The sequence below is a fragment of the Apodemus sylvaticus genome, chromosome 20, assembly GCF_947179515.1.
Source record: "Apodemus sylvaticus chromosome 20, mApoSyl1.1, whole genome shotgun sequence".
NCBI classification, from domain to species: Eukaryota; Metazoa; Chordata; class Mammalia; order Rodentia; family Muridae; genus Apodemus; species Apodemus sylvaticus.
Genome location: NC_067491.1, coordinates 38,749,237 through 38,821,325, shown reverse-complemented (window position 1 = coordinate 38,821,325; position 72,089 = coordinate 38,749,237). Strand labels below are relative to the sequence as shown.

Here is a 72,089-nt window from a genome sequence, read left to right as displayed (position 1 = left end):
CTGATGAGCTTGTGGGAAATCAGACTGACCCTGTGGCTTTTGTCTCGTAGTTATCACACTGATTCTGCTCAAAGACACTGCCAAAAGTTTAGTATGTCTTAAGCTAGGCATAGTAACACACATGTTACACCCCACACCCTGGAATCAGAGGCAGACAGATCTTTGTGTTTTGAAGGCCAGACTGGTTTATATAGTGAGTTCCAAGACAGCCAAAGCTACATACTGAAACCTTGTTTCAAAAAGGAAAAAAAATTATTATGTCTTATCAGTCATAAAATATGCTCATTTTAATAAAGTCAGATCTTTTTAAATGTTTACGTAGCTGAAGCCATGTCTAAGAGATACTATTTTATAGCAGACTTCCTGGCATTTTGACTTTTCGGATGCACATTAGTAAATATGCTAATATGGTAGAGAGGAAATTTCATGAGGTCCCACCCCTAGAAGAAGCTATAGGTAACTAATACCTGCAGGGAGAGGGAGAATTAGCCTTCCTAGGAATGAGTACCCTTATTGGTTTTCCAATACAAAGTGGCCATCCCTAAAACCATATACGCACAAGCAAAAATTAACTCAGCAGATTGTATCCCTATATATTGTGAATAAATATACACATATATTATTAAATAGCAACAACAACAACAACAACAACAGCAATAATAATGAAGAGGCTGTCAATTTGAGAGTCAAGAGCCTTAGGAGAGTTTGGAGGGAGGGTTTCTGAGAAGGGCTGGAGGGAGGAAATCGAAGGGGGGAATCTTATAATTTTATTTTAATTAGAAGTATATTAAGAAAAACTGAAGCTACTGATGGCTTGAAAATTAGTTAACACCTCAACAATTATTTCCAAAGTTCAAGAACTGAGTATTTAGAAAAAAGAAAGCACTGTACACATCTTTTGTTATGAGAGAAAGCCAAGCTACAGAAACAGTATGAAACTGGGTGTTCTTTGAGTTAATTACTTAGAGTTTACATTGTGGAGTTTATTTGCCGTGACTCGGGGACATTGTCTAGGTATTATATTTCACTGTACCAAAAGAGCTAGTGATTTCTGAGATGCAATAAATCTCAAAATTATTATTTTAATTCACATTACACCGACCATTTCGGAGCTCATCTCTTTTTCTCCCTGTGGGACCTGAGATCAAACTGAGCACCTGCACATTTGTGCATAAGTTGAGCTCTTTCTGTAACCCTCACGCCTCATTTCGATAGCATATTTGCCAAGTTATTAACAGTCAATGATTTTCTTCTCAACGATACGGGGTACATAATAGACTCAGGAGCTTGTTAGAACGTGAACATTAGCAGAATGGATTCTGAACTCTAAGATGTTCAATTGTCATTTCCCTATCTATAATCATGTTGACTGTGTATGTGGGGTAATATATTACTTTTCTCTTTGCTGTGATCAAACTTGTGACAAGAAGCAACTAATGAAAGGAAGCACCTATTCCTTTCACACAGTCAGGACCCACAGAGTAAACAGAACATAGATCTGGGCTATAAGCCCGCAAAGCCCTCCACCAATGACCTACTTCCACTGGTAAGGCTCTATTTCCTAAGGTTTTAAACCTTCTTAAACACAGCCACTAGCTGGTGCCAAGTGATCAAACACATCTGCCTGTGGGAGACACTGGCCAATCAAACTACAACAGTAAAGGCTTTCTTATTTACAGGAATGTTTCCATTTGGGTATAATAAAGGAATGTGAGAATAAAGATAGCACCTAAAAATCTGAGTAGAAATTCCTGTCAGTTGACAAGTATGTGCTGAGAACCTGTGATGAGTGAGTAACATGGCATCCATTGTAGATATGGTGGTGGCACTGGAGCTGGAGAAGAGAGATAGGAATGCACAGGTGAAATAGTATAGAAGAAAGGAAGGAATCAATCAAGGGGATCATTGTGGTATTGCAGGTTGGGAGAGAGGAGATATCTATGAAGGCCCTGAGGAATGAATGAAAATTGAGGTGTCCTGGGAACTGGAAAGACCATAGAGTTACTGGGGAAAGTGGAAGGAGCTGAGGTTACAATGAACACAGAGTCTCCTAGGCTATGTCAAAAGAGAAGAAAAAGTTTAAGTTTTATATATTTATAGAATGAGAATATACAGATATCAGATTCTGGCTTCCATACATACATTCATATGACTGAGCACACCTACACACACACACACACACATACAGAGGGGGTGAGAGAGAAACAGAGAGAGAGACAGATGGAGAGAAGAGAGAAGGCAGGGAAGAAGGGAGGGACGGAGGGAGGAAGAAAGGAAGGAAGGAAGGAAGGAAGGAAGAAAGGAAGGAAGGAAGGAAGGAAGAAAGGAAGAAAGGAAGGAAGAAAAAAGGAAGGAAAAAGCAATTTCACTTTATCTGCTATCTTCTACCCATTTATCATGTGTTTGTGATTGTACATGCATGTAGAGGCCTGAGGCTGGTGTTAGGAACCATCCTTCCTTGCTATTCTTCCTTATTTCATTGAGACAGGGTATCTCAGTCAAAGCCAGAGGTGGATGGTATTACTAGTCATGCTAGCCTGTTTGCTGTGGGACCCTCCTTTCTCTACCTTCTGAGGCTGGAGTTAGAGATGGGATACCTGCCCACACAGCTTTTATGTGGGTTCTGAGACTTCAAACCCCACTCCTCGTGCATGTGTAACAAGTGGCCTAAGCCGTAAGCCATATCCTGAGACCCCAATTTCTTTTATTAAAGTGGAGATTAATACAAGAAGGTTTCAATGGATGAACTTTTGATATAGTTTTTGTGGGTTATTGCTACTCATCTATTCTTTATATATCTAATGGAAAGGCAGACACGGTGTGGCATGAGTTTTAATATACTGCATAATAATATAGCTGTAATATTACCTAACATTGCTACCAAACCATAAAAAGAGAGGTTATTTTATTCTTTTTAACTTAAAGTATTCCATAGATATAATGGAAAACATTCCAGCTTCTCTCTACACACACTGCCACCTCTGCAGAGATCCTGTTATTTCTCCTATTTACAAAAGTTGCCTCTCCTGCAGATCATGTAAAAATCAAAAACCTGGTCTGTGAACCCTTCGTACTGCATTCCTGAGATACCACAAGAATAAAAAGATATAATATAGAAACATGCACATATAATAAAAACTTCTAAAGACCTACATGAGATGGTAATTTTTAATACTGTAAACTGACTTAAATAACTTGACAGCTCCAGCTTCAAAGATGTAGTGTTTTGCAGATGGCCCCATGAAGCATGTAGTTTTTGTTACCCTCTTTAAGCTCCAGACAGACCATACGACCAGCCCATACCCAGAGAATATTGGATCCCTGGATGAAAAACAGACACACACATAGCTAAATTGCTTTATTGGCTCAAGTGCCGGGTGCTTCTCATCTCCCTCAACTAACATGCCCTTCCCAATACTCTTAGCACAGCACCTCTTAATCTGCCCTTAGTTTAGTGTCCTGGTTACCTTCTCCTTGTACAGCAACACAAACCTGCTCTCTGCTTAGTTGTGTTTCCAATCTCCTGCCTGGTGAAGAGGCCTGTGGCTGCTCCACCCGAGACCTCACATGGTTGATCACCTTTTCTCCTTCTGAAGCATGGTGAAATTTCCCTTCTTCTTCTTGTATCTTTTAGCCTGCCTGTGGGAATCCTGAAGTCCTGCCTCTTTCCTTCTGCCCAGACATTGGCCCCTGGCATCTTTATTGATTGATCAAGAACCAATTGGGGAACAGGACCTTAACCATCAGAAGCACTCCCCACAACCCCATGTGCTACTAGTGCCTCTTTTTTTTTTTATAGTGACATGATCTGCATGTTATCTCAAAAGGTCTGCTCAGGAAATTGACATTTAGAGAATTCCCAATAGAACTGATGAAATATTAATGATCATGATTCATATAAAATTCTGTTTTTCCATAATAAATCAGGCAGAAAACAGAGGTCCAGGTTTAATAATCCTTTAGAGCCGAGGAGATAACTGGGGGCCTTTTGTGAGTTACTCTACTTTAAAAGGCTACATTTTGAAGTACTGTATTAGCGACACATATCTCAATATGTCAATAACCATCAAACAGTACCAATAGAGAAATGTGCAGGTGCCAAGTTCAATAGTTTCCACTTACAGTTTCATTGGTAAGTGGAAAAGCCTGAGTTGGTTAAATGATTAAATTGTCGTCTCTGTCAAATCACTGTGGGGAACAGATCACATATCCATCATTAGCATGATTTTCTGGGATCACCTTTTTGGTGTTTTGGAAAAGCAGGTTTACAAACAGGTAGACATTGTCTTGAATATTAAAGGCCAAATATGATCTTGCACATATCACTTAATCTTGCGGACAGTCAGTGTCCTCATTTGTAAATAGAAAAAGAAAATGTATCCTTTGTCTGGTTTGTGTAGTTGGATAAACACACATGGGTATCTGGAAAACATTTTACATTGGTCTTAAACATGTATTTGCTTTTATAATGTGGGATCATGAAATATTTATGCTGTTATTGTAGCACGGTCAATGTTTATCCCATGCCCCACTGAGCCATCTACCCACATTTGTAGAATCCAAAATATATCTCTTCTTTAGGAAATGTTGAAAAAGGCTTGAGGATCATTTATATACTATTCACTTTTTTAGTAATACTTAATATCACATGAAAGCAATCCCATATAAAAGTATCCATTGTATTGCTTGAAATTACAATGTGTGGTTTGAACTCTGTTATGGGGGAAAAGGTGACTAGCAGGTGTCAACTACCTGAGATTTTTATCTTCAACTATGAATCCTCATTTGATGTTTACAGAGATTAACACACTGCTTAGATTTTTAAAAAAAAATATATCTTATGTGTGTCTATACTTAGTATATCTACATTTTTTTCTCCTCATAATTAATGACAATGTCATCTCTTTTGGTGACAACCTCTGAAACTTGGGAGTTATTTTAGATATTTCTTGTTCATCTCCCTGCTCTGAACCAGACACCAATGCTGTAGATTTTCATTTGTATACCATCTAGCCATATATTGCATTTTCATTGTGTTGTCTCTGTCTTGATTCTGGGCCACCAAGTTTCTTCCTAACAGAATTAATGTGATATCCTAACTCATCACTTCTGTCAAGAGCTGATTTAGAACTTGTCCTCTTCAATAAAGACAGAATTAACTTCTTAAATTAGAGATGCCATCAATCTATCCCTTTGTTAAGAACTTTGCATTGCTTTCTAGATTCCAGATGGGTCCAATCTTTTGATACTGTGATATAACGTTGCCATCTAAAATGTTTATGTTTGAGAAGAGTAGAGGTAGAGTTTTTTTTTTTTAAATCAAGGAAAAAAATCCCATGTTTTAAGTAAGTTTACAATTTTGTATTGGGTTGTCTTCCTCACTATCCTGGGATGGATATAACCTAGGTCTTTGGTTGACCCACTTGCTAGGGTTTCCAAAATATGATATATTGACACATTTTTTAATGTTCTAGCCTTATACCCACCAAGCTCCATTATTTCATATTGGTTGTCTATTTTCTGTCCATGTCATATTGGTTTGTGTTTTGACATTTTCACACATGGTATTAACACAGTTTAGAAAAATTCATTTTCTTAACTATTAGTGTCTCCATTTTCATTCTCTAAACCTTTGCTCTACTACCAAGTCTTTCTAGAAACCTTCCTGGTATATAGTCATTACACTCTCCTTGTAGGTGGTGGTGGTACACACTTTTAACCCCAGGACTCGGGAGGCAGAGACAGACCGATCTAGCTGAGTCTACAGAGTGAGTTTCAGAACAGCTAGGGCTATACTGAAAAACTCTGTCTTGAACCCCACCTCCCAAATGTCCTTTCTCTAGACTGATGTGTGCAGACTTGGTGTGTACCACAATGATATTTATTAAATCTGAAGAATCCCCATCCTGACATTTTCTTGTGCATCCCTAGATTTGAACAGTGGCTGGTAGGTCTCTTGGCATCCAGTGCATTTTTCTGGAATGGATGAATGAGTGAGTGAGAGCCTCTTGAGAAGTAAAGACCAGTTAGGAACTAGGTTGGGAAAACAAGGAAAGCTGAACAGTAAACATGTTCTCTGTTTGATTAAAGACCTGGAGAACTAAAGAAAACATGGGATTTTGGGCGGCGGCGGCGGCGGCGGCAGCAGCGGCAGCGGCAGCAGTGGCTGCTCCAGCTGAAGGGCCATCGGCAGTGGAACCAAGGCGTCACAGGGACCAGTTAGGCCCTGCGCCCACGACCACTGACCTTCGCTGACCAGCCGGACAGCAAGCAGCTGCAGTTGTGCAGCGCCTTTCCTGCACGGAGGCCACTTCAGAACTCGGCCTCCCACCAGTCAGGAGAGGAGGATCCATCTTGGTTCCGTACTCCAGGAATCGGACAGACTGAGGTACACAAACATAATCCGAGGCCAACACCGCGGTGGTCTGAGCCCGACGGGCGTTGGCCTGCACCCAGGCCCTGGGCGGGTCGGAGGGCCATCGGGGTGCCAACCCAACCAGGAGGTTTTTTGCCCAGGCCTGCGAGCACGCCGCCGCCATTTTGCCTGCAGGACGACAGAGAGCTCAGGCGGGCAGACCTGTAACAGGCATAGCCTAAGGCTAACAAAGCGGGGGTCCAGGCCCCAAAAGGCACAGGACTGACCCCAAGAACTGGGCGGCTTGGTGGGCCATCTGTGAGTCAACCCGCCCAGGTGATTGTTAGCAAAGCAGACTCTCCCGGCGCTTTCAGGGAGCGCGGGCGCACACGCCCGCCATCCTAGTCACCTGGCAAACCCAATTAACAGTCAAAGCCGTAGGGGAACTTTGCTCGGACCTTGGCCACCCAGGCTTTTGCCTGGACTCAGGGACTGGGCGGCCAGGCTAACCTTGTGTGCGATAGCCCGGTTGGCAGATCGGCTGCCCAGCGGAGTGAGCGGAACTCAGGGGAGGTCACAGTAGCATACACCGTCGCCACTCCCTGGGAGTGCACACGGGCTCCATCTGCTCCACAGACACAATCTGGGGCAAGGCCTCAGGCAGAAGCCCTTAGCTCTACTCTCTCCGCTTCCGGATCCAGATCAGTCTGGGCGGCAGCATTACATCTCCAAGTCCTGCAAGTGGCTAGCTGGGCTTCCGGGCGGCCAGCTGGGAGAAGTCAGTGTGCTCCAGTGAATCCAGCGGGCCCCAGCGGGAGCCTTCTGGTGCCTGCTTTGGGATCTGAACAGCCTGGGCAGCAGCACACTGTCTACAAGCAGTGCAGGAGGTAAGCTGTGCACCAGAGGCCAACTGGGAAGGGGCAGCTTGCACTGGTGAGTCCAGCACTGACAAGATAAACTAACACCAGTGAGATCTAGATGGCAAAAGGCAAACGCAGGAACGTCACTAACAGAAATCAAGGCAATATGGCAACATCTGAACCCAATTCTCCTCTACCAACATGTCCTGGATACCCCATCACACCAGTAAAACAAGATTTGGATTTAAAATCACTGGTCATGATGCTGGTACAGGAACACATGAAGGTCATACATAAAGAAATTCAGGAGACAATGGATCAAAAGGTAGAAGCCCTTGCAAGGGAAACACAAAAATCATTGAAAGAAATCCAGGAGAATACAAAAGCCAACAAGGAGGAAATGCAAAAAACACTTAAAGAAATACAGGAGAACTTTGCTCAACAGGCTGAGGTCATGAAAGACGAAACACAAAAATCTCTTAAAGAAATACAGGAGAACTTTGGTCAACAGGCTGAGCTCATGAAAGAGAAAACACAAAAATCTCTTAAAGAATTACAGGAAAACACAAACATGCAAGTGAAGGAGCTAAGCAAAACCATCCAGGATCTAAAATCAGAAGTAGAAACAACTAAGAAAACTCAAAGGGAGACAACTTTGGAGATAGAAAGCCTTGGGAAGAAATCAGGGGACAGAGATACAAATATCAACAACAGAATACAAGAGATAGAAGAAAGAATCTCAGATGCTGAAGATTCCATAGAAACCATGGACTCAACAGTTAAAGAAAATGCAAAATGCAAAAAGCTTGTAACCCAAAATATCCAGGAAATCCAGGACACAATGAGAAGACCAAACCTAAGGATTATAGGCATAGAGGAGAGTGAAGATTTACAACTTAAAGGGCCAGCAAATATCTTCAATAAAATTATGGAAGAAAACTTCCCTAACCTAAAGAGAGAGATGCCCATGAATATACAAGAAGCCTACAGAACTCCAAACAGACTGGACCAGAACAGAAATACTTCCCGTCACATAATAATCAAAACACCAAATGTTCTAAACAAAGAAAGAATACTAAAGGCAGTAAGAGAAAAAGGCCAAGTAACATATAAAGGAAGACCTATCAGAATCACAGCAGACTTTTCACCTGAGACTATGAAGGCTAGAAGGTCCTGGGCAGATCTCATGCAGACTCTAAGAGAACACAAATGCCAACCAAAACTACTATATCCAGCAAAACTCTCAATCACCATAGATGGAGAAACTAAGATATTTCATGACAAAACCAAGTTTACCCAATATCTATCCACAAACCCGGCCCTAAAAAGGATAATAGGAGGACAACACCAATACAAGGAGGGAAACTTCACCCTGGAAAAAGCAAGATAGTAACCTTTCATCAAACCCAAAAGAAGTTAAGCATTCAAATTTAAAAAATAACGTCAAAAATGATAGGAAGTAACAATCACTATTCCTTAATATCTCTTAACATCAATGGACTTAATGCCCCAATAAAAAGACACAGACTAACTGAATGGATACGTAAACAGGACCCTACATTTTGCTGCTTACAGGAAACACACCTCAGGGTCAAAGACAAACACTACCTTAGAGTAAAAGGCTGGAAGACAATTTTACAAGCAAATGGTCTCAGGAAACAAGCTGGAGTAGCCATTTTAATATCAGATAAAATTGACTTTCAACCCAAAGTCATCAAAAGAGACCCTGAGGGACACTTCTTGCTGGTCAAAGGAAAAATACAAAAAGAAGAACTGACAATCCTGAACATCTATGCCCCAAATGTAAGGGCACCCTCTTTTGTAAAAGAAACTTTATTAAAACTAAAAGCACACATTGCACCTAACACAATAATTGTGGGTGACTTCAACACTGCACTTTCCTCAATGGACCGATCAGGAAAACAGAAACTAAACAGGGACACAATGAAACTAATTGAAGCTTTGGACCAATTAGATTTAACAGATATATATAGAACATTCTATCCTAAAACAAAAGAATATACCTTTTTCTCAGCACCTCATGGTACCTTCTCCAAAATCGACCATATAATTGGTCACAAGACAGACCTCAACAAATATAAGAAGATCGAACTAATCCCATGCCTCCTATCTGATCACTATGGAGTAAAAGTGGTCTTCAATAGCAACAGAAACAACAGAAAGCCCACATACACGTGGAAACTGAACAATACTCTACTCAATGATACCTTGGTCAAGGAATAAATAAAGAAAGAAATTAAAGACTTTTTAGAACACAATGAAAATGAAAACACAACATACCCAAATCTATGGGACACAATGAAAGCAGTGCTAAGAGGAAAACTCATAGCCCTGAGTGCCTCCAAAAAGAAAATGGAGAGAGCATACATTACCAGCTTAATGACACACCTGAAAGCCCTGGAACAAAAAGAAGCTATTTCGCCCAGGAGGAGTAGAAGGCAGGAAATCATCAAACTCAGGGCCGAAATCAATCAAGTAGAAACAAAGAGAACCATACAAAAAATCAACAATACCAGGAGCTGGTTCTTTGAGAAAATCAACAAGATAGATAAACCCTTAGCCAGAATGACCAAAGGGCACAGAGAAAGTATCCAAATTAACAAACTTAGAAATGAAAAGGGAGATATAACAACGGAAACTGAGGAAATCCAAAAAATCATCAGATCCTACTACAAGAGCCTATACTCAACACAACTGGAGAATCTGGAGGAAATGGACAATTTCCTTGACAGATACCAAATACCAAAATTAAATCAGGACCAACTAGACCATCTAAACAGTCCCATAATGCCTAAAGAAATAGAAGGAGTCATAGAAAGTCTTCCAACCAAAAAAAGCACAGGACCAGATGGCTTCAGTGCAGAATTCTACCAGACCTTCAAAGAAGAGTTAACACCAATACTCTTCAAACTATTCCACAAAATAGAAACAGAAGGAACACTACCCAATTCCTTCTACGAAGCCACAATTACGCTGATACCAAAGCCACACAAAGATCCAACAAAGAAAGAGAACTTCAGACCAATTTCCCTTATGAACATCGATGCAAAAATACTCAATAAAATTCTTGCCAACCGAATCCAAGAACACATCAAAACGATCATCCACCATGATCAAGTAGGCTTTATCCCAGGAATGCAGGGTTGGTTCAATATACAGAAATCCATCAATACAATCCACTACATAAACAAACTCAAAGAACAAAACCACATGGTCATTTCATTGGATGCTGAAAAAGCATTTGACAAAATTCAGCATCCCTTCATGCTTAAAGTCTTGGAGAGAACAGGAATTCAAGGCCCATACCTAAACATAGTAAAAGCAATATACAGCAAACCGGTAGCCAGCATCAAACTAAATGGAGAGAAACTTGAAGCAATCCCACTGAAATCAGGGACCAGACAAGGCTGCCCCCTTTCTCCTTATCTTTTCAATATTGTACTTGAGGTACTAGCTCGGGCAATTAGACAACATAAGGAGGTCAAAGGGATACAAATTGGAAAGGAAGAAGTCAAACTATCATTATTTGCAGACGACATGATCGTCTACCTAAGTGACCCAAAGAACTCCACTAGAGAGCTCCTACAGCTGATAAACAACTTCAGCAAAGTGGCAGGTTATAAAGTCAACTCAAGCAAATCAGTGGCCTTCCTATACTCAAAGGATAAGCAGGCTGAGAAAGAAATTAGGGAAATGACCCCCTTCACAATAGCCACAAACAGTATAAAGTATCTTGGGGTGACTCTTACCAAACATGTGAAAGATCTGTATGACAAGAACTTCAAGACTCTGAAGAAGGAAATGGAAGAAGACCTCAAAAAATGGGAAAACCTCCCATGCTCATGGATCGGCAGAATCAATATAGTTAAAATGGCCATTTTGCCGAAAGCACTATACAGATTCAATGCAATACCCATCAAAATCCCAACTCAATTCTTCACAGAGCTAGAAAGAGCAATTATCAAATTCATCTGGAACAACAAAAAACCCAGGATAGCTAAAACTATTCTCAGCAACAAAAGGAAATCTGGGGGAATCAGTATCCCTGACCTCAAGCAATACTACAGAGCAATAGTGTTAAAAACTGCATGGTATTGGTACAGTGACAGACAGGAGGATCAATGGAACAGGATTGAAGATCCAGAAATGAACCCACACACCTATGGCCACTTGATCCTCGACAAAGAGGCTGAAAACATCCAATGGAAAAAAGATAGCCTTTTCAACAAATGGTGCTGGTTCAACTGGAGGTCAGCATGCAGAAGAATGCGAATTGATCCTTCCTTGTCTCCTTGTACTAAGCTCAAATCCAAATGGATCAAGGACCTCCACATAAAGCCAGACACTCTGAAGCTAATAGAAAAAAAACTGGGGAAGACCCTTGAGGACATCGGTACAGGGAGAAAGTTTCTGAACAGAACACCAATAGCGTATGCTCTAAGAGCAAGAATTGACAAATGGGACCTCATAAAATTACAAAGTTTCTGTAAGGCAAAGGACACCATCAAGAGGACAAATCGGCAACCAACAAATTGGGAAAAGATCTTCACCAATCCTACATCAGATAGAGGGCTAATATCCAATATATATAAAGAACTCAAGAAGTTAGACTCCAGAAAACCAAACAACCCTATTAAAAAATGGGGTACAGAGTTAAACAAAGAATTCTCACCTGAAGAACTTCGGATGGCGGAGAAGCATCTTAAAAAATGCTCAACTTCATTAGTCATTAGGGAAATGCAAATCAAAACAACCCTAAGATTTCATCTTACACCAGTCAGAATGGCTAAGATTAAAAATTCAGGAGACAGCAGGTGTTGGAGAGGGTGTGGAGAAAGAGGAACACTCCTCCACTGCTGGTGGGGTTGCAAATTGGTATAACCACTCTGGAAATCAGTCTGGCGGTTCCTCCGAAAACTGGGCACCTTACTTCCAGAAGATCCTGCTATACCACTCCTGGGCATATACCCAGAAGACTCCCCACCATGTAATAAGGATACATGTTCTACTATGTTCATAGCAGCCCTATTTGTAATTGCCAGATGCTGGAAAGAACCCAGGTATCCCTCAACAGAAGAGTGGATGCAAAAAATGTGGTATATCTACACAATGGAGTACTATTCAGCCATTAGAAACAATGAATTCATGAAATTCTTAGGCAAATGGATGGAGCTAGAGAATATCATACTAAGTGAGGTAACCCAGACTCAAAAGGTGAATCATGGTATGCACTCACTAATAAGTGGATATTAACCTAGAAAACTGGAATACCCAAAACATAATCCACACATCAAATGAGGTACAAGAAGAAAGGAGGAGTGGCCCCTGGTTCTGGAAAGACTCAGTGAAACAGTATTCAGCAAAACCAGAACGGGGAAGTGGGAAGGGGTGGGTGGGAGGACAGGGGAAGAGAAGGGGGCTTGCGGGACTTTCGGGGAGTGGGGGGGCTAGAAAAGGGGAAATCATTTGAAATGTAAATAAATTATATCGAATAATAATAAAAAAAAACAAAAAAAAAACAAAAAAAAAAAAAAAAAGAAAACATGGGATTACAAATGTGTTGTGGCCAAGAACTGGCATATGCATTATAATATGGGAATGGCCTTAAAGTTACTAGAGTACAGTAGATGCTATTGTACTTTGCAGTGTTCCAAGAAGGAAGGATATCCAGGGCAAAGGCCATGAGGCAAGAGCAAGAATATACACAAAGCTGGTTTGGCTGGAGCACTGTATAGAAGGCATTGTACACTGAATTGTGTCACCCACCCCAGGTTTGAAGCCATGTGATCTAGTGTGCTATAATGTATTTGGAAATAGGCTCTTCAGAGAGCTGATTTAAAAAAAGTATCATGTTCAATAGTAGGATGTTCATTCTTTTGAGTACTCATAGCAAAGACATTAATATGGCTTTAATCTAGTCTGAATGATATTCTTATAATGTACAGGAAGAAGAAAAAGGAGAAGGAGGAAGAGGAAGAGGAAGAAGAGAAGAAAGGGGAGAGGAAAAGGATGATGAGGAAGAGTAGTGGTAGTAGTAGTGGTGGTGGTGGTGGTGGTGGTGGTAGTGGTAGTGGTGGTGGTGGTTTTGGAGACAGAGGGAGTCACCTTGGGGGTGCATGTAGACAGGACAGATCACATGATAATGCAGCAAGAAGGTGTCCATGTGGAAGCCACAGAGAGAGGTTTCAGTAGAAACTGAGCCTGAAGATACATTGATCTTAGCCTTCCAGAACTGCAAGATTAGACCGTGGGGAAAAGCATTTATAGACTCTGTGATCACTATGTGTGGAAATGTCAAGATACAAAAGTATGGTATGGACAGAGAAAGGAATGGGTATGTTCAAGCCACCAAGTAAGACTATGCTAGTTTGTGGGACATCTTTAGCAAACTGACAGAACCAAAGGAAAAAAGCTCAAGTCAGAGGAATGCTAGGTGTTTGAGAAAAAAAGGACAGGAGAGATTAATTTTGCATGGCTGCTGGAAGGAAATAACTTTTAATTTTGACAAATGGGAAGCGCTGAAACGTTTGGAGCAGGTCACTAATATGGTCTCACTTTAACCTTTATGTATCTCAGGATTTGAATACCTTGGGCTCATCTTGTTAAGGCAGTCACAACTGTCAGCACTGTAGGAGAGAAAGGGCAGAGAAGACTGAAGAAGAGAACACTGGGAGAGCTTTCCCCCTTCCATTTACAGCTGGGAGTTTGCAGACCTGGAAAGGTAACTTGTCTGATGTGACACAATAATTGCAAAGCAGTCACAGACACAGGATCTTTCTGACTTTGCGCTAGGAGAGGGGTGCTTTTGATTTCTTGTGTTAAAAATGCAGGCTTGATGTCTTGATATTTTAGGAAAGCTGGATTTCTCCCTTTGAAGAAGTATTAACATTAATGAGTTATAATGGCCATGGAATACATGGTGACACTCAGCTGCTCACCCATGATTCCATAACCCCAGGACATGTAGCTGCAAAGACTCTTAGGAACAAATGGAAATTTTTCATGGCTCTAGTCACATCTGCTTCCACGGGTGCCCTTCATGGCAGACCACTTCACTGGAAGGACAATTTTCAGAGATGATGGTATGAAGGACTGACCTCTAAACCGGTCTCCAGAATATTAGCAGGATAGCCTCCTGGTCTCTAAACCAGTCTCCAGAATGTTAGCAGGATAGCTTCCTGGTTAAGAAAAGAACTGGCAATGTATGTGAATTTATACATGTAATATGCACATTGCATATTATGTAATATTATATATACATGTACATGCTATATGCACATTGCATATAGAATATATTATATATACATATACATGTATGTGCATATTGGATATATATTTTGTTAATATATAATGTGTATATTTTTAAAATGAAGATGATAAAAATGTTTAATAATGTAAATTTGCTATCTAAAAATCTATGATTATGTAGGGGTCTGAGTTCAAATCACAATTACAGCTCTTAGCTAAGTATGAGGTATTGCTAAAATTCAGCATGATACAGTTTCTTATCTGAAATAGAGGATAGTAGTCAGAATAATTTTAACTAGCATCCAATTGTGGTCATTAAAAAAGGGGGAATAAAGTAGTTAAGACAATGCCTAGACCTCCATAAATGTTCAATAAAGGTAGCTTTTATGAACATGTATGTATTATTGTTTGTTTCTTCCATTTACTTTGAGTGTACTCTTCTTTTTCTGATTTCTGAGTGAAGTTAAGACAGTTGATTTGAGATTCTCCCTCTTTGTAATGTAAACACTCATTTAGAGTCGCTAGCATTCTGAGCCCTGCTCCAGCGGCAATCTGTTACTCTTGACATGTTGTGTGCTTAGTCCCATTGGACTCAGACCTTCTAGAAGTCTTTGAGACGTCCTTCTTCCCCTACAGGACAATTTCCAGGTATTTAGAAGGGATTGCTGTTTTAAATATACATGTCTGCTGCTTCATTTGTTTACTTCGCTAATGTTTAGAGACCATACTTGGTGAATCAACTTATATAGAATATTATCTGTCCTGTTGAATTGCTCTGTGCCCTCGCCAAGGATGTGCATCCTATGGTTGAATGTAGGTAAAAGTGGATGATAGCATCCTTCAAATCTTCCATGTCCTTGCTGATTCTCTCCGTTCATGTCCAATTACAAAATGGAAGTGTCTACCTCCCCTACTATAAGTGGCAGAGCTATAAAATGTCATGCATTCATGCAGTCGCCTCACACATTTATTGTTTAACAATATCATACATGTATATAGTGAGTTTTAGTCAATTCTTCTCCCCATTAACCTCTCTCATCCCCCCTCCCATCAGCTTTCCTCTGATGAGTGCTGACGTGGTATGACTATTGACATATTTTTGTTACTAGTTTTAGAAATCTATTTATAAAATGGTATGTTTCAGACAATAGATAGTTGACTACTGTCTTTTTTAATCTAACTTAGGAATACCTGTGACTAAATGTATTGATATCTTTCATATATACTCTAGTTGTCAGTTTGAATCTGAAATGCTCGCCTCCCCCATAAGTATGTATTTGAACAGCTATAGTATTATTTTGAAGGGTGTGGAAGATCAAGGAGATGAGGCCTGGCCTGGACCATAAGTCTCAGGGAGGAGGAGACTGGTTCCTGCCCACATCCACATCTTCATGCTGTTCTATGGCAAAGAAAGTACTTCTGCCCCACATACATGTAGCCATGAGTGGAGGCTTCCCACCACTGTGCCATTCCCACTACAATGAAAATACATTTTCTGGAGCTGGTGAGATGGCTCAGCGGTTAAGAGCACTGACTGTTCTCTGGAAGGTCCAGAATTCAAATCCCAGCACTGAATCCCAGAGTTCAAATCCCATGGTGGCTCACAGCAATTTGTGATGAGATCTGATGCCCTCTTCTGGTGTGTCTAAAGATAGCTACAGTGTACTTACATGTAATAATAAATGCATCTTTGGGCTGGGTCAAGCAGTTGAGCTAGCAAGGTTAACCAGAGCAAGCGGGGCCCACTTGGAGCAAGTGGAATTGACCAGAGCAAGTAGAGGTCCTAAATTCAATCCCTTACAACCACATGAAGGCTCACAATCATCTGTACAGCTACAGTGTGCTCACATAAATAAATAAATAAATAAATAAATAAATAAATAAATAAATAAATAAATAAATAAATCTTTAAAGAACCAAACATTTACACAATGGAATACTACTCAGCCATTAAAAACAGTGACTTCATGAAATTTGCAGGCAAATGGATGGAACTTGAAAATATCACCCTGAGTTGAGGTAACTTAGTCACAAAAGAGCACACACGGTATGTACTCACTGATGAGTAGCTATTAGTTCAAACGTTCAGAATATACAAGATTCAATTCACAGACCATATAAAGCCTAAGAAGAAGGAAGACCAAAATGAGGATGTTTCAGTGCTTCTTAGAAGGGTGAACAAAATACTCACAGGAGGAAATATGGAGACATAGTGTGGAGCAGAGACTGAAGGAAAGGCCATCCAGAGACTGACCCACCTGGGGATCCATCCCATATGCAACCACCAAACCTGAGTGCTATTGTGGATGCTGGGAAGTGCTTGCTAATGGAAGTCTGAAATGGCTGTCTCCTGAGAGGCTCTGCCAGAGCCTGACAAATATAGAGGATGCTTGCAACCAACCATTGGACTGAGCACCAACTGATGGAGGAGTTGGAGAAAGAAAAGAAGTTGCTTGAGGGGGTTTTCAGCCCCGATGGAGGGAGCAAGAGTATGAACAGGCTAGACCATCCCATAGATGTTGGACATCTGTGGGAGGAGAGGCCCTTGAGCCTGAGGGTGTTCGATGCCCCAGTGTAGGGGAATGCCAGGGTAGGAAGATGGGAGGGGTAGGGGAGCACCCTCATAGAGGCAAGGGGATGAGGGGATGAGATAGAGGGTTTCTGAAGGGGAGACCTGGAAAGGGGAAAACATTTGAAATGTAAATAAAACATCCAATTAAAAGAATGAGTAGTAGTATAAGGATCAAACATTTAATGCTATTACTATTCTCTTAGATGACGATGGCCCAAATATTGTGTCTTATATGAGGGCAAAATATTTGAAAAATACATGGACCAAGTCAGGTCCTGTAAGGCTACTTCCAATACCTTGTACCATAAGTGTTCCCAGAGTCCAACACTTAAGGGACTTGACTGTTCTCTGGCTGCTATTGGAAAGTGATGGAACTTTCAAGAACTGGGTCCCGCAGTTTGGTATGGTGGTGTATTCCTAGAATCACAGCCCTTGGAAGGCTGATGAAGGAAGATTGTCAGGTTGCGGTCTCTAGCATAAGTTTTAAGCCTGCCAAGATGAAGAACCAAAATTAGAGAAATAATGATGAGACGACGCGTTAGGCAGTGCAGAGGTAAATGCAGATGTGACTGCAGAGAGGAGAAATCAGTCTTCTTTTCTTCTTCTTCCTTTTGTTTTCAGGCTAGAGGTGTAGGGGTGGTTCTGATGCTATCCTGTTCCCCAATTGGTTTTTTATCTGTCAATAAAGAAGCCATAGGCCAGTTGCAGGCCAGAAGGAATAGACAGGATTTCCAGGTCCCTGGAGGAAGAGAAATAGATGAGACAAGGGAGGAGAGGAGAGTTAGCCAGGTTTCTGATGGAGAAAAGTTGACCAGACATGTGAGATATCAAAATGGAAAGACCACACAGGCTGCTCTTACAGGATGAAACTAAGTTTAGGGCTGGAAGGAGGAGCATAGGCAGGGTAGCAACAGCTACACACAACACTGGGGTTAGTGGCTTTCCTGTCACACGTCTACAGTGATTGGCTGCCTCACCTCAGGCCCCAGAGAAACACAAACAATTGGTCATGAATTTGAATCTCCAAAACTGAATAAAGCTGCTCATTATTCTTCTCAAAGCCAACTACCTCAGACATTGGTTAGAGTGAGGGAAGGCTGACTAACATCTTATTCAAGTGCTTTTAATAGATTGACCTATTTTTTTTTTTTTAGGATCTCATTATGTACTCTGGCTGGCCTAGAATTATTGCAATATAGCCCAAAATGGCCTTAAACTCACAGACATCCCTCTGTCTCTGTATCCTAAGTGCTGGGACTGAAGACATATGCCACCACTCTCTTAGATCAATTTTAATGATTCAATAGTTATGAACTTAACTGTTAATAGTTATGAAGTTAACTTAACAGAGTTAACTATAACTCTGCCATAATCAAGTGTATATTTTTAGGCTTTAGACATGGGCATACCTAAGACCCACATCAATGGGATAGAAAAATCTAGTAACTGGGGAGAAACTTGGAATAATTAAGTCAACTGTTTACAGAAGGAGTGGAATAAGGGATTACATTTTGGGTCGCAAAGGATGGACAACCACAGTGTCCCCATGAAATGGAAGTTCTTACTGACTCTATGGTAACCAGTGGAGAAGAGTATAATACTTATGTATCTGTGCTCAGGCTTCTTTTCACATCGAATATATTCATAACTACTCAAATCATGCTCAAAACTCCCTGCTAATCTTCATTATGTACGAAGCTGGACATTATTACAGCACATTCCTGTTTTAACCAGAGTTCTGTGAGTTAGGGTATGTTTTACTCCTTACCTCTAGATGACTGAAAACAGATCTGCTTATTTGTCTAGAGGAGAGTGATTACATATAGGACTCTCAGATGAGTACAGCCCTGAAGTTGTATTCCTTGAGGTTGAGGAATTCCTATCAAGTAACATAGGTCTCTTTCTTCACCCCCAAAGAAAGAGACAAGAACTTGTGCCCATGTGTGTATGTTAGACTGCATGTATGTTAGACTAATGAAGAAGATAAGAGTCCTAAAGCTTCTCATCATTAATCAACAACATAGAAAGATATTTATCAAAATATCTACCAGGAGGTCTAAACAAATCCACTAAATTGAAACCAGATCTTTTCTGAGTGGGAAGAGAGAGCAAAGTGTAGTGATTTGAGATCTGGTTTAGGAAGAACACTCAGATCCAAGGGTAAAGGAGAACAGAGATGGCTAACTTTAGACCTTTGTCAAGGGCTTCCATACTCAGTCACAATTGATGAAGAATAGAGAGAACAACTAACAGACGTATTTTTTTTTTAATACTATAGTTGGGAATGCTAAAAACAAAAGGAAACACAAAACAAACAAACTACATACAAACCCATACACAACTAAAACACATCTCTGTTTAAAGTCAACATCTTACTCAGATCATTTTTTCTGTCTGTTTGTGACATAAATGGTTTCACAGTGGCCAAAACTTAGGAAATGGCATATTATTAATCTCTCTGAAGAAAATTACAAACTAAGAATATAGGACTGCAATAAGAAACTGGTGAGTCTACAGGTTCTTACAGGGAAAGAGCTCATTTAATAGATGCAATTAATATCTAACATATATTTTCTATGCCTGTACATGGTGAATGTTAGAAGTTGTGAGTTCAGTAAAAACCTACAGTTTTGAGGGAAAATAATATTCTGTGGGCAAATGAGTTTGAAAATATGCCAGATATCACCTCTTATGGATTTACAATCTAGATTATCCTATTGAAGGCTTTGAGAAGATCTACAGAAAAAAATATGTTTTTGATTAAATAAATTTTTCCCACACTATATTTGCTCACAAAGCTGTTTTATAGGGAGTTTTGGTGTCCTGCATGACACTGTAATAACCCAATGTATCTGTGAGGGCCCAGAACACATTCCAGTGATCAGAATTTTAAAAGATGATCATGATGCCACAGTGAACTCTTGTAAAATTGCACCCACACTATAGAATCATGTTATCTATCTTAGAGTTTCTAATGCTGTGATGAAATACCATGACTGAAAAGCATGTTGGGGAGTAAAGGGTTTATTTGGCTTACAGGTTTCCATTATCACTGTTTGTCATCATGGAAGTGAGAGCAGAAACTCAAACAGGACTGGAACCTTGAGGCAGGAGAAGATGCAGAGGCTATGGGTGGGCACTGCTGTAGTGCCAGGGAAATGGTAGTGATCCTCCCAAAAAAACCAGACAGGAGCTAATCTGATAAACTCATAGCAGGGTCTTTATTTTATTTGAGCTAGTTCAGGCCCCTCCAATGAACCAACACCAAACAGGACAGTTTTGGTGGTGGGGGAGCCCTGAAGATCTATCAGCGCAAGACTTTATAGTAAGAAGAAAGCAGGGAGTAAGTGTGCAAGCATCTAAATGGAAAGCTACTGTGGCTTTTAACATAATTGAATGGTGGGAGTCATATCATAAACTTAAGTTTTGTTCCCCTCTGCATTGGTGGTTATTAGGCAGGGGTGGACTTGTAACCTGGGGGTGCAGATCTGTTGGAGAATAACCTGGAAAAGATGGTCTTGTTGAGCGTGTAACCTGGAGATGCTGATCTTGTTGGGGATCTACAAAACAAACAAACCAAAACAGAACAAGCCCAAACTCTTGATCTCTAGTGGCATTTCTGATTACTAACAGATAATAATAATAACAAAAAACAAAACACACCTGTTTCCAAGGTTGAGAGAGGTCTAGTGTGAGACTTGGGCCACGTGACCTTCAGCCATCTATTGTTAGAATACTGTAACTGCCCAGGTGTGAAAACCTTGAGGAGGACTTGAGCTGCTTTCCTTACTTTCTCCTGTCTAGCCCTGCCTTTCCTGACTGTGATTTCTGACCTCTTTGAAGAACATGGAGGCACCAGATGACGGCAGGAAAATACAATTAAAACTTCCAACCTGATTAGAGCTATTATAACCCAGCACTGACATCTCCTGAGTCTCTCTTTCTCTATCACACATACATGTTCTTCCTCTCATGGGTATTTTGATTTTTGCTGTGGTTGTTTATTCTAAGAAATCTCTCTCTCTCTTTGCCCATACCAGAAATCATCTTTGGGTAACTTTTTCTTTTACTCCAGCTATGCCTTTTCAGGCTAGGTGCTTTGGGCTTTGTTATACTCTTGGCTTCTGGTGGTTTATCCCCTAAAGCACCCCTAACACGGTGACACTTTAATACAGTTTCTTGCATTGTGGTGACCTCCAACCATAAATTAATTTTTTTTTGTTGCGACTTTGTAACTGTAGCATTCTACTGTTCTTAATTGTAATGAAAATTGTTTTGGAAGTAGGAGTTTGACAAAGAGGTCTCAACATGCAGGTTGAGGACTGTTGCTGAAGGAATTATATGGTACCCTTACATGAAATATCTTCCAAAGTGATCCAATCTACTTTTCATGAGAAAAGTCCTCATTTCTCTCCACCAAATTTTGGAAGTATTGTTTACTGACAACATAGCCCTATTCCTGTTTCCTCACCGATTCTGTGTCTTTGATATGAATCAAACATCAGGAGCCACAGTGCTTAAAATACAGAAAACACATACAGGACTCTCCAGGAGTTTTTGTTTTCCCTGATGTGTTTTTCAATGGTTATGTTCAAAAAGAAATGCACCTATTTGGGTGAAGCTTGAGGAAGAGGACACTCACTGAATTTATAATGTGTTCCAAAGAAAGGCTTGCTCCAGCTTCAAAGTCACTGTTTCTAGGGTGGAAGTTGCCAATGTGAAGTTAACAATGGTTGAAACATTCTCATGCCCTTCTAGAATAGTGGTTCTCAACTTTCCCAATGCTGTGACCCTTTGGTCCCTCATGTTGTGGCAACCTCCAACCATAAAATTATTTTCACTGCTACTTCATAACTGTAATTTTGCGACTATTATGAATAGTAATATAAATATCTGATATGCAGGATATCTGTTTTGTGACCCCTAAAGGCATTGAAACTCATAGATTGAGAACAATCATCCTAGTTGGTCCATCTACTGGTGACCTATCAGTTTGCTTTAGAATGAGGGACTCAGGGATAGAGATGGCTCAGCGGCTAAGAGTACTGGCTAGTCTTCCAGATGACCCAGGTTCAATTTTGAGCATCCATATGGAAGCTTACACCTGCCTATAACTTCAGTTCCTGAAGGTTTGACACAGACATATATGCAGGCAAAACATCAATGCTACAAAATAAAAATAAACATTGAAGATACAATGCGGGAGTCCTTGACACCAGCTTTGTTGTGGCTCTTCCAATGCATCTAGACCTAAGAAATGCCCCACTGCAACATTCTTTTGTCCATGATTTAATATTCTCATTCCACACTAGAATTTTATTATGAGAAATAGAGCAGATGGCAAGAAGAACCAGTGATGAATAAGAACCAGAAGAGGACCTAACACTGGTACTTACTCGGGTTACTTACAATGCACACAGCCTACAAAATAAGGGAGAACAAAAACTCTGCAAGTATGACTTTTATGCTTCATTTATTAGTTTCATGTGGTGAATTTTATGGCCTTTAGAATGTGGACAGAGATTGAGTTTCACTTTTAAAAGGAGTACTTTGCTCCGTGGTCCAGTGCATGACCATCAGACAACAAATTAATTCTCCTCATAAATACTTAAATGTGCTTAAGCTTGCACTTCTTCCACTTTTGTTGTGTTTGACTTTTGTAACAATACCCATTTTGCCCAGTGAGTGTCTGCTGTCAGCTGGCTCTTAATGAACCTGAAAGGCATTGAGGTCCCCAGCAAGCAAGATGCTGAACAACTGAGTCTCAGTTGCGGAGGGGGGGGGGAAGAAAACAGCTCACATTGAATGTTCATTCTTTGATTCATTGTTACAGATCGGCTGTACATTTTATCAACTTAAAAATGAGAACGCCCCAAAGTTCTTAAAACTTTCTAGAAATAGTTAATATAGCATCTGTGGATCGTGGTTGTATATTAGGAAAACCCAAGAAGCGTTTCACTTCCCCAGTGCTCTGGCTACAAGCTTCTCTAATTCAATCAGAATCTTTGTGTTTAAGACCTATGTAAAAGTCTTGTATGTATATACATTCATACATTCGTGTGTGTGTGTGTATGTGTGTGTGTGTGTGTGTGTGTGTGTATACTGCCCATGCATTTTAACATCTGGTGCCCTAAATCATCACATTGACACACTGGTTTTGAAACTGGGTCTCTCAATGAACCTACAACTTGAACCATTCAGTAAGAGTGGCTGGCTGTCCCACAAGCATCAGGGCATTTCCCTGTCTTTGTCTCCCCTGTGCTAGGATATCCATATGGATTATTCTCTTGCCTAGTTTTGTGTAATCATCAGACAAGCAATCTGAGCGAATGCGTCCTTTAGATCAGGCTATAGGCAAGCCTGTAGAGCATTTTCTTAATTAGTGATTGAATGTGGAGGGGTCGAGTTGTGGTTGATTACCACCCTGGGCTGATGGTTCTGGGTTCTAAAAGAAAATAGACTGAGCAAGCCATCGGAAGCAAGGCCATAAGCAGTACCCTTCTGTAGCCTCTGAGTCAACTCCTGCCTCTAGGTTCTTGCCCAGTTGGTGTTTCTGCTTTGGCTCCAGTGGATTCTGATTCGGATATGTAAGTCCAATAAACCCTTTCCTCCCTGAGTTGCTTTTGGAGGTAGTGTTTCATCCCAGCAATAGTAATTCTAAGACAACTGTCTTGTCCCTTTTCACCTGGACTCTGGGCATCCAATCTCAAGTTCTCTTGCTTGCATAGCAAGCACTTTACTAACTAAGCCTTCTCCCCAGCCCTGTGCACTGGTGTTTTTAAACACTCAGGTATTCTAGACTGCTCATAACCTTTTGCTTAAAAGTAAAAGGCTCCATTATCACAAAATAAAAATTCATCTTATGAAATCCCATCCATGGACTTGTTAAAGAGACGTGGAAAGGGCATTGCTCAAGTTATAAACACCCATTTTTACATGTCTGCCATCACTTTAAAAAGTAGGATGGATCTTCATTTAAAGAAAATGGAAGTCCTGATAAAAATGGAAATGTTTAGTGTCTCTTGAAATTCTAGCACTCCAGGACCCTGTCAATGGCTTCTCAAAGGGACAAGGAACTTGTACAGACTTCTTTAGAAGGGGCTATAAGCTTTCCGATTTCCCACAGACCCCTCTAGTCCTTAGCCTGTTCCCTACCAGGTGGCACTCTGGATACCTGTTTTTGACTCAGTTCACAAAAGTCTGTCAAAGCTCAGGTTCCTTTGGATCTTCCATATGCCACACTGGAGACTCAAGCGTGTGCCAAGGAGCCTTTATTTGATTGGAAGGACTTAAGCCATCCTTCACCTCTAGGTTATTGAAAAGGTGAGCAGGTTTGTCGTCTCATTCTCCGCCAGTCCACTTTCCCCACCCCAGAGGGTGTGTTCTGTTCTTTTGCTTTAAAAATGAAGACAAAGCCCTACTATACATCTATTCTCCTAAGACTCCAGTTCCTGAAGGCTGAGTGCCAGCTCCCTGATTTGTTTTCCCGTCCAGAGCTGTGCAGACAGAGAAAGCCAGCAGTGCAAGGCCATTTTGCTTTTGACCTTCATAAAGCTGACTGCACAGCCAGTCAACAGTGGAGCTGAAAATAGAACCCAGGACTTTCAAATCATTGTTCTGCTTGCTGGGCTGTGTTTCCTCCCATAAGAACCTGGTTAAGCAACGTCCTGTTTTGCAAAAGCAGAAGTCACAATACACATATGAGAAACTGGACTGGACACAAGGAACACAAGGCCCCACCCTTAGGAACGACGGCTCCGTAGCCAGAAGGAGGAGTGTGATTTGTTTCTAGTCCTGCAGGTTTGGGTTGGAAGCAGGCTCACAGCTGGTCAAATCATTGACTGTGCAATATGTGGTGTTTTAGGAATTTTCAGAGTGCCAAGTGTCAGGTGTTTGCCTGATGGCACACCAAAAACACATTTATGCAAGTGACATAACAGTATACTAAGGTGGCCAAGGCTTGAGATCACCGTGTTTGTGTTTGTGCCATGGGAGAGACCCAGACACCTGGTAGCAGATCATTCTTTTAGGGTATTGCTGTGGCCTATAGAGGGCAGATTGACACAGCAGAGATGCCCCTAGGTACTGTGGTCAGCCTGGACTTGGAGGCTGAAGCAAGAGGACCTTGTGATCAAGACCAGGCAGTTCCTGTTTATTGCCTAGAACTGCCTTAAGAGAGAAAAATGGGGGTGGGGTGGGGCCGACAAACGTCTATAGGAATTGTCAAAAATCAATCAGTCAATCAATCAGGGAATTTTATTTGGAAGCAGACATCCGAATTACAGTCTAAAACACGGATATACAGGTGGTCACTTGCAGGTCCAGAGAACAAAGGAAAGCCTGGGGTTTTTAGCAAGCAGAGAAATCTACACAGGAACATACATGATCATATTCACTGCTTGTGGGAATGGCAAGCTCTGGTTGATGGGTGGGGCAGTGTGTAAAGCTAGTTGGAAGGTTGTACTTGGCAGATACGCTGTTAGCTACTAAATACATCAAGTCTTGAACATGCCCAGGGTGTTCCTTTGGACTGTTTCTGGAAGATTGTATCTGGAGCAGACATGCATGGTATGATTTCCCTTCCTTGCCTCCAGCCCACCCCCCTCCACCTTAGTGGGGTGTGGTAGGAATTCTTACAGAAGGTTGGGGGGTGGTTTACGTTTCCTGATGTTCCTACAAATTGCTCAGTCCTCTGTGTTCCATGCTAGCCTATGTAGAAGGTTTGCTCGTCTTTCAGAGATCTTCGCTGTGCTCTTGGAGAGCAGAGCCTTAAGATTCTGGCTTTTTGCCCGTCCAGCTCACGGCCCCTCCTCAGAACATAGCAGAGTGGATTCCAGGACCCAGAACTAGCTGTAGTATGTGAGCCCTGGCTCTCCATCTCAGACCTGACAGACTTGAATCGAATGGCTTTGTATCTTTGTGTCTATTTGTTAGTCCGTAAGTCAGGCACGGCAACAACGGGCAAGACCTCTGAGTCATTATGAAATTGAAATGAGTTGTTACTCATGAATTGCTTCAAAAGATTCTAGACACAGATAATAGATTTAGTTGTAGGCAATCAATAAACTACCTAGGAATGGAAAACGAATGTAGTTAGTCATGTGGAATAGGCTGAACACATCATGGGACCCTCCTTCCTTCCCTCCTTCCCTCCCTCCTTCCCTCCCTCCTTCCCTCCCTCCTTCCTTCCCTCCTTCTCTCTTTCCTTGGAGAAGCCTGCTTTATTTATACTCCAAAAGTGAGCCCTTGAGATCTCAATCCTAATTGCTCCATACTACAGCTAGGGCAACTGAGGCACTGAAGTTAGGTAATTTATTTATGTTTACACACCAGGCACATGACAGGAAGGAAGGACAGGGCACTGTATGTACCGCTGTCACAGTTTTGCCATCACTGTGCCAATTAGGTATTTATTTCCTAGGAAAAACCATGTAGGAAGCTGTGATGCTCTTCCCATGCTTAGATAGAATCATTTACAGGCACTTTGGAAGCAGCAAAAAAATGTAAAAGTACCCATAGGCAGTGATGACAATGACTAATAAACACATGACGACTCTTACTGCAGCCTCACTTAGCATATCAAATGGTGTTAAAAATAATAATTAGCCTTGGGAACCCAGAACAAGAACACCCAGTCATTTTGACACACCTCAATGCAATTTGATATGTGTGTGTCACCTACACACAGCGGCAGCTGTTCAAGAAATGAACAAAAGACTGTGTGGAAAATGGAAGCACCAGGAGCTTCTGCTTTCTTTGTTAAAACATGGGAAATGGGCTCTGTGTGTGTGTGTGTGTGTGTGTGTGTGTGTGTGTAATCATTTCCCTGAATCTGTACATGTGTGCATACATACATATATATTTTACAGATTTTTACATGCCCTTCAATAGCTTACCCAGCCATAACTATAAATAGAAATGGTGAGTGTACAGAGCCATATTGGGGCAGTCTTGCACTTGGTCAGAGTTTGACTTTGGTCAAGGTTAACTTCTCCCAGAATGCCAGGATCCTGCTCCACCTAGGGTGGAGTGCACGTAGTAAAGGTCAAGCTCATTGTTCCTCCGTGTATAGGGATTCCTGAATTAAACAGGTGACCCACCCAGCTGCCGGAGCAGTCAAGACGAAGACCTCCAAGAGAAGCTAGACAACTTCCACCGGAACTCAGCCTGGAGTCTGGGGGGAGGGTTTGCCCAAACTGTTAAAAGGTCCGGCGCCATTAAAGTTTACGGCTTTGATCAGTGAACATTGACTTAGCCGTACTTTCTTTTCGCCGCTCTTCCCTATGACCCCAAAATTCTCTCAACAGGTAACCCAGTTTACATGTAGCTGCTGGCCGGCTACAGGTGAGTGCCTTATTTTTCTTTCCACTTCTCAAACTTCAGTTGCTGTAACCTAATGCCATAGAAAGTAAATCAAACCTGAGGCTGGGAGATGGAGAATCTGGCCCTTGCTTCTTCACCAAGTATATCTATGGAGGAGGTATGGGGAATTTCTCAATCTATCAGGGCCACCAATGTTTCAGTCTGAAAACATTGCCATAGTTTGTCACTACCTATACAAATCCCAATAACTTGTATGTCCTTCCTGAGGGATTTTTATAATGATAAAGAACATATTTCTGGCACGGGAGGGGAAACATAGATCTCAAATTCTGAATCCAGACCTTTGTAGTTTAAAATGTACATTAAATTTAGTAGATTCTTCTTCTTCTTCTTTTTTTTTTTTTAAATTTCCCTCCATCCTCCTGGTCGGATTTATCCCTGTAGATTGGATTGAAAGTGTACCTTCAAAGAAATGCCCATGTCAAAACCCAGAGAAATACAAGACCCAACCAGTAGCCGCAGCAGTTGTATAAACCAAAGCAACCCCAGTGGTGCTGGATGTTTGGAAAGGTGGGGCTGGGAATCTAGAAGTATAAGTACCTCCCCGCTTAATTTCTTCCCTGCTCAGGCCCCTTCCCGTGAATAAATTCTGTTTTATCTGTAGAAATTCTGACCCCTGTGTTTTCCCTTGCCAATGAGGACAGCACGGCACGAGTAATAAAATACTTCCAACAATGAAAACATCCTCGTATTTGGTTCAACACCATCAGCACCTACCCTATGATGAGCCTTGTAGAGCCAAGCCCCTCCTCCACCATTATCTGAGAATAACAAGGGGTTCCTCTTTACTTAAGTGAGAAAACATGCTCTGTGGCTCAGGCAAGGATGAGGAGAAGAAACACTCATGGGCACAGTTTCCTCTTTGCAATGTCTGAAACCGAGGGAGTGCCAGCAATTTTAAAGATACTAGTAAGAAGGAGATAGTTCTTACAAAGGTAGTCTGTGATAGAAGTCAAATCTGCCGCCTAAATAATGCCTTAGTTCTTTAGATGTGTATAAGACAGACCATATCACTTTCTGGGTACCAATTCCTCTATGACTGCTGTTCACTAGATATGTGAAGTCCACGTGCTCTGGAGCTCTAAATGGGACCCAGAATCTCAGGATGGTGTATGAATTCATCTCAGGCCTTCCTAATTGGGATATGTTTCACACACCGTTACTGAGAAAACCATCTGTTAAGATTCGGCTCATAGATCATCTTTCCTTGGGATCCTTGGATACTGTAATGGCTAGTTTTATTGTATCAGCCTGACACAAGTTAGAGTCATCAGAGAGGTAGGATCCTCAGTTGAGCAAATGCCTCCATGAGAACCAGCTGTAAGGCATTTTCTTAATTAGTGATGAAGGGGGAGGGGGAGGGCCTAGCCCATTGTGGGTGGTGCCATCCCTGGGCTGGTGATCCTCGGTTCTACAAGAAAGCAAACTGAGCCAGCCAGGGGAATCAAGCCAGTAAACTGCATCCTTTCATGGCCTCTGCACCAGCTCCTGCCTCCAGGTTCCAGACCCTGCTTGAATGCCTGTCCTGATTCCCTCTAGTGATGGGCAATGATCTAGAAGTATAAGCCATATATCGCCCTCCCCTACCTAATTGCTCTTTGGTCTTGGAGTTTCCTTGCAGCAATAGAAACCCCAAGACCTTATTAATCAGGACAGGAACCTCTTCTTTAGGATCCCAGAGAGTCCCTCTAAACCTTGTAAATACCAGTTTAACAAAACGATTCAAGCAGTGCACAGGCCCTGCTCTGAGATTTTTATTCCCTTTGTCTTAGTTGGGGTGGGTGTCTATGCTTAGAGTGCCTGACAGGCTCTACTGTGCAGCTAATGCTGAGAGCCACTGCTTACTGTAAACCTGACAGCATGGAGTTCCAAAAGCTTAATGTTCTTCTTCCCTGAGATTGAGTTTCTTTGGAACTGGAATTACTTTGTGTAGATTTAAAAGAACCAAGTACTAGAAGGCATTCAGTAAGTAGCTTATGAATAATGAATGAATGACCCAATGAATAACACCTATACATCCTCGCTCCCCGCTCACTGATGCTTAAAAGCTCCTTTGTAGTCACAGAGTCGTTTGGGGTTAGAAATTATGGAAAAAATATCAGAATCAGTGTGGCTTTCTGGTGTTTGGAGAGAAAAGATAGAGTCAAAAAGAAATGTCTATGAAACCGAATAAATTATGGCCTTTAAGAAAAACTTGAGAAATTTTGAATTAATTAAGAGAATGTGCTGGGGGAAAAATAAATACATGAAATTTACCCCAGCAGGAATTTTAAAAGAAAGGCTAATCCTAACATATTCTGCAGCTGGAGATGGGGAGAAAGAAAAGGCCCTAAATGTGGGACATTGGCTCAAAGGGGTACCAGAGCCCAGAAGACACCTAAAATCCCCTTAAGACCTATAGTCAGAGCCTGCAGGTCAGCTAACCTGGAGAAGAATCGCGCGTGGGAGTCCAGCATGGACATTTTGCTACACAGCTGTGATCTATCTGCTCTGAGTCTTTGCTTGGGTGATCATGATACAATCTGAGTGATTTATGAATGTTTCCTACTTAGTAGCCTGGTGAAGTGGACTCCCTTCCCCCTAGTTTCACCCTGCAAAGGAGTTGAATGTGTGCTTTGAATCATTTGCCTTGACGCTTATAGAGCACAGTTCACTCAAACAAAGGTTCCCATATTGTTCGTCTGCTGTGACTGGTCAGCTTGTAGTAGCTGTGCCGGGACCCTTGATGCCAAACACATCCAATCTGCTGGCCTTTCTCCCGCCACAGTCATAGTTCCTGTCTATGGATGACTACAGTCATCTCTGGTGAATGTGTGACATGCCGGGAATAAGTAGGCAAATGAGAAATGTCTTGAGGTCCTTGAACTCAGGGCTCAGCTTAATTTGAGTTCAAATCTTGACTCTTGTTTGCCAAAGGAAGGGTTTAACATCAATTGTTTGTCTTCCTTACTCATGATTGGAACAAGTAGTAGAACCTTCTTAGACTGTTTCTATGATCCAGTATGTTGAGTTCAACACACCTATGTAAAAAAGCATACAGTAAGGAGTTTTACTTTCCTCTGTCTTTAGCCCTTTATAAAAAGCCAGAACTTCATCATGAACACCCTGTGCCATGTGGAGACTTAACTATCTGACCTTCTGTAGATGTTATATCGTTTCTGGCTTTGTGATGGAAAAAAAAATACAACCCATCTCTCTCAGTCTGTATCTTCTGATGGCAAGAGCAGACTAGCAGTTTCTGACTCACACGAGAGAAGGTGACTGTGATGTTTATAACTGACCTTATACAGGAGTTCAGTTTTGCAACCCTCACCTCATTTTTAAAAGAGAGCCGTGTGTTGTGAGAACGGCTGCAGAGGAGGCGAGAGCGGTGAGCTAGGCCTGACCTCGGCATATTTGGTTATCCAGACTGGTCCTCTTTTTCCCTCTGTGAAAGTGAGCTAGAGGCGTGTCACATCCACAGTCAGACCTTGTCTTAAGTATCTCTGTCTAGTCCTAACCAGCTTATAAACAAGTAAGTTGGCTTGCCTGAATTTATCAAAGGTGCCGTGGTCATGGTGTCTCTTCCCAGCAATGGAACAACGACTAAGACAAAACTCTACATAATGGTTGTGTCTCTCTGCACTGCAAGAAACTCATTCAAGTAAGACCCTGAAGCCCAAATGACATTACTCTCAAGGCAAATCTACTTCTGGTCATGAACACCTGTGTTGTGTAAAGTCTCCATCTGATTCTAATGGAGAGCCTAAAAGGGACAATACTCTACATGGCATGGCATTGACACCCTCTACATTGTTAATGTGTATCACTAGGACAAAATATGTGTGATACACAGGTGAAAACAGATTTCTTTTGGGCTCATAGTATAGGAGGTTTTAGTCCAAAGTCACTAGGCTTCATGGGCCATGGTAAGAAAGAACACGCAGCAAGAAACATGTATGGAAGTGAAGCTGCTTTCTTCATGGTTGACAGGAAGCAGAGAGACCATAGGGGCCAGAGACAAGATGCATCCTTCAATGCAATATCGCACAGACCCTCCTCCTCCAGGTACACCCTGCATCTTGAATCTCCATCTTGAAGTGGTGCATTCAGGTTATAACTCCACCAATCATCAAGTCATCAATGGAGTCAGAGCCCTTATGATCCAATCACTTATAGAAGTCCACATCAAACAAAAATGGAGCCTTCCAGAAACATGCATATGTGTGTGTGTATGTATGTGTATATGTATATGTATGTGTATGTGTGTGTATATATGTGTATGTATATGTGTATATGTATATATATATGATGTATATGATGTATATGATGTATGTGTATGTATGTGTATGTTGATGTATATGTTGATGTATGATGATGTATATGTATATGATATATATGTATATGTATATGATGTATATGACATATATGTATATGTATATGTATATGTACATACACACACATACACAGATCTTTCACAGGTTTCACAGGAGAACTGGTTTTTCTGTTCTTTCTCTCCTTTACATCTATGATATGATTACTATAATGACTGGTTTCCATTACCCATTTACTCCAGTAAAACATCTCACTACATAAATGCACCTGGTCCAATTTCCCTCTAACTCTTACTCATTCATCTTACCCATAGGAATCAGATCTTTGCTAATGCCTGTTAAGAAAAGGGTGTCACCTTACACCAGTCAGAATGGCTAAGATTAAAAATTCAGGAGACAGCAGGTGTTGGGGAGGATGTGGAGAAAGAGGAACACTCCTCCACTGCTGGGGTTGCAAATTGGTACAACCACTCTGGAAATCAGTCTGGTGGTTCCTCTGAAAACTGGGCACCTCACTTCCAGAAGATCCTGCTATACCACTCCTGGGCATATACCCAGAAGATTCCCCAGCATGTAATAAGGATACATGTTCCATTTGTTCATAGCAGCCCTATTTATAATTGCCAGAAGTTGGAAAGAACCCAGGTATCCCTCAACAGAAGAGTGGATGCAAAAAATGTGGTATATATACACAATGGAGTGAGTACTATTCAGCCATTAGAAACAATGAATTCATGAAATTCTTAGGCAAATGGATGGAGCTGGAGAACATCATACTAAGTAAGGTAACCCAGACTCAAAAGATGAATCATGGTATGCACTCACTAATAAGTGGATACTAACCTAGAAAACTGCAATACTCAAAACATAATCCACACATCAAATGAGGTACAAGAAGAACAGAGGAGTGGCCCCTTGTTCTGGAAAGACTCAGTGAAGCAGTATAGGGCAAAACCAGAACAGGGAAGTGGGAAGGGGTGGGAGGGAGGACAGGGGGAGGGAAGGGGGCTGATGGGACTTTCGAGGAGTGGGAGCCTAGAAAAGGGGAAATCATTTGAAATGTAAATAAAAAGTATATCGAATAAAAAAAAAGAAAAGGGTGTCAGCTTCCTGTTGGACATTATTTTCTTTTCCGGTCTAAAGGCTCCCTATGGATGACACCAGTTCATCATTACCTTGTGATCTTTTCTTGGAAAGGAAAATTGCTTATTAGTATTGTATGACCCCCTGCCCCAAAACTAAGAGCACATACCCAGACAACTGGGTAAGGGGAGAAATGCTTATTGGTTAAGGTTACTATAACAAAATACCTTGGACTGGGTGTTTTAAATCACAAGTCCCTGTATATTATAGTTCTAGAGCAGCGTGCTAGCATGACCGGTTTCTTGGTGAGAGCTCTCTGTCTAGTTTTGTCCTCACCTTTTCTCCATAGGTACAGAGTGAAAGACGAGGGAACAGTGAGTAGAGAAGGAGGGGAGAGGAACAGGTGGAGGGGAGGGGCTTTTCTGTTTTTCAGAACAAGGGCATTAATATGAGTCCCATTAATCCCCTTCCCTACTAACCTCATCTGAACCTAATTATCCCCCACAGACCGTACCTTCAGCTACCATCATATCTGGATTTGAAGACTTTGACACATGAGTTTGAAGGGAACACATAGAGTCCATAACATTGCAAAACATGTAAGGCTTAGTACAGTCTTCTATATCCCCTGTGTTAAACCAGTCATAACCAGTCATTTCATTTCTTCTTTTTTGGCATTTACCACCAGTGTTTCCTGTAGGTCTTATGCCTTTTTTATAACTAAGAAACCTGAGGTTTAGAGGAGTTAGTAAGTAACCCAAGGTCTTGTAGTTGTGTGGTTGCAGTGTTTGTGCTCTGCTATTGTGAAGATTCCCTTACATAAATCTGTTTTAAAATAATTTTTATATTATGTTCATATCATCATTACTCTCTCTTTTTCTTTCCTTCAAATCTTCTCATGTATCCCCAATTTTCTCTTGTTCAAGTTCATGGTCTCTTTTTCTTATTCTCTCTCTCTCTCTCTCTCTCTCTCTCTCTCACACACACACACACACACACACACCTGTATATACATGTGGATATATATTCCTAAATACACACATAAACCTTATTTTACATTTATGTTTTGTTACTCATAAGTTTATGTTTTAGGACTGACTAAATAGTATTGGATAATCAATTAGTATGTTTTTCCCCCTGGGGAAGACTATTTTTACTACTCTTGGCATTTTGTAGTTGCCTGTGGTTCTCTGTCCAGGGTGGGGGCCTCTTGAGCTCTTTACATGTCACAGGTCTATGATGTCATCGTTTTTCAGCTCATGTTCAGCCTGCCACTTTGGTGAGATTTTTAATGGGTGTAGCTTCTGACACCCATTGATTTACCATTTAATTAATCTACATTAATCTACACCATTTAATGGGTGTAGCTTCTGGAGACACAAACTATACCACAAATGTCTTGTTCCTCTGACTCTTGAATCATTCCCACTCATGCTTCCAAAATGACCCCCAAGCCTTAGGTGTAGGACTTGTGTCATGGATGTGTCACTGGGATAGAGCTCTACAATTCTCTATTTTAATGTGTTGTGGTTTTCTTTAATGTTCTCTGTCTATTGCAAAGAGAAGTTTCCTTGATGAGGAGTGAGAACTACCCTACCTATGGGTATAAGTATGCAGATTTAGAATGTAGTTGGAGAATATGCTGGTTTAGTGAAGTAGTGGCTGTAAGTTCTTCTCCAAGACCCATGAGTTCACTAGCCCTGGGGAGCTGACTACATTTCCAGAACCAGGCATGATTTCCCTATTGTTGAGCTAGCCTTAAGTCCCATTAGAGAGTGGTTGGTAACCTTGAAGGGACACATGCCACTACTGTGCCTTTGGGGTTATTGTGTCATGTTAGTAACTGTGGTTCCTAGGCGTCATAGCTTGCTAGGGCTGTTGGTTGCTACCATATCTTGCATGGGGTCCTCTGGTGCCATGAAACTAAGACTAATAGTTCTGTTGGTGGCACCCACTATTACTACATCTCAAATCATGTCTGCTTCTACATTTCTGCTTGGAAAATGGACTCAAAACCTTTTTGACATAGGGGCTCTGTGACAATAACATTTCTTCTCAGGATGGAAACTTTTAGGTCAGATCCCAACTCCTGGGCTTCTGTACCATGTGTTTGAAGTACACGGTATCTTCAGCAATAGAGACTTGCCTTCCAGATTTCTAGGATTTCTTAAGTATTTCTCTAGTGGTTGAAGAAAATGTTCTTCTAAGAATTAGAGAAACTGTTAATGGCAAGTTTGTCCAAATGGGATATTCTACTCTTGAAAGCCTCAAGGAGAGATTCCCACAATGCCTTTGAAAATAATGAGATGTTTCCTACCCCTATGTCAAGAAGGCTTTGAGTCCATTTTCCAATCAGAAATGTAGAAGTCAGACATGGTTTACAATTTAGTAACAATGGATGTCACTGGCTGAACTATCAGTCTTAGTCTGAAACATATATTGCATAAGTAATATCTCATTTACCTAGACAAGGCTCCCCTGCAAGATGAATACTACTTGCGTATATGTATACATGTGAACTGATCTTTAAGGGGTGTGAACTAGGTAAGTCACATGTATTGGGGAGATGAGAGTCTTGGATTATGTGAATCAAGCAAATAGCTAGACAGTGCATTTGTACTTCAGGACAGAATAATATTTTGGAACTCTCAGCCTCTCTTCCCATTGGGTGAGGACTTGAACACAACAGCTAGAAGAACTCATGAGAACCAGCAGTGCAAATACAGAATGACCATAAGTGGCAAACACAGTTACAGAGAAAGCCAACACTGTTCCCATTGAACTCAGAGCCACTAAAAACAGAAACTAAAGACAAGGAGGCAGAGGGAAAGTCCCTTCTGCAAATGAGGTCATTTCGACAGTGCAATGTTCTCAGTAATCCATGAAGGGAGCTGAGCAGATCTCAGAAACAGGATAAGAAGCACCCTCGTGACAAATCCCTTCCCTAGTGACATTTCCCTGAAACATCACTTATTGTTTAGTTTAATAGATGCCAAGATAATAAGGAATTATAAAATCCACCAAGCTGGATTGATGGGAAGATAAGAATTACCAACAGTGATTTGGTTTCAGCTGATTGATGCATGAGAAAGCCAAACCAAGCACATTAATTATCATTAAGGGAGTATATGTAAATACTGACCTTGGATTTTACCACAAGGTTCAAGCAAGCCTGGCCTGGTCCATGTCTGTTTGCCACCAATGGTTTGACTCATGTATGTATGTATGTATGTATGTATGTATTTATGTATTTATGTATTTATGTATGTATATATTTAATGACTTCCACTGCTTATTGAAAGCTAACAATGACAGCAGATCTTTTTCTGGGAACCTAGAAAGTTTAAATTGTATAATGACTTGATGTCAGCGGACTTGAGAGATAGGGTCAGAGATGGGAAATGAATCAGAGTTAGCAAGACTCTGTCCACTCATGTTGCAGCTGCGTGGGATGAAGAGCAGCCAAAACACTCCCTGGAGTCCCATAGAATGGACCAAGTTTGTGACTTTTCAAGACCGTATTGAAGTCGCAATCCTCAGAGTGATGGTGTTTGCAGTTTGGGGGTAATTAAGTTTACATGAGGTTATGAGAATAACCTTTGTATGGTAATATTATTGTCCTTAAAGGAAGAGAGTGACCAGGTCCTCCTCTTATTTTCCTATGCCCCCTCCTCCACACAGAGCTACAGCAAGACAGTGGCTGCACGGGAAAGCCTAGTTCCAAAACTGTGAAAAATAAATCTATGTTGATAAAGCCTCAGCATTTGTGGTAATTTATTATAGAAAGCCTGAGATAAAGAAGATAAAGTAGCCTTAAGTGTTTACTAGCATGAATTAGGCAGGTTCCTTAGAGGAAAGGGATCTATAAAGTAAGTGTGTGTGTGTGTGTGTGTGTGTGTGTGTGTGTGTGTGCGTAGGAGTAATTTATTAAGTTGGTTTATATGGTAGGATTTGGGTAATCAAACAATGGCCATCCGCTTGCCAGAGAAACACCTTACGCTGCTGAGTCCACAAAGCTGCCGACCACAGCTGCCCCACTGCAATGGCGAAAGCTGGAGAGTTGCTGCTGTGCAGTTAGCATTGGAATCCTGAAGGACCTGGAGTCTGCTGTCAGTGGGAAATGGCAATCTCAATAGAAGTTCTTGTTGAGAGAAGAGAAAAGGGAGTCAGGTGCTCACTGAGTCTTTATATGTTGAAGATGTCCATCTGACGTCTTTATTCTTGGGTCACCTCTTAGAAGTTGCCCACGTTGCTGGCAGTTCTTTCTTCCTCACTTAATTCTCTTTTGAAATGCCCTCAAAGACATCTCTAGAGGTGTGCTCTCTTAGCAATTCTAAATCCCCTCAAACTGATCATCAAAGACTCCCAAGACACAGCCCATTCCCATTTGGCCACTGGTACTCCCTTAACGTTCTCAAAATTGCTGTCTGTCTTAGTCGGGGTTTCCATTGCTGTGAAGAGACACCATGACCAAGGCAACTCTTATAAACGACAGGATTTAATTGTGGCTGGATTACTGGATCTGAGGTTTAGTTCATTATCATCATGGCGGGAAGAATGGCAGCATCCAGGAGGTGTGGCAAACAGAAGGCAAACAGAAGACTGACTTCCAGGTACGTAGGAGGAGTTTCTCAAAGCTCGCCCCCACAGTGACACACTTCCTCCAACAAGGGCACACCTACTCCAACAAGGACGACATTTAATTGGGGCTGGCTTACTGGTTCTGAGGTTCAGTCCTTTATCATCATAGTAGGAAGCAGTGCAGTATCCAGGCAGGCATGGTCCTGGAGAAGCTGTGGATTCCACATCTTGTTCTGAAGGCAAACAGGAGAAGACTGACTTCTTAAAGCTCACCCCTTACCTCCTAATAGTGCCATTCCCTGGGCCAAGTGTATTTAAACAACCGCACTAATTTGGAAATATTATCTCCAACTCCCAAGTGAGTCCTAATGCATAAAATAAGCATTTCAGAAGATAATTAAAAAAAAATTAAACTTTCAAGTGTTTATCAAGCACCTACAAAATAGGCCGTTAAAGCATGAGTTTTGGAGGGAGGAACTGATCAAAGCAAAGGCAGGGCAATCAAAGCAATCAAAGCAATGCACACAGTCTGCACCAAATGCTAAGAGCCAGAAACTTACAGTGAAATCACTGACAGCAGAGTCCTACCATGCCATCAACAGTGGTAGACATCAGTTCAGTCTAGTGCAGAAGGCATGGGAGAGGCCATGAGAATGAACCATGCCTTAGAAGGTGTAGGGGGGGGCTTCTTAATAAGGGTGACATCAAAGTGTAGAAAAGGGGCATCCCTGGGATGCAGAGGAGCTGGCATGGATAGGAACAGAAAGCTGGGAATGGGTATGTTTGAATAGGGGTGAATTGTCTGGTTTGGTGTAGTATATATGATAGTAATCCAGCCCAGTTGGAGTTTTCTCATATAAATGGCTCCATCCACTCAGAGGAAGGTGACATGGAAAATAGACAATAAATAAATATACAGTAATAAAGACCCCTATTTCTCAAAAGACTACTGAAGATTATCTTATAACCTTAGGACAGACATGTTGGGTATATTAATAGGGCAATTGGGATAAATTTTGGGCCACATGTCTCAAGCCAATCTTGATTTTATAAGCCTATACTGTTATTCTGTGTCCTAGAATACTTATATGTGTTCAAAACTATTGGACTTGGAACTGGCTGGTCTGGGAAACTCTTGAGTATAAACGTATCTTCAGCACTGCCCTACTTTAGGGCTGCCAAGTTAAGACCAAGATTGGCTAAATACATACCCATGATCTGGTTGGTTGCTGGAGAGAACTGAACCCCTATGTGAGCAGACATGCTCACTGCAGCACATGTGACAAACTGCCCAGATTCCTTCTGAGAGTCATGCCAGCCAGCTGTAGGTATGTGATGAACATGAATCTTTCAGTTGTCAGTCACCTCAGAGTGGCCTTTGTGCAGACATCTGGCTTGCTCCGTCAAAGCCTTCTAGACAGCCCGATGAAGGAACTGAGAGAGAACAGGAACAGCCAACAAATTTGGTCTTAAGAATCAGTTCTCACTCCTTCCTGCCTTGGTTTGATCATGTTTTTATGCTGTTACGGCTTAACATCTCAATCAGCCCAATCCTGTTTTATTTTTGCAAGGACCCATTCCTACTAGACAGCTTCCATTTCAAATGCAGTTTGTTATGGGAAATCTGAGATCATCTTTGGGAATAGGGATGAGTCAGAAAGGATTTCCAGGAACACTATAGAACCAGGAAATAAAAGGACTCTCAGACAACGAGGTGACCAGCAGGTGTTTGAAGATGAAGATGTTTGGAGAAGGAAGGGTGCATGAAAGATCAGGATGCATCAGCTTGTTGTTCTCTTAACGAGCATCCAAAGACAGTTACCAGGGTCCGAGTGCTGGGATGGATGCAGGACTGTGCAGATACAAAGGCACATCCTTGGTCACAGGGAATTAAAGACCAGCTCTGTACACCAAGAGAAAGGAAACTTTCTTGAAGGTGGAATGTTCTGGCGAACACTGCTTTTCAAATATCAGTCTATGCCTAATCGTGGCTAGTGTACCTTGAAAAGCCTAGATCTTCCAAAACAAACAAGCAAAAACAGAAAATGAAGGCAGAAGAAGGAGAAAGAAGAAGAAATGTAGAGAAAGGGGTAGAAAGAGGAGAAGAGAGGCAGAATGTGGCACACATGCCTGAGTATAGACATGTATGTGTGCATCTACATGTGCTTGTGCAAGTGTATATACTTTAGGTCTATGTGTGTGTGTATGTATGCATGTCTATATATGTACATGGGTAAGTTTATATATTCTTCTGTGTATGGGTATTTATGTATGCATGTGTGGTTTGCATGTTCTTGGTTATGAGTAAATGTATGTGTAGATTCTTGTTTGTTTATGTTTGTATGTGTGAACAAGCGGGTGTGAATGTATGTGTGTGCTTGTGTGTATAAACATTTGTTATGTGTATACATAAATGCATGTGTAGATTTATATGTGTTTATGTGTGTGTGCATGGGTTTGAGATCTTGTTCATGTATATATACAAATATGTATTTGTGTAAGTGCATATGTATGCACATGTATATGTTTTCACACATGTATATGTGTATCCATGACTATATATATGTGTGTATATGTATGAGTGTGAACTCATTTGTGCATTTGTATGGATGTGCTTTTGTATATGTGTACATATTTGTACACATCTGTGCAAGTAGACATGTTTGTTTTGCGTGAGCATATTTCCATGTGTATGCATATTTATGTATGTGTATGTGCATGTGCATGTGTATGTGTATGTAGATGTAGATGTAGATGTAATGGTGTGTATATATATGAGTGTGTGTTCATATACATATATATGCATTTAACTATTTGTGGGTATATAGTTGTGTACATGTGTGTATTCTGTCTATATTTGTGCATGTACATTTATATATATATGTCTCTTTATATATTATAAATACTCTTGTATGTGTTTTATGTATGAGGTTTTTATTGTGTGTGCCTGTGAGCATGTGAATGAAAATGACTGTGCATGATGCATAGTATATGTATATGGGCATGCACCTTATTTTATGTGTACATGTTTATATATGTTTGTTTGTGTATGAATATGTGCAAGTAAATGTGTATGTGCATATATGTATGTATGTGGGTGTGTCTGGGTGTGTTATTAATGTGTGTATATTTGTTAGTATGTACATATGTACATGCATGTGTGTGTTTGTATATGTATTTGTACATATACATATCTGAGTATACATTTGTATGTTTGTATTGAATATGTGTGGGCATATGTGCATATGTATGTGCATATTTATGTGTATATGGGAAGATATGTGTTTGTTCATCTGTTTATTGTGTGTGCCTGTATCTGTGTGTATATTTATGCATATGTTGCTACATGTATGTATGTTTGTATGTGGCTGTTATATGTGTGTGCTTGTATTTGTGTGTACATGTTTATGCATATGTATGTATGTAGAAATGTGTGTATAGACAACAGTGCAATTAGCTTACTAGAATTTTATCAAACATTTTTCATTGTTAGGGAATATAAAGAGAATATGGTAACACCATTCAGTTGGCAGAGGACACAGATAGGAATTGTCCATGTAAAAAGTCTGGCCAATCTGTTCATATATGAAATTTAAATTATCGATGACTACTGTATTTGGAATCTGTAGTTGGAATTTGGTAGGATGGTCATTCTACAACCTTAATTCTACCAATCCCTGAGCATGGGAAATCTTTGCCTCTTCTGGATCTTTTTCAATTTCTCTCTCCAATGGGTTAAAGTTTTGATTATACAAATCTTTTACTTGGTTAATTTTATTTCAAGATTTGTTTCTTTTAGCCTGTTTTGATTAGGATTGTTTCCCTTATTTTATTCTCAGTATGTTTGTTCTTGGTAAAGCAGAAAGAACAGTGACTGGTGTGTGTTGATTGTTTAGCCTGCGACACCTGCCGAAAGTGTTTAGCAGCTGTAGAAACTTCTTGGGAGTCTTTAGGGAGTTTATTGTGTAGAATCATGTCTTCTGAAAACAAAAGTGTGTTGACTTCACCCTTTCCTATTTGTCTACCCTTGATCCCCCTCAGTCTCTTTTTGCTCTAACTAATATTTCAAGGACTGTATTGAATAGAAATGGAGAGAGTGGGCATTCTTATGTCTCTGATGTTAGTGGAATTGCTTTGAGTTTTTCTCTGCTTAGCATGATATTGTCTGTAGGCTTATTATGTATCAATTGCCTTTATTATGTTGAAATATGTTCCTTGTTTCCCTAGATTCTCTGGAACTTTTAACATGAAGAAGTGTTGGATTAAATATCCAAGTTGTGAAATTCCTTCTACAGTCCAGATTTTTGAAAACCAACCGTATAGGCAAAGAATGGCTTCAGAGGAAGGCATTTCCCCAAACCAAATTCTGATCGATTAAATGTCAAGCTTTAAAGAAAGAACTACTGGTTGCTTATTGAGCTAAAGAACTAATCCTATTTCCCCTACTATAACTGCATATTTTTCTTTGAGAATATGAGTAAATTTAGAATCCCAGAGGTAGAGCAATTCAATCTCATCAGAAGTATTCTTTTTCCATGTCTGCAGATATTACAAGCAACTGTCAGCAAATTAGTCATTCTATCAATCCCACACAAGAGATTTAATATTGGGGCTTTGAGGGTTTTTTTTTTTAAAGCTTATTTCAGTTGGTGAATGACTGACTGTTTTCAGCTCTTTGGAGAGCTCAACAGTTGCTTCCCTGATTCCTGATAGTTGATGAAAAACTGCGGTCTTGAAGGGAGATTTGGGAGTGGCATCCATTCTCCACTTGGGCCCCAGTTGATGTATGTCAGATTCGAAGGGATTGATTCATATCTGGCTAAGTGGGAGGGATGGCCAGAAATGTGGAGAAGGCTGAACTCAGAGAACAAAATCTCAGGCCTGTCATGCACAAGGAGGCTCAGGCTGAGGCAAGGCAAGGCTGTCAGCGATCTGGTGAGGCAGACGGCTCGGCATAGGCAAACACTGCTTGCAGATTGCTGCATATGCTGTGGTTCCTTTATCTGAGTTTCCTTTCCTTTCCATGATTTACTTTTCACACACATAAAGGGCAGTAAAATGCCATCCTGACCTACTGAAGGTCTGGGAGAGATGAAACTGTAGAAGATAATGAGCAGATGTGGGGTCACTGGGCACCCGCAATGCTGAATTTGACATTCCCACTATCGCTTTCAACTAGAAAAGTACAGTCATTTAATACACACACACACACACACACACACACACACACACACACACACACACACTCACTCACACATGCTCTCTCACATACTCACAAACACAAATACATACAAACACACATACTCATACACACTCACAAACACACACACACACAAACACACACACACACAAACACACACACACACACACACACACACACTCCACAGAGAGACAAAGTCAGAAAGAAAAAGAGGCAGGCAGACAGTCAGACAGACAGTTTACTTAGATCATAAGGACATGGTTCTGGCATTATACTGTCCCAATTCACCCTTTTTCTTAAAGAAAAGCAATTCTTTGGAGGCAGTTGTTTTATCAGGATCTCTGCTCCTGCAGAGTCCTCATATAAGAACCAAAACAGTAGTTACCTTCCTCTCAAGAGTGTTTTGGGGTTATACTCTATAGCAGATATTGATTTAGACACAGAGATCAGCAAAAGAAAAAAAATGTTTTTGTGGAGGCCAGTTAACATCCCAAGGCTTGGATGTTTCTAGTGAATACAAACAAAATTTGGTTGGAGAAAGATCATTAACATTAAAAAAAAAGATTTATTATAGTTTTAGTTCTCTCTCTCTCTCTCTCTCTCTCTCTCTCTGTGTGTGTGTGTGTGTGTGTATGTGTGTGTGTGTGTGTGTGTAAGCCAAAAGAGGCCATTAGAACTCTAGCCCTCTGAAAGGGCAGCAAATATTCTTAACTGATCTGCTATCTCTCTAACCCCAAAGTTTTGGAGTAGGATTTCAAAGACTTAACAACCATGAAATCAATGCTCTGAGTAACCTGTAAGGTAGACTCAGCTATCATTGTCAGTCTTCTACAGATGAGACTGTTGAAGCATGGAACGTTTAGAGGATCACTGAAGGCTAGAGAACTAGAGAGGCATAAGCAAGGGTTTGGACCCCACAGTCCAGACCTGAAGCCTGTGCTCCTGTCCCCGGGCATCAGTGGCAGCGTTTGCCCAGTTTACATGGTTCTGATTTTCCTTGTGTTATTGTTTATCCAAAACTGTTTTACCACCATTGCTCATCGTGCTTTGAATCTTTTGCTGTCTGCACTAATTTACTGCCTACCAACCAGCGGAACAAGCCCTACTGGTATCTCCAATCTCCCTGCTGAGATAAACAGGGCTGTACCTGTTACATCCTCTGTGGCTGACACACGTGGTGGCTCTGACCATTGTTTCGTGAGTTTCTGGCTCTCTGAGGTCAGAAGTTTTGAAGTCCGTGGTTGCTTCCTTCAGTAGAGCCCTCTGCTCTTTGGTAGGAAGACAATCAGATGGGGGATGGGTATTTTCAGAAGTTTCCCTGGAAACAGCTGTTTTGGAAGGAGAGGCTATGGTCTTACCACCAACAATGGAAAAGGGGCAAAAGGGGAATCTAGGATAAAGAGACATTCATACAAAAGACGTAAAAGCTGCCTTCTGTAGTGGCTCTGCCAAATACACATTATACAGCATGGGGGTGATGAAACAGCTGGTCCTCGGCAGCTTTCTTGCCTTGGGACTGAAACCGACATCATTTATTATATTCCTTTATAAAGTAAGAAGTGAGAAAGATGGAGGTAAACGTTTGAGTAGAGGAACAAACTTCTCAAATTTTTCTGAGTCAACTCAGACTGGATGCTTTGTAAAGCATTTCACCGAATTAGGAGCCTTCTCACTTCAAATGGAATATCCCTCCAAATGCCTCCTAACAGCAAGCCCCGGTGACTCAATGATTTCTAGATTATTACTCATGACTTCTCTTTGGCTTCAAAAGCAAAGAATCTGTTCTGCTTTTGTTCCCCTGGATCCTATTAGTGCCATCCAAGGGGACTTCCATTTCGCTGCTTGAGCAAAAGACGAGGACAGTTCCTTTTGGTCACTTTCTTTGACTTTTCTCATTCCACCTATGTGATTCTGCCAGTGTAGATTAGTCTGACTTCTGCTCACACAAAGCCCCGTACTCTGCCCTCCCTGCTTGGCTTTACCTAGACATACTTCTAAAGATAACGTGTGGCTTCCCTCCTTCCCTCTGCTTCTCCTTTAGTCCTGTTCATAGCACCATTAGCTAAACCTGTAAACCAATTATGATATTTAGCATCAATTGCCAACTGAATGGTATCTAGAGTCACCTAGGAGATGAGCTTCTGAGCATCCCAATGACTAATCTTCTGGGGTAGATTAACTGAGGTAGGAAGACTGGTCATGGTGGACGGAACTATTCTATGGGCTGGAACACTGGACAAAGTATACTAGTTATTGATCTCTGTCTCTGTCTCTCTCTCGTCTCTCTCTCTCTCTCTCTCTCTCTCTGTGTGTGTGTGTGTGTGTGTGTGTGTGTTTTCTGACTAAGGACACACATGATCAGGAGCTTCATGTGACTGCTGTCATGACTTCTCCAGAGCCACTGTAACTACAAACCATGAGCCGAAATAAACCCTTCCTTCTTTAAATTGCTGCTTTCAGGCTGTTTTTTTCACAGCATCAAGATAATCACTAAAACATCAACTGGCCAGGTGACCATTTCCAGGCAGAGTGGTGGGGCCAACTCTTCGTAAACCAGTGTTTTTTTGTTTTGTTTTTTTGCTGTTGTCTTTTGGTTTTTTGGTTTTTTTTTTTTATAGAATAGAGTTCAGGGCATTGGAGGGGAGTTAGGAGGGGAGTAAAGGGAGGGAGGAAGGAAGAGAGGAGAAGAGAAGAGGAGAGGAGAGGAGAGTAGAGGAGAGGAGAGGAGAGGAGAGAGGAGAGGAGAAGAGAGGAGAGGAAAGAAGTAGAGGCTGGCCATGGAGAGAGAGGGTCAAGAGACTGGGGAGAGGGCAGGAGCAGGAAAGGAAGAGAAAGAGTAAGAGAGAAGCAAGGGTAAACCACTGTTTTTATAGTAGCCATGATGTGGTCTTACAGAAAGCAAGACTAACAGCCCCACCGGGTCTGGGCAAGTAGTTCAGTGGTAGAGGCCTCGGCAGCATGCACGGGCCCTGGGCTTGATTCCCAACACAAGAAATAACAGTGACACAATATGAGCATTCTACAATCAATTTGTTCAGGGCTGTGAAAGATGTCCTTTCAAAGGCCTGCTAGCCTTTTTCACAGTACATGACACCGCTTTGATTTTTCTAACAAAGCCTTAGGATGCCATAGATATCCACTAGAAAGATTTCAGAAGTGAATACATTTTAGAATCCTGTGTATTCACCCACAAAACATTATCTAGCTTTTTCCAAGATAAATAAAATCTTTCCCAAATAATTTCATAGACATTTGCCAAGACCATTCAAAGAATTTTGCTCAGAATCTGAGTCCCGGCAGCTCAGGTAAGTTCTGACTTCACACACATACACATAGAGTTTAATAATTTCTCTTTCTTGGATAAATATTGTTATGAGCTTGCTGACCGGGAAACAAGTGTTCCTAGGTCATTAACTGGGACAAGGAAAAAACAAAAGGCTATCTTTCCTTTTGAATTTTTTCACCAACGTTTTTAATGGATTTCTTAGGCATTATTGAGGGAGTGGGTTTGCTTCATGATAATCCACTTTTAGCAGCCTCCTCTACATTAGCTATCACTCTGGAGAGCCATAGCAACAGGCTGAGAATTACCCAGGGGGCATTGCTCTTGGAATCAATCATCATGAATGAATTTCATCCTTTGGTCTCATCAGTCCATGGTGTTTTGTCTCATTATTTTTTTTCTTCCCTAATAAAAGTTAAACAGAAAGAGAAGTTTTGTAATTATGTCATTTTCTTTAGAAAACCTGGACTTACTAATCATTGCAGTTGCTTTATTGAGCCAACCAGAATGTGTTGTATACAAACATATAACACATACCCACACCCCCCCCCCCCATACACACACACATGCTTGCATACATGCTTGGACACACACATTCCAAATTTGTACAAAACATTCTGACTTTTTATGGGGACTATTGATTTAATTTCTTCTAGTCTAAAATGTCTCGTATAAATTTGATTTTCCTGTAACTTAACTCATGCAAGGGATATATTTAAGTATAGGCATTTGGAATGTTTAAACAGGAAAAGTATCAAATATATTTTAGGTTACCGACAACAGAAAGTTGCAATTTTTGACTACTGCCTTAAAGCCTAGAATAAATGCTGATGTAATGTTGATGAATATTTATCAAGTTCTTATTCTGTGCTAGGCCCAATTTTAACAGATTCATAGACAGCTTTTGCTGTTGGTGGTGGTCGTTAGTCTTGCTTTCATTTCCCCGGATCTTAGAAGCCTAGTGACGTCATTTTGATTATATTTTTCAATTTTTTTCTGATGAAAAATTAGGATTTCAAAAGATAACTTGCCCAACTTCTTGTTCATTCAGTACTGAACCCCCCAAAGTCTACTTCATTAACCTTTACGCTCTACCATACAGTATCTAATACTGCATTCTAAGGGGCAGCTCACGGGCATCCACTACTCATTTCTGACCTCTGTGGACACCAGGCATGCTTGTGTGTATACATACACACACTCAAGCAAAACATTCACATACATAAAATGAAAATAAAAATATCCTTAAATTTTAAATTAAAAAAGTAAGCATCTATAAAGGATAGACCAACAGTGACCTTGCCACTGAAGGAGGGAACTAGCAGTGTCTATACAAAGGCACATGTTTATGTTCAAGGTCATAGAAAGTGAAGATGTCAGAACTTTGTAGGTAGAGAAACTTACAGGAGTTTCTACTGGTCTTTATTGTTTTAATTTAACCTTAAAAATTAAAACAAAAATGGAAGGAAGGAAGCAAGGAAAGAGGGAGGGAGGGAATAAAGGAAGGAAGAAAGGAAGGAAGACAAACTGTAGCCAGGCCTGTTGGTCCTCACTGATTTTAGAATTCAGGAGCATAGTACAGGCAGTTCGAGTCACAGCAAGTTCTACCTCAGGCTCGATGACAAAAAAAGTCAATGCCTTGACCATATTCAAGGCTTTAGGACACTGATCAATGGGGTGTACCTGAAAGGGCTTTTGGAATGTGTTTAAGATTTTAATCCTAGCAGGATGGTGGTGGCACACATCTTTAACCCCAAAACCCAGGAGGCAGAACTCTGTGAGTTCAAAGCCAGTCTTGTCTACAGAGAGAGTTGCAGGAAAAGCCAAAGCTATACAGAGAAATTTTATCTAAAAATAAAAAAATTTCTTTAACTCTAAAACCCCATGTGTGTCACTTTTTAAATTGCTTTGGCCACTATTGACTCTTTTCCCCTAATATTCTTTCTGAACTTTATTCATGATATAAATAGATTTATTGAGTAGACAAAATAATATAGCAAAGAATTGAAATATGAATAATAATTTCTCATACTAGGGAAAGCTACAATTATATATGGACAAGTTATTTTTGTTTCATACTTATCACTAGAATTCCTGTGTGCTGACACAACATCTGATATTTTCACTTTTCCAACAATTTGGTAAAATATTCTCTGATGAGACTTAAGAGGCTTTCCCTTATTCTCACCCACTCCATGGCTTTCACTCATAGGATACTTAGGCAAATATTTTACTGTCCAACATAAACAAACTTGAAGTATGAACTGCATATATATATATATATATATATGCATTCAATTTAAAACTGGTCATTTATAAAAGTAGGTAAGGTCCCTACCATGGTTGAAATGTGTCCTTCAAATTTCATATTGTAATCTCAGTTCCTAAATTCATATGCTGATGGAATTTGGGTATGATTCCTTCAAGTGGGTACTTGGATTTTAAGGGCTCTGTTATTGTGAATATATTAATCTATTCATTGTAATTGTAACTTTTATTTGCCTGATGGAATTGTCATCTCAGACATTTACTGCTGAATAGACTTATCCTTTCTAGTTCTTTCTGAATTCTAACTGACTGTTTCAATTTAGCTGTTCTGGTTCAAACTCCTCTCCAAGCTGACTGATTCAATCTGTCTTCTTTCAGCTTCTCACTGAATTGCTCTGCTTGGCCTCAAACTATCTCCAGCAATCTGTCCTAATCTTCTGGCTTGGTTTTTCTCCACCTGTATTTAGCTTGTTCTCTCTGCAACCTGTGTCTGTAAAACTGTTCCTGTAAAAACTGCCTCAGAACTTCATGAACTGAACTGCCACCAACTGAACTGCCAGAAACTCAGCTCCCTTGCACTCCCTCCCAACTGACTCCTGAGTGTGGAGGTTAAAGGTGTATACTACCATACCTGTACCTCAGGCTTTTTCTACCTGAAAATTTGCTTTGTACCATGCTGGTCTTGAACTAAGAGAGCTGCTTGCCTCTGTCTCCCAGGATTAAAGATATGCTTATATTCTAGTCAAAGTAACCATGTTTCTGGATTAAAATAACTGCACAATTCATAGACTAGGGGGTTACTGTGGAAATGGGTTCATTAAACAACAAAACAAAACAGAGTTCATTGACATACTGGCTCTGTCCTAACATTGGTGCCATTACAGAATTGTTTCCATGTGATGAATGAATGCCAGTATCACATTTCCTGGCCTTTGGAACTGTCAGCTAAACAATTCTCTATTCTATAAATTACCTGGTCTCAGGGACTTTGTTCTAGCAACAGAAAATGGATTCCCTGTCTTAAAATTTATCCTTCATTTCTCTATCCTTTAGTCCTGTCTGGATGGCCTATTCTTTTGGTAGCAATTCTTTACTCAGAGAAGTCCTACATTCTTCTTGCTAGCCCTGTTGAAAGAACTTACAAAGCCACAGTATATTCATCGATTCCATAGAACATCTTCAGCTTCTTTCAAACTTCAATGATTACAGAGTTCCTGCCCAGCCCTGCCTTTCAAAGCCCTTCATGTGTGCCCTATAATGACAGCATCACAACGGATGCCTGTAGAGCTGCCTCCAAGGCTTCCAGAGACTAAGGGCAAACTTCACACTGTTAAGGAGTTTCAGTTCCAACAGGCCAGAAGTCTGATGCTAAGATGGAAATCAGGATGTCACATCTCTGACTAACTCTCTGTAAATCAGCCCTTTGTGTGTCTGCTCAGATGCTATTTTAGTCTTGTTGGTGGTGTCTTGATCTTTCCTGGAAGAGCCACCCCTTCTCTCTGCAACCCTCCAGAGGATGTTGGTCCTGGATCCATCCCTGGATGCCTGGGGTAACTGAATATTCAGAATTGGTCAATTTGGACCTTTTCATTCCTCTGCCTTAGGATAGCCATCTGGTCCTGTTCAGTCTAGTGAGACACTGTGATGGTTCGTATATGATTGGCCCAGGGAGTGACTCTATTAGGAAGTGTGGCCTTGTGGGAGTAGGTGTGTCACTGTGGGTGTGGGCTTACGACCCTCACTCTAGTTGCCTGGAAGTCAGTCTTCCACTAGCAGCCTTCAGATGAAGATGTAGAACTCTCATCTCTTCCTGTACCATATTTGTCTGAATGCTGCCATGTTTCTGCCTTGATGACAATGGATTGAACCTCTGAGCCTGTAAGGAAGCTCCAATTAAATATTGTCTTTTATAAAACTTGCATTGGTCATGGTGCCTGTTCACAGCAGTAAAACCCTAGCTATGTCAGCTGCCAGTACTTTAACACAATCAGCAGAGAAGCTAGACTTCCTCATCCCTAGGATATCAATAACTGGTTTGTGTCTAAATCCAATGTCATGGAAGGCATGCTCATGAGACTTCTAGTTATGTAATGGTACCCAGTTTGATGAATCTAGTTGGTTTGATGACAGTTTTGGCCACAACTTTCTCAATTCTCTGAATGCATAATTCTTTATGATTTGATCTGAGCTTTTATTTCTTACAGATGAGTAAGTTCTGATTAAAAAGAAAAAGAAGACCATAGGACTGTTAGATAGGGAGTGAGTCTAAGCAGAAAAGCGTGGTGAGAAAGGTGAAAGCAATCAATGGCTTGAGATTCACAAGACTATGTGTGTCAGCATTACAAAGAGGAAAAGAAGCCAACCTATGCCAGATCCTAGGGGCAAGGCCAACTTGCTCTGTAGTCTTTGACTTTGTGCACAGTGACTCCAAGGTGGTCACCATGTAGCTTGAGAGAGAATCGACTGAGGCCCAAATAACTTAGCCCTGCCTAGAGAGAGATAAGACAAAGAGAAGTCTCAGGAAGTAATTCTCTGAGGCCACCTTTTAAAGGCAATGTTATCAAATGAAAAGACTGAAAGATTTGTGCTGCTTTACTACATGGGAATGATTGACAAAACATCTTAGGCTTTCTGGACTTATTTTCCCCCTTGGTTAAGTAGAGAGAATGTCTATCATTCAGCCCTATATCAGTTCTATGAGGTAGCTATTAATAGTTGTAGATAGCAATAATATTATATTTCTGCTATAGCATATTACAGGCCACTAGCAGACTAGATGTTTATGTTAGTTAGATTCAAGCAGGAGCTCTCGTTTAGCAATGCACAAAGGATCCGCCTTTGTGTAGGTGGTGCTTTCCTCACCCACCAACTCAGTGTGAGAAAGCACAGAAATGTAAAGAACAGCTGACAAGGCAATTTTCTAAATTGCCTTGTTATCATGAGAAAATATATTTTAGAGTGTCACCTCCAGATAATATTCAATTACATACTTTGCTAAGTTTAGAAAATAGACAAAGCTACCGAACTTGATGCAGAGCTGTCTGAATTGGGGTGTTTGTTAATGAGTTAACACTGTGAGCTTTATTGTATATTTAGTCTACATTCCTGAACATGCCTGGAAGATAGTCCTTAAATCCACCGTTCTACAGGTGAGAAAACTGGGACTCACAGAGATGGAGTCTTTTGTTCTTTGTCATAAGTGAGATTAATCATGCTATTGAAATACAGGTCTACCTAAAGCTAAAGTCTGAATTTTCACCCTAAAAAGAACATGGGCACATCAGACATGGAAAGCAATCACATGCTAAAACATGGCTTCTTGAGCTTTAAGGGCCTGCAGGTCCCCAAAGACTGCTCAAGTTAGGTCTGACATACATAAGAAGCTCTTAGGTGCTGCTGCTCAGCTGAGGACCACATTCTGAAGTAGGAAACTCCTAAGACTCCTAAGACTAAGGTATAATGACTAAACCTTAGGCCTCAATTCTTACCATCCTGTCCCAATTCTATATTTTCCTAATACTTTTATTCTTCTCTATTCGCTTCACTTCTCTTTACCTAAAGAACTTACAGCATGCTAGGTGGTGTGTGATCTTATTAGCATTCTTTTTTTCCCCTTTGGCAGTTTTATCGTGGCCTTAAGTGTCATTTTTAATTAGGCTTAAATTAAATTAGGATTAAAAGGTAAATGTGATTTTTTTTATATCTATAGGACATGAATATTGATAGAAGACTTAGAATTTTTCTCCTTTTGTTTCCTTCCTCTAATCATCCTCTCATCTAGTTACAAAATCATTTCAATTCTACAGTGTCGCATTGTACAGTTTTCTCTTTCCCCTTTTGAAATGACTCCTTTATCTCCTTTTTTATTTCTTTGGCTTTTTAGCTGGAGAGCAGCTGCACCTCTGATTTAACTGTAGTCAAAGTTGGGAAGGACAGCATCATGTTAATGTGCCCAAGTCAGAGTGTCCCAGTGAATAATAACTCAGGGTGACAAAAGATTTTAACTCAGCTTTCAGGAGCTTTAGTTTCCTTCCTGTGAAGTGGGACAGTCGTACAAGGGACACTTAGGTTATTATTATTGTTTTTTTTTTTTTTTAGGGAAGCTGACATGAAGACTTTAGCATATTGCTGTGAACAATGTCAGCTATGCCGTGATGGAGGACGGATTTCCCCGTGGGGCAGTGAAGCTGCCTGCATAGCTTGAGTGGCTGGCACAGATCCCACAGTTCCTTGATGTTCTGTGGTCAGTTTGCTGGTCCTCTTCTGCTGGCTTGCCAAGGCAACTGCTCTGCGATGCTCACTCATCCAAACACCGCTGTGTAGCATGTTGTGTTTGCTACCCCATTTTAAGCTCTGGGAACAGGCCTCACTACCAGCCCCCATCCAGATGCTCTTGGATCCACGGATAAAAATAACACTCAAGTGTACACACACACACACACACACACACAGTCAGTTAATCTTAAATGACTGGGCACTCCTTGACTTCCCCTGCAACCCCAGGCATAATCAGAGTGGCCACTGGCCTATCTAATGGAAAACTCATATGGCTTTTTGGCTTTTTCTCCTGAAGCTACTATCTCCTCCTCCTTCCCCAGTTCTCTTTGGGCTGCTAGCTTGGCTGGGGGACCCAGACGTCCCACCTATTTTGCCTAGCTTATTGGCTGGTAGCATATTTAGTGATGGATCAAGAACCAATTGGGGAACAGGACCTTAGCATCAGAACCACCGCTACACCCCTGTCAGCAGCTGCTCAGTCTTTCAGGTTAGACCCAAGCTATCGGCATGCAGGTCCATAATATCTTCCATTGACCTGAGACCTTCATTTGATTCCAGAGTCTCTTGATTAAAGTTGCCCTGCCATTTATTATCCGAACTAAGACACTTCTGAGAATAAGGGAGGCATGTTCATAATTACAGTGAGTTTGTCAGGCTCATCAAGGTCCGTTCCCTGCAGATTCCGACATGCAGGCAGGTCTTCCTGGGTCAGCTTTATCTTTTGCTTTTTTTTTTTTTTAAAGAAAATTCATGTCTGAAATTTTATACCTGCATAACGTGTTTTGATTAAATTACCCCTGTTCTCTCACCATACCACTCTCTTCACACACTTATATGCTCTAGCTCTGGTTTGCCCTTCCTTTGTATTTCTATTCTAGTCAGGTTCTCAATAGACTGGATCATGCTCATATACACTGGACAGAAGAAGGTGGTTTCTTCTTGTTGCTGTTGCTGTTGATGTTGTGATTGTTTTTCTTAGTTTACCAAGTCAGGTGTTATTTTCTTCCAACACCAGACCCCAAATCCTTTATATTTTACCAGATTTCTGGGAATCTCAAATCAATATGGTATATACAACTAACCAACTCATACACAGACTAACCAATCAGTGAATGCATTGTTCCCTGATTGACAATAGAGACTTATAGACAGTTGCTTTACGGCTTCCCAATTGTTTCAATCAACATCCAAGTTCTGTTTGAGCCAGGCATAGTGGCATGTACTTGTAATCCTAGCATTTGGAGTTAGAGGCAGGAATATTGATGGCTGACAATTCAACGTCAACCTGGTCTACATAGTGAGTTTGAAGTCAACCAGGGTATATAGTAGTGAGTCCCTGTCTCAAAATAAACAAAGAGGAATGTATTTGTTCACTTGTAGCTTGAACTTGCACCTCAACTGACATGCTGAGGTATGAGTTCCATGGGCCTTAGTTTCAGAAAGTAGAAAATGAGAGGGTAGGTGACATTGTGTCTCAGATGAGAAGGGAGGGTGACATTTTGTCTTGACTGGAGACAATTTTTCTCAGACTTCCATACTATAAAAGGAAAGAGACAGTATTATAGTAATATTTATATATATCAGAATAGCACCATATTATAGTAATATTTGTATGTATCAGAATAGTGCCAAAGAGAAGAATGAAGATACTCTGGCAGGGTATGGGAAGAGTAAAGTGAAAGGAAATATAGCAAAAGCTTGTCAGGAGACATGAAGAGAAAGATGCAGTGTATAGAAGGCCAATACTCATAATAACAATCCTCACTTTGCACCTATATCCTGTGAATAAATTATATCAAAAGGCTGTTGAATAGAAGCCATTCAACAGGGCCTGAAGACATGGCCCAGTGTATTAAGTGTTTGCTGGGTAGGCATGAGGATTAGAGTTCAGATCCCCAGAACTCATGCATAAGCCAGATGCAGTAATGCATGTGTATAAAGTAGTGAACAAGACACTCGATCTCAAGCAAGGCAGAGGTAAGGACTAACACTCAAGGTTGTCCTCTGACCTCTACATACTAAATATGGCACCCACAGGCCCTCACTTGCCCATAAACCCATCCACCCATCCACCTGTATACCCACCCATGCACACCTACCCATACCCACACATACATGAACATGATCACACACTACACCTTATGTGCACATTAGATTACAAATGAAAAACACCACAAGCAAAAGGGAGGCACAGCCGATGTCTTATGTGACAGTTTAGAATGCAATGGCTGCTTGGGACATCAAAACAAACAACCAAGTCAGTGGGGTTGATGACAAACTGACTTTGCTTCACTCACCAAGTAGGATGCTTGCATTTGTATTTAATTCCACATCCTTGGAGTCTAATATCATAATCTCAGCACATAAGCCTCAATTATTTGAACTCATCCATATGCACTCAGCTTTACCTATCTCTCTTCCAATTTCCCATGGTTCAAGCCAAATGCAAGAAGATAGAAGCAAGTAGAGATCTTTTCTTTATAGTTCCTTTGGCTCACCTTAACGGAACTTTGAGCCTGACTAAGAGCCTACATCCCGGAATGTGTGTTTCGTGAGTTGATGCCACCTGGGAAGTAACCCTGTAGACAGACTCTCTGGATGACAGACAAATGGGGAGGAGAGCCATGTCGACACAATAAAGATGATAAATTTCCAAGATGGCAGCTTCTTCCTCACCCATCTGATCTCAGACAAAAGGCTGGCTGTTTGAGACAAAGACTTTGTGGGCTTTCTCTCCTGTCAGTAGGCCCCTGCTGACAGACTGGATCACTGTGGTCTAGGTCACATCAGGACTTGTTTACAGAGCAGTTAAAGGCCAACCAGTCATTCTGCCTTTCTTCAAACTGACCAATTGTAAATTAAGGGAGGAAGACTCTTTCCAGCCCATGAGAGGAGATTGGATTTTTGGAGAGTCCCCACTCTTTCTTTAACTGCTGATTCCTTCTCTGTTTGACATGTTCAAGACATCTCCACTGCTTCCTGCTGGACCTTTTTCTGCCTCTTAATTCTTTAACAGGCAAAGAAAGCAAACCCTAGCATGACGTCTAGATGGTAACAACAGTCTCTGATGTGCTGGCTCGGCCACTGTCCTGGTGTGAGAAGAAAGTTCCATAGTTACACAGGCCAGGGAAAGCAACGGCCACAGCTGCCTGTGTTTGCTTCTTTTAATTGGTTTGCTTTTGATTTCCAACTTATTTGACTTGGGTTCCAGATTTGTTTTCCCTGTGCAACATCGACTTGGATGCTATTAACAGGCCCATCTGTTTGCTTTGCTTAAATAAAATGTAAATTGGTTTTTGTTTTAAATTTCAGGTGCTTTTCTGGTGGTCTCTGCTGTTCACCATCTAAGGCGGTTGGGCCATGGTGGTAAATGTTTAGCTACCAAGAGTAGAGAAATCTGATTATTTGGTTGTTTTTCTTTAAATAGGTATGATTTTATAATTTAAGAAATTCTCAGTTTTTCATAGATCTTTTTTTGCTGGTGGATGCTTTTTATTTCCTTTCTCTGCCACCTCATTCTTTCATATGTCTGTGTATGTGTGTGTATGTGTGTATCTGTGTGTGTCTGTGTGTATATGTGTTTGAGTGTGTATATTTGTATGTATGTATGTGTTTGTCTGTGTGTGTCTGAGTGTGTATATGTGTGTGTGTCTGTGTGTGTGTATATATGTATATATGTTTTCCTACCACTCCTTCCCATGAAGTAAGACAATAAAATACTTGCTGCTTTCTTTTCCACAGATAACGCCATGCTGATTGTGGTGGGCCTCTTCCATATATGACTGCATTGGAGTATCCTGTTTTGGTGGGCCATTGATGGATAACGAATTGACAGATGAAGGGTCATTTTGTATGGAATCCTCTCTATTGGATGTGATACATGACAATGAGGTGGATTTCATCAGAGACATTTGAATATTCATGGATGGAAACAAATTTGGAAGAGAAGAAAGCTAAACTCTCACAAGAATTTAAGCAAATGCTTAAAATAAAAGCAAAACCAACCAACCAATCAACCAAAGAAAAACAATTAAAAAAAAACCTATTTCAGAGACAGCGAGTTGATTCAACCAGTAAAGGTGTTTGCTGCCAAGCCTAACAACCTGGATTTGATTCTAGACACACACACACACACACACACACACACTTACATACGTAAAAACACAGTGAACTTTATCTTTGTGAAGTTTGGCATTTATCTTAATCTGTGTCCCTGTATACTGTTGACAATGCCTCTTTCTGTAAGGTATACAGGCGATGCATAGGAAACTGTTCTGGGTTGGCCAACAGTCCCACATTCTCAAACTCCTTCCTCCTGCTCTGTCTGTTATAATCTAGCAATGAGTTCTCTGGGAGCACCCTAAAATTTCCTTTATTTCGTGTAGTAGTACTTTATTAGCTCAGAGCAGGTGTGTCTTATCTAGAAGTATGCACAAAAGTGACAGCTGACCTTGCCTCCAACTGTAACAGAAAGACCATGAGCACTGGTCACAAGGCACTCTTTAACATAAGAGAGGTGGTTGGAGTGAACCGTTATGTTACCTCACACATTTCCAGGGAGGAGAAATACTATGCATCGTCCTTTGGACAAGTAGTGTTCCTATCACGATGGAGCAGATGTCAAAGAAGGGAGCTGAAGATCAAAGTGAGCTCATCCTTTCTATGGTTTAAGTCTCCTCAACATGGCTAAGACATTCCAGTGGGCAGTGGAGCAACTAGTGGGAGCTTGGGCAAGCTTTTGTTAACCATAGAAGGAAGATGACTCACACCTGGTGAGCAACTCATCTAGATTTTCCTGGAGTAGTCTTGGTATGGAGACAGGGGAGCTCCTCAGTCCTGGGTATATTGGGGTGGCAAGTCACCCCATCTCACCCTAGAGATTCTGCGTATAGCAGCTTTTTATCCCCCCAAATCTGCACAAATCCATCCTTCCTATGGACTATGTATATTGGTGTGTATACAGTTGAGCTTTTCCAGAGAAAGAGAACCTCCAGGATACATACACAGAGAGGTGTGTATTATGGTGTATTATGGTGAGGAAATGTCTCCTGACCAGTTGTCTGCAGCTGGTAAGGGATCTTGGTTTATTTCAGTTCTGACTTTCTAACAGTCTCTTGGACCCATCACAGGAAATTAAACATCAAGGTATAGCTCAATCTCAGATATTTTCTGCATCTCCTCAAGTTTCTAGAGCATTCTCATGAGAGGATATGATGTCTTTTGCATTTAGGTAGCCATTCTTGGTGAATGCTTCTTCCTGAGCCCTGAAATTCATTTTTATTTTAGAAACTGAATCAGCATAGGAATGTTGTTCCTGGAGCTACCATTGGGTGCAGTGTGAGAAGACTCTAAGGGCTCTAATGGGGGCTGTGAAGCTGACAGATCACAGATGTTTCATTCTCATGAAAAATTTAACAATCGCCACCTATTTCCAGGTGGGAAGAAAATGTGTGAAGTGTGTTGACTTGGCGAATGTTGCACCCTTGGTCCTGAGAGAGGAGCTTCTTTCTCTTAGGGTTGGGATGGGGTGAGACACAGTGCAATTAGCCTAGCACTTGTACGATGTGTGTTTGCCCTTGTCCCAAGCAGCCTTTGCTTGAATTGTGATTCATAGAGAGACATTAAATCACAGTTATGTTATACATCATAAATAATTGTGAGGAATCATGGCAGTGCTATAAAATCATTTATAAGATCCAAACCTGGAGAATGGTGTTTAAAAGTTTTAAGGCCAAATTAAATAATGCACTAAAAAGGCCAACTAGGTGAAATTGAACACATTCTATTACCCACGAATGATTGTAATAAAATTTATTCCATAATAACTTATTTGTTCCACAGCACTGTCTTTTAATATCCCTAGCAGGGAAAACAATGGGACAATAGAATTGGGAGAGTTTGATTAGAAACTCATGCTCTCATTAGCTCGTTTGATCATCGGGATGGGGGCTTCCTGCTTTGTTATAAGTTGATTTCTAGTTCCACAGCAGATGATGTGATTTGGTGTGAAACTGATTCATTAAAAATGTATCTAGCAGTTAGAAAAATTCCGTGTTCGATGGCCCCCACCCAGAAGTGAGGAATTAGTAAAAAGAAAAGTTAAAACTAGATTAGAAACATCTAAATAAAGTTAAAAATAAAAAATACGCTAGGAACTTCTAGTGCTAGCTGGCCATCAAATATTAAGACAAGAGGGTTTCAGCTACTAAGAGTTATTGGTTTGGATGCAAAATCCTTTTGAAGGCACAGCTTATTTAATTGCCAGCAGGGGCTGCCAAGGGGCACCTACAACATCCTCACTTTCATATTTTCAAATTAGGTGGCTTAGGGGCAGCTAGTACATGCACACCAATGTTTGCCTATGCACACTTGCACGCGCGCGCGCGCACACACACACACACACACACACACACACACACACAAACACACACACAACGTGCTAATAATTAACAAATGTGCTGTCATTCGCCATCGCTGACTTTGCCACAACTGTTTTGGTGACATTTCAGAATTTGGCAAGACCCTGCTCTCATTTTCCAGTCAGACTAGGCTCACTGGTTTGCTGTGGTACCAGTGGTCCTTGAACCCTGAAGATCTTCACCTTAAGAAAAGCAAACATTTAGATTTGTCTAGTACACAAGGTCCATTCCCAGGGCAAAGGCACTGCCATTTCTAGTGATTTCCTGAGGAAACAAAAGTGTTATGGCCTTTATACACTATATACCTACAGTGGTTGTATTTGGGACCCTGTAGGAGTGGGGATGGGCTGCTGCAGTTGGTGGGTTCCCAAAAAATGCCCATTTATTAAGAAGTTAAATAGCCTGAGTGTCTCTGTAGGAATCCTGCCTGCAAGATTCTTTTCTCTCTCTCCTTCTCCCATTCCTCTCCTCCTTTGTGTGTGTGTGTGTGTGTGTGTTTTGTTTTGTTTTTTCCTTTTCCTGAAAGGAAAGGATCTCCTACCTCACTGCCTATGATCACCCAGGAACTCTCAGACTCAGGTGATCGTCCCGCGCTTCTCAGTGCCTTGAAGTGTAGGCACACATCACCATGCCTGGCAGCTAAGAGGTTTGCTTTAAACTGAGATACATTTGTTGCTAAAGGTTGCTCAAGTTCACAGGAGGGAAGGAAACTGGCTGAGGAGAAGGTCATAGAGTTTTGGCAGACTGAAGACCTTGTATCTGAAGGAAGTGGAACAGGCATTGTAAAAACAAGGTTTGACAAAATAGTGGTGCAAATATTTATTACCCCCCCCTCCAAAACGTAATGTTTGGTGAGAATAGCCTGCTCTAATTACTATGCCTTCCTAAGAGCAGTATCTCCTGCTTCTCTGTTTGTTCTTCCTTACTTTTTGCAACTGACCTTTCTCATTCTCTCTCTGTCTCTCTCTCCCCCCTCTCTCCCTCTCCTTCTCTTTGCCTCTCTTTCTCTATTTCTCTGTGTCTCTTTCTGTCTCTCTGTCTCTGTCTGACTGTCTCTCTGCCTCTCTCTCTCCTCATCTGCAGTTCTCCGAGGTATAGGTCAATCCCTATCTCATGGTGCTGCCCTCTGCAGCATACAGTATGTTCTCTTTTCCTGACCCCTTGGGTTATCTGCTATCCTTGACATTCTAGCTCAGAGTTCTTAGATTGCATTTTACGTAAACATTCAACTCCCTCAGCTAGATCCTAAACCCTTGAGACCCAGGAAGAAGGAATATACTACTTTCTAATTCCTGACAGAAATAACTGGTGTTCAATACATATGTGTCATTTTGAATTACACCAACTTTTCTATTTTCTTAGCCACATGTATTTTTTCATAGTTATCACCCTATCAATGCTAATTCTCCATCAGTAACTCCTTTCAATGAGTGAATGAGAAAATAGAGGTCGCCTTCACAGCCAACCTATTCACTTGTGGAAAGCAAATTATGAAATTAACTCTACTAATAAGCAACAAAATTAATTGAAAAGGAAACTTATTCTAGTCTGGAAGATTACTCACAATTCAGTCAGGAAAGACAATTATATTTTCGCATATATACACACAAATGGCAAATTGCAAGACAACAGATAGCCCTAACTCTATCCCCAAACTATAGAAGATTCCAGATAGACAAGATAATTTTCAAGTAGAGGAAGTGGCAATTTGAAATACAGATGTGGTGATATAACTTTGATTCCTAAAGACTGGAGATGAAGCTTAGAGGCAGCAGGCTGACCCAGAATGGACAAGGATCTGAGTTCAATCACAAGGACCACACAGAACACCTAAAACCCAGCCAGGAAAGATGGTGCAGTAGCAGTGAGCTTGCTTGCTCTTGCAGAGTACTGGGTTCAATTCACCACACCCCTGGTGGCTCAGAATGATCTATAATTCTAGCTCTAGAGGATCTCAGGTCCTCTTCTAGTCTCTAAAGGCACTAGGCACATATGTGATACATAGACCTACCTGTAAGCAACTGGCCCACATACCATGTAAAAAAAGAATAACATTTTAAAAATGGAAACTACTCAAAGCCGGCCTAGTTACATTGAATGTGAGTTATTCTTGAAATAAAGACTTGAAATAAAGACACTGAGTGTGGTATTAAGTCATGTTATTGATTGCTGTTTGTAAGATTTTGCTATTTAGAGGAAATATTAGTTTTAAAATCAAAGAAGCTTTAACAGTGGGACAGGGACAGAGATTTGGTGGCTTTCAGGCTTTCAGCCCTGAGTTCAAGATTTTAACTGAAGAGATATTTGATAGAGATTTGAAGCATGTGAATGCATGCTTGTTCAGATATTGTGTCACAGTGTACTGAAAACAGCTTTCGCTCTGGAATACAAGGTCCTTAATTAAAGCCCATTGCAGTGCTTACTGCCTTGAGAACGTGGAGAGGACACCTAATGCATCTGATTATTCAATTCTTCATTGGCAGATAATGAACGTTGAAATTAGATAATGAGGACGCTATAAATGTTTAGAAGAGAAACATCGCAAGTGCATGGAGGGTGGTGGTGTGTGAACACACCTGTATGCATGTCTGTGTATCTGTGTGCTCACAAAGTAGCCAGAGGAAAGCATTAGATGCTTCTTCTAACACCGTCTGCCTTATCCCTTCCAATCAAGGCCTCTATGCAGGGTCTGGAGAAATCCGATTCTTTGGCTAAAATGAGAGCCAGCAAGTCCCAGGGTTCCCCCTGTTTTGCTTCCTACAGGCTTGCATGGGTCTGTGACTGCCGTTGTGATGGTGATAAGATCTGACTCTGGTTCTCATATCTGTGGAGCCTACACTCTTAACAGCTCAAATGCTTTTGAGTCATTTCATTCATACCTTCCATTTCTCAATATCACAGAGGATAGGACCAACCTGGACATCAAGGGACAAAGAACATTGAAATTAGCAACAGGAGACTTAGAGACATAATGGTCGGGAGTAATAATGAACCTGTGTGCTAAAACCTATTTGAATTATGGGCGTGTGTTGTAGATGTCTATCGTAACATAGGTCCACAGTGAGGAAGGCTCGGTCATCACCGCCGAGCAGGATCACATGTGGGAGGTTGGAATACTGAATCATGACAAGGGGTGTGATACAGAAATGTTTTCAAGCCAGGAATTCTGTCTATAGCATGCCCTCATTAAAAAGGAGAAAGAAACGAAGAAACAAAGAAATCAGAGCAATATATACGCCAGACCCAAGGACCGATTTACAGCTATGGGTGCCAAGAATTCTTCTTGATATTTATTATCTCACTGAACACTCCTGGGAAGTCCAAAAAGTAAGAATTGCTAGCATCTTTAATTCACATGTAGATACACCAGGGCACAGGAAAGTTACAAATTGGTCCTTAAACACAAGTCTATGAAACTACTGGTAAGACTTGGACTGCAGCCACGTGAGCCCAAAGCCTCTCCTCCTCCTCTCTGAAGGCAGGACATCACGGAAGGCATTTTATGGATCAGGACCCAGGAGCCAATGGATGTGAAGGGAAGGGATGGCTGTGTGGTTGGATGGTCCTCAGCAGTTCCTCCTGTCTGGTATGCTGTCCAAATGGCTCGGGATCTGTTCCCAGTTGGTACCAGGGTAAGAATGTCTGGCAATAAGAAAGTGCTGTGTGTCCAAGAGATAGGCAGGTGTTTGTTTCTAAGAGTCTGCTCTCCCCACTTTGATCCACATAACTATCAGACACAGAAGCACAGGTGCAAGATCAACTGCTCTGCTTCTTGGGTGGAATTTTTTTTTTCTGCTTAAAAAGAGAGAAAAAAATGCAGACAAACAACAGCTTCCTACTATGACCTCATTCTGATTAAAATTCCTGGATATGTCTCTTATTTCCTTTCTGGTTCCAGCTGCCCACACCCCCTTTCACCTTTAGACTGAAACCAGTTTATTTAGGAGGAAACAGATATCAAATACATAAAAGAGGGGTGTTGAGTTCTATCCTAGAATACTTTGAAGCATAACACTGAAGCCCCTTATCTAGTGGGTCCCTACTAACTGACTCACGTTTCAGACAGATGGCTGCCATTTTTTCCCAGTTGGGTGTGCTTGGAGTTTCTGGATTAGATCACTGAGCATGTTTAGTAAATGCTGTCACTCATTCTTCAAAAATCCTGACTGCATGTGTGCTATGACACAGCCATTCTAGTGAAGCTGATTTATGGACCTTCCCCCAGACCTTCTGAGTTAGTACACCTGGAGGTAGAGACCTTATTGTTCTGCGCTCCTATAAGAAACTATCAAAGCCTGAATGATTTATAAAGAGTAAACATTAGCTCTCACAGGCCTAGAGCTTGCAAAGTCTAACATCTTGTTTTATATTTTCAATTGTGTATGTGCGTGTGTGTCTGTGTGTGTGTGTGTGTGTGTGTGTGTGTGTGCAATGCCTGAAGAGGCCAGTAGGGAGCATCAAATTCCTTGGGGGTAGAGCTCCAGGAGTTAATGATGCCTAACATGGGTACTAGGAAGCAAACTTGGGTCCCCTATAAGAGGAGCACTTTCTCTTAACTTCTCAGACATCTCTCTAGCCTGAGAACTCTGATAGGTTCAGTTATTTTTAAGAGGTCTGCGTCTCACTTCCCAGGTGGTGGTGACTTAAGGCTGCATCTGCTAATGGGAAGAAACCTACATCTTCACACAAAGGGAAGAGAAGAGTGAGTCCTTTTAATCAAGCTCCTAGCCTTCCATTAAGAAGAACCTCACAACCTAGTCACTGCCCATAGGCCCTTTCTCCTAACACCATTCCCTTCATGACCTTTGGGAAGACACATCAAGCTCAAGCTATAGAAATGGATCTGAGAATTCAGAAGTTCCCAGATACCTTTTACACCTCCAATAGTATAGTATGATCTCAGTAAATACAGAGCATGGGCTTTTACGGAACCTTACAATGGCGGCGTGTCTACCTGGGTGGTGGTCAGTGATTAGATGGAGACTTAAGTTTCCACACTCACTGACTTGGGGAGATTGAAACCATATTTCAATTTTTTCTCTTTCACCTCTCTTTCACCTGTTCATATTTTTAAATTTCCTAGTCTTGAGCCTCGCTACTCCAGTGCATACCAGTCAAAACTCTGCTTGGCTCTGGATGTCAGTTCTTGTTACAAAGTGTGAAGATTCAAGAGAGAGGCATTGTTTTATACTTGACCAAGTGTGTGCTTCTCCGGTGGTTAATAAGCTACTGACACAATCAACATAAACATGTACAAAAGCAGCGCCTTAAACCTTGTGACTTTAAAAGCTGCTTATAGGACCAAGGCCCTTAATTGTTTTAGTTCACTTGGGCTGGGGGCGGGGAAACCCCCCAAAACAGAGCAGCCCAAACCACTTTTCCCTCAGCTGTGAAGCGCAGATGATTTCCGAGAAGAGAAAGGAACTTTCAGAGGTTTCTTGATCAGCTGCTGGGCGACATCCGGCATCCGGCCTAACCACGAAGCTCAGATGTCATAGCAACACAGGTCACCGGGAACCCAAAATAGTCCTGCCCAGAGTTCTTTCCACTTCTCACTCGAGCATGTGCGGGAGAGGTGTCTGTCTGTCAGCTAGTGCCTGCTGCTCTTCAGAGACTGGGTGACCTGCGATGCCGCTGGGGCTGTTTAATCAGCCCTGTCCATCCTGCAGCAACTCCTAGACAAGCTCTTTTCCTTTCATCCAAGAGTCTCCCGGACTCGTTCCGATCCACAGGCACATGAGGTGTTTCCATGGCGCTTGACAATGTGTGAAATTCCCTCTAATCCGCAGCCCTTCCTCGGTTCACTCCAAAGTGCGCTGTTTTCCTTTTGTAGAAGCTTATTGGAGGCTTTAAGAGAGGGAACATGCAAGAGAGACTTTTTTGGCTCTCCCAGAGCTCCCTCTCAAGTCGTGCCTATCATTTGATCACAGTTCCTGGCTCTGTGTCTGCAGTGAGATACTCTGCTGCTCTAAACGGTTTACTCCTAAAAAAACTATTCTACTGTCTCCGAAGATCTGGGATTACAGGTGTGTGTCACGTGGTCAGCTGACAATGCAGATTGGATTTGAGATCTTATCTAAAGAAAACTCACTGGGTTTTCCCGAGAACAATGTTCATGTACGTCATCAAAAATACCAATCAGGAAACAATGGTGATGGAGTAGAACGGCTGAATTTGACCTGACAGAAGTGTATTGTTTTAAGACATAATAGAAGGACATTTTGGGGTGGGGGGATGCTGAGCGCCTCATGTACACTGATTATGCATTCTTCCCACAGAGTTACACAGCCAGCCCCTGATAATAATTTTTAGCCGCACATTTCTATTGAATTTAAATGGCTCGCGCAGAAAATTTGATATAATGAGACACCACGAGAAGTTCCCCTCTCCCAATTTCTGCAAAATCCTTCTTGTATACAGATGGTCTCAGATATTCTGTGGATCAATCCACATTTTTATTTTAGTTTAGCAATGATATAAAAACAGGAAGCTATACCTTGTATTCTGATCTGTTCAGTCTAGCAGTATGTGGCACAATATTCTCTCACGACGAGAGGTAGCACAGGGTTGCAGCTGTCAGTGGACATCCGATTGTGAAGGGTAGCATTGATGTTTTGCAGTAGACGCCATCATTAAGCTATGGTATTTGGTAGAGCAGGCGTGAGATGTTTCCAGCCTTCACTGGACTGTGGGGATAGAGGAAAACCTCCCAAGAATGTAGCATCTGACATAGTATTCTTTCAAGGAAAGGGCATCAGGAAGAGAACATACCATTAACTCCTAATAAGGGCAAAGGAAAAATGGACTCGAGGGGGAGAGGGTTTAAATTTATGGAGTGTTGACTTTATGTTAGACACTTGATGTAACACTTGGCTAACTCTACTTTCCCTGTTTCTCTCAGCAATCCCGTGGGGGGATAAACATTCTTTGCACCTATCACCACCACTAAAACTCAAAGAGCAGCCCTTTGTCTTGGCTTTAAGGGCTGCTGAGTGATGGAGCCGAGGCTTACACTCTTGTCTAGGTTGTTTTGAATACGCTGTGCAGTCTCCGAAGGCCCAGAGCTCCATCTGAGCCCCGTGAAGCGGAGCATAATAAGATGTATGGTCTGCACTCAACACCTACAGCTGATCAGGAGACAGATCAGGAGAATGCTTTGGTAGGCACAAGAAAGGGTACAGAAGCCCACTAGAGCCATGAATCACGGAGGCCTCCAGGGAAAGAGGAGTCCTAGCAGAGAACAGACTTGAGAGAGGCTTAGAACAAAGCTCTGGCCTCAGAAACACAGAGGGTCCATTTACTTTTCCAGAAGGGACTGTGTCAAACGAAGGACGCCTATGAGGAGCTCAGAAAGCAAAGGGAGCAACTACTGCTGTGTTGTCTATGTCAGCACAGAGGGAGTCCTCTTAGACCCCTGTGCCTCACGGCATGGCCTAAGTTATGGTATTGCTAACCACCCCTCCCCAGGGACTGTTAGAAACGCAGAATTTGGCATCAGAGGCACTCAAACAGAAACAGCATTTCTGCAAGACCTCTGTGAATGTTGGAGAAGAGCTAGGCTCAGTCGTTTGAGAGTCCTTCTTTTAGATGCAGAAGTAAGACTGAGCAGATTCTGGGGCCTTTTTTCTGCCCTCTGCCCCACCCCTACCACTTCTGCAGAAGCCTGTTGTCTCTCAGGCCTTGAAAGATGCTTCCTCTTAACTGCTTCACCTAAAGCCCAGCATCCTCTTCCTGTTGCCATGCTCTTCTTTGCCTCCCTCAGGGCCACTGATCTGTGAATGTCTGCCCTTGAGAATGAGAAGCAAAGGCATTGGGCGCTCAGACATCTACAAAACGGGGTGACCTCTGACAGGAGCTAGTTGCAAGCAACTGGCCTCTACGTATGTGTGGTCAACCTGCAAGAACACTGTGGTCAACCTACAAGAACACTGTACATCAGCAGTGCGTATATTCGACAGGGCCTTCTGAAAGGGCAGTAGAGCCTTCATCTTGGAACCAGAACACCCCAGGCATAGAGAAGCATCCCCAAACCTAGGATGGGGCCTGCTGGCTCATCTAGCTATTTGGTTCAGACTTCAGATTCACAGCTACCATCTGGGAAGATTCCAGGTTCAGTGCAATTCAGGGAAAGCAACCCTGTGGCTGGGTGTGGCGTCATGCTCCTATAATCCCAACCTGTGAGATGCTGAGGTAAGATAACAATGAATTTGAGACCACCAGTGACTCCATGGTGAGAACCTGTTCTCCACCCATAAAGGAAAACCCAAAATGTGCTCTGAGTTCACAACAACAACGACAACAAATTGAATAAAGTGAACCGACAGCTCTTCTTAGAGTCTTCAGAGAATTGAGGTCACAGACTGTTGCCCACAAGCAAAAGCAGCAGGCTCATGTGAGCATGGAGAACTTCAGTCCACCAAAAGCAGAAGTGCGGAAACAGAAACCACTAACAACCACCAACAAATCACCAATCACTGTTGTTCCCATCTGCTCAAGCCTGAGAATTGGACATCTTAGAGGGTCCAATCAAAGAAACTTTCCCGAGTTTTACCTCTAACAGACTCCTACTGTGAAAAAGAAAGTAAAATACTGTGTCACTTCCCCACACACGGGGTAGGGACATCGCCATTTTAAAATATACCTGAAGTTCTCAGTTCTCCTTGCTAAGACTTAACCTTAAGGGACCTGGTGCGACAGAGCCTGACTCATGGGGTTTTACCAGAGGTTTAACTGATCTGGGAAGGGGAATTCCCAACTTGGCCTCACTGAGACACAGAACCGATCCAGGACTGCTAAGTTGACTCCTTCTTCCACCAACAGGTCAACAACCCTTCCGAGAACACAGAGAGAGCAGCAGAAACAACCTGTAGGCCTCAAGCCTATTCAGGAGTCCCTAGACTGACCCAAAGATAACAGAGATGGCACAAAGAACATGGGGAGTCTCATCTCTTTCACACATGGAAGCTTCCAGAAATGATAGCCAGATAAACAAAGGGACATTAAAATGGGATGCCTCTACAGTGAAGATATTCATGTATCCAGGTGTAGTCTACTCGCATGGAACAGGCTAGCATCTCTACTTAGCATAAAGGACTTAGGAAAATAGCCACGTGGTTTGGGCACCGATGGAGGAAAGTCCCTTTACAAAGTCCTGACAGTTGTCCTTTAGCCACAAGCAAGTATTCATCCTGAGGTCTTGCTGCCCTGTAAAGTTCACAGTAGTTGAGATACCCCTGGTGGTTCACACCTGTAATCTCATTGCTTGGAAGGCTGAGTCATGAAGCTAGCCTTGACTTTCAGGCCAGCCTGGGCTATAGAGAGTGACCCTGTCTAAGAGACAGAAATTCATGGCAACTGTACTTTAGAGCCCTGTGAGATTACATGTTTCAAGTCATCAAGTTGTCAGTGAAGGCTTTGTGGTTTATTATGGTAAGAAATTCAGTTACTTAATAAGTATTTGTAGATGACTTCATCTTGGCAACTCTTACAGGTCATGATACCTTTGCCCAACCTGCCAACCAGTGTGTGGCTGTCACCAGACTCCTTTTCCTAAGGACTGAGGCCATCTATCTTCTAGGCATGATTCATATATTCATTATAGAGTTAAGAGGAAGTCATGTGCCCTTTCTAGGGCTGTTTTCCTACTTATAAAAGAGGATCATTCCAGTTCCAGTTAGCTTCTTCCAGCTCCAGAATCCTGATCAAATAAAGTAATAAAATTCCCATCAATGCTATTAATTGGGAACATTTGAAAAATCTACAATTTTATGTAATACAGTATGAATGAGACATCACTGAAATTGTATACAAATCCAGATGTGATTTAAATGGTAGTCCATTTAAAATAAATATTTTAGTAGAAATTATGAGTTTCCCTAATTTCTAAAACATCTCCTCTTTGAAATCCATACTTTACCTCTCTTTGCATCCCTCAACAAAATACCATTTATGTCCTGAGAGGATTTGGAGAGAAAAGAGTCCTGAAATGTATAACCATACTGAGGGCACTCTAGTTGGTTTTTTAAATTGGCTATATGTGGAATTTTGTTTGAAAGGAAACCAAAATAAAATATTGTTGACATGGCAAACAAACCACCATCCTTCCTGTGGACAATATTTTTAGGAGTTAAGGGTAAATGAATCAGGAACATTCACGGTGACCATTCTCCACACCCGACAACAACACAAAAGAAGTTAAAAATAAGTTCCTCGTCCCAAGTGCAACTGAGATTTTATTACTGGTAAACAATCGTGAAAAATGTTTGGGGACATTTGAGGATGATGAGTCAGTAAGGCTCAATCCACAGCTTCTAAAATTCTTAACTCGTACACAGAGCACATGATCACCATTTCATTGAGCGGTATTATGTGATTCCAATGACCTGAGGGCGGATAAAATTAGATAAAAATGGACATCAGTCAACACTCTCCAGCCCTGCTCCTGAAAACAGACTGCAGAGGAGAGAGGCCAGGCTCAGGTCGCTTCCTGTAGCTTGCTTGCCTGTGGGAGGTGATCTGGGCCCTGGGTGTAGTTTGAGGTCGGGAAGCTTGAGGGCAAACTTGATGAACAGCTGACTGACGTGACTCAAATAAAGGAAGTAGATTCTTGTCAGGGCTAGTTGTGTCTCCAAAATAGGATGGGCTAAAATAGGAGATGAAACTGCTATGAAGTGCCCGACCAAGTGTGACCATAATCAGCTTGCCAGTGGGTTGGGGTGTCAGCGTCTACCGTTTCATAAGCAGGAAAGCACTGTAGCAAAGCAGCGGGGCTTTGGATCCTGACTTTGCATTAAAATGCTTCTTTTGGAGAAAATCCATAAGTCTCCATGTCTTCATGTACAAAATAGTGCTCATGATGAGCACAGTACCAGAATTATCTAGAAGGACCATACAGGATGTGGGGCTAGGTGAGTAAGCTGCTTTCTGTGCAAGAGCGAGGGTCGGAGTTTGGACCGCCCCCCCCCCCCAGAAACCATGTAAGAGTGATATACATCAGTGCTGGATGGGGTGGGGTGCAGAGACAGGCAGATCCCTAGACTCAATGGCCAGCCATTTTAGCTGACTTGGTGAGTCCAAAGTTAGTGAGGGGCCTTGTCTCAGAAAGGAACGTAGAACAGAATAGAAGAAGGCACCTGATTTTGATCTCCAAGCTTCACATATGCATACGCATATGCACGAAAACATATGCACTGATATTCCAGCTATTTTTTTTCTGCCTCTGTGATAAAACACTGAACAAAAGCCACTCGAGAAGGAAAGGGTTTATACGGTTTACACTTCCTTCATTGAGGGAAGTCAGGGCAGGAACTCAAGAAAGAATATAGTGGAAATATGGAAGAATACCACTTACCGGCTTGCTCCAGAGGTTTTATATGCAGCTTCGGACCACCTGCATACAGATGGCCCTAACAAGTGTGCATTTGCTTCTCTTTGTCTTTTTAGGCTGAGGCATATTAGGGGGCGGGATGCTTCAAGAATATCCCAAATGACTAGACAGGTTGTTTACAAAGTTAAAGTGCTCAGTGTTTGGGTGAATGACATGAATAGAAGATGCACGTCAACGGTTTCCCTTAAAATGAGAATCTATTTAGAACCCTGTGTGCAGACATAATGGGCTAAGACGAAGCTATGGTAGACTAGAGTAGAACTTAATTTAATGACTGGGATCTTCAGAACTGACACAGAGGGACATGGAGGGAAATAGTTTAGGAAAAGATGCTGAGGAATTTCCTGTGGCAATGGAGATAAAGACCCAGGACTATATTCCTCGAGTCAGGGCATACAGGAATGAATGACAATCTCCAGAGAAGGTGAGACACTTGTAAAGTTGCCTCTTCTGATTCAAAGAGGAAATCAGCAGTTAACACCTGACTGGGAGAGTGGATCCCGTGAAAGAAAAATGCCAGTTGTTAAGCCACCTGTTACTGTAAGTAGAAGAAATGAATACAGTATCTTTAAGGAACAAGATCAGTCCAGTGGCCAACTGATCCCCTGAACTTGATGTTTAAAAGACTCTCCCACCTTCAGATTGCCCATTTGTGGAGAAATTTAACTCTACCTTGCTACCAGGGTAGGTATCCTGTCCGGCTGTTTTCCTGGGTCAGCGGGGTGAGAGAGTAGGGATTGAACTGATACATGCACAAATCCCTTTCATGTAAAAACAATTGAACAGTTCTTAAATAAGAGTCCAACTGTCACTCATCCTTCACTGGCCAAATAGCCCAGACGTGAAGCCCTGACACATGATAACGTCTCTGTTTAGACTGGAGCACTGGAAAGAGCCCCAGTATCAGTGGTTCCCCAGGAGGTGATGCTAGACAGGACCCAAGAGACCTGCAGAAGTCAAGGAAAGGAGACGTCAGTGAATGGCATGGAAGAGAGTCCCATTTGGCAGTGCTGTTTCAATCTCTTCTAGCTACACAACTCTCTTCCATGGCTGGGATCCACATTTATCTCAAGAAAATATATTCAAGGAAACCTTCCTTTCCACCCATGATTATTCTATATTCAGCAACTCTAGTTAAACACAGGCCTCCTGCCAAAAGGGATCTTCAGTGTGTTTAAACAGAACAACGAAAGTGCCATTTCCAGTCCGATGTATTCAGATTTTCATTCTATTGCATGGACTAACACAGCACGGTGCATTCAGGCAGATGCTGAGGGTCCTTTAAACACACTTCTCAGGTGGTGACCTGGGGTGAAAGTTTCATTGCCCCGTACTTGAAGGAAATGCCAGATTCCTAGGAAATGTTAGTCTGAGTCTCTATGTACTTGATTTGAAGCTCACAGGACTTTTTGGGTTCAATGTCTCAAATGTATAAGAACCTTGAAGGCACACCTATCTGTACCATACGAAAATGGCTCCCAGTTTTGTACCGGAAACTGAATAATAGGCTTAAGAACTATCATGTAATAGAGTGGCAAGCCAATGTAGTGTTAATATCCGTGGCCCTACATACAGGACAGGATGAAGAACACCAATGTCTAACTCATCATTGAGTGAGACTCCCTTCCTTTTTGTAGGAATATTGGCATTCTCCAACTTTCTCCAAATATTGACATTCCCTGGTCTGTATTTTTATATCAGAAGGCCATTTTACTGTCCAGCAAATACCAAACCCTATAGAGAATATTCACAGTGTTTCCTCTCTCTCTAGTGTTCTGTGCTTCTCCTTGTCTTGAGCTCCTTGGGGTCAGGAAACTTTACTCCAAAGAACTTCTGCGA

The 72,089-nt window shown here is 41.5% G+C and overlaps 1 long non-coding RNA gene across 4 annotated transcripts; it reads left to right on the top strand.

The window, feature by feature from the left end:
- The first annotated feature begins 25,470 nt into the window (after positions 1–25,470).
- LOC127670866 (uncharacterized) lies at positions 25,471–56,592 on the top strand. 4 transcript variants are annotated; one of them, XR_007974626.1, is made up of 4 exons: positions 25,471–25,624; positions 37,272–37,448; positions 52,266–53,376; positions 56,187–56,592. It is a non-coding gene; the product is annotated as an uncharacterized LOC127670866 (long non-coding RNA). The 4 variants fall into 4 exon arrangements; XR_007974625.1 differs by having other exon boundaries at positions 25,488–25,624; positions 52,266–52,410; XR_007974627.1 differs by lacking the exon at positions 52,266–53,376 and having other exon boundaries at positions 25,491–25,624.
- Positions 56,593–72,089: the final 15,497 nt, after the last annotated feature.